At 32.1% G+C, this 60,948-nt stretch overlaps 4 protein-coding genes across 10 annotated transcripts; all 4 read left to right on the forward strand.

Moving 5' to 3' along the window:
• Positions 1-13,847: 13,847 nt before the first annotated feature.
• On the forward strand, positions 13,848-16,273 carry LOC114162655 (nodulation-signaling pathway 2 protein). The gene has a single exon (XM_028046611.1). The coding sequence runs from the start codon at positions 14,557-14,559 to the stop codon at positions 16,063-16,065; it is 1,509 nt and encodes a 502-aa protein (XP_027902412.1). The 5' UTR covers positions 13,848-14,556; the 3' UTR covers positions 16,066-16,273.
• Positions 16,274-34,951: 18,678 nt separating this feature from the next.
• Positions 34,952-44,541, forward strand: LOC114163153 (pentatricopeptide repeat-containing protein At3g62890-like). Of its 7 annotated transcripts, none has more exons than XM_028047283.1 (4): positions 36,723-37,334; positions 37,450-37,639; positions 38,967-39,085; positions 40,108-44,541. In XM_028047283.1, the coding sequence occupies exon 4, from the start codon at positions 40,336-40,338 to the stop codon at positions 42,658-42,660; it is 2,325 nt and encodes a 774-aa protein (XP_027903084.1). In that variant the 5' UTR covers positions 36,723-37,334; positions 37,450-37,639; positions 38,967-39,085; positions 40,108-40,335; the 3' UTR covers positions 42,661-44,541. The 7 variants fall into 7 exon arrangements, 3 of the variants coding, with proteins under 3 accessions (XP_027903084.1, XP_027903082.1, XP_027903083.1); XM_028047281.1 differs by having other exon boundaries at positions 36,960-37,639; positions 40,108-40,185; positions 40,288-44,541; XR_003599375.1 differs by lacking the exons at positions 38,967-39,085; positions 40,108-44,541 and adding an exon at positions 38,222-38,571 and having other exon boundaries at positions 34,952-37,334.
• A 7,021-nt stretch (positions 44,542-51,562) lies between these two features.
• Positions 51,563-54,772, forward strand: LOC114164729 (G-type lectin S-receptor-like serine/threonine-protein kinase At5g35370). Its single transcript, XM_028049479.1, has one exon. The coding sequence runs from the start codon at positions 52,013-52,015 to the stop codon at positions 54,593-54,595; it is 2,583 nt and encodes an 860-aa protein (XP_027905280.1). The 5' UTR covers positions 51,563-52,012; the 3' UTR covers positions 54,596-54,772.
• Positions 54,773-58,848: 4,076 nt separating this feature from the next.
• On the forward strand, positions 58,849-60,595 carry LOC114163675. The gene is made up of 3 exons (XM_028047970.1): positions 58,849-58,972; positions 59,590-60,030; positions 60,127-60,595. Exons 1-3 carry the CDS (start codon positions 58,849-58,851, stop codon positions 60,153-60,155), a joined length of 594 nt encoding a protein of 197 aa, XP_027903771.1. The 3' UTR covers positions 60,156-60,595.
• Positions 60,596-60,948: the final 353 nt, after the last annotated feature.

Consider the following 60,948-nt stretch of genomic DNA (forward strand, 5'->3'; position numbering starts at 1 on the left):
TATATATATATATATATATATATATATATATATATATATATATATATATATATATATATATATATATATATATATATATATATATATATATTTATAGATATATATTTATTTTAAGTATATATTATATTATATTATATAATAATATAAATATAATAATATATATTATATTATTATGTATATATATTATATGTATATGCGTAGATATTTTATGCTTTTATTTATATATATATATATATATATATATATATATATATATATATATATATATATATATATATATTTCTTTTAAATTTTTATAAATTTGTTTATAAAAGATCTCACTAGTTAAATGATTAATTTGTTTTATACGTATATATTATATATATTATATTATATTATTATGTATATATATTATATGTATATTATATTATATTATATTATATTATATTATATGTATATGTGTAAATATATATATATATATATATATATATATATATATAAAAGTATATTTTATTTATATGTATATATATTATATTATATTATATTATATTATATTATATTATATTATATTATATTTTATGTGTAAATATATTATTTATTTATATATATTTTTTAGATTATTTAATAAATTATAAATAGTTTAGTAATTTAAGCGGGGACGGGTATTTGGGCGGGTATATATATATCCCCATCCCCATCCCCATCCCCAGTTGAAAATTTCGGGTATTACCCATACCCATATCCATACCCAGTCAAAACGGGGATTTCCCGTCAAAACGGGGACGGGTTCGGGTGATACCCACGGATACGGGTTTATTTGCCATCTCTAATGACGAGGTAAATTATCAATATTTAGTTATATGGAACATTTTATCTATAATTTAAAATACACTATTTTAATTATTATTTTTCTAAGTTTGGAAAGATAGGTTCAAAGGTTAAAAACTCGTTATTTGAATTGGAAATTATTTTCATATCTGTGGCTCAAAATAATATTCAAATAAAGGTAAAAAAAAGTTGTACAAGGATTGAACCATCTAAACGGGAATCAACATAATTATAGTGAGGTAATTCTAAGAAAACAAATATAAGTATTTTTAAATACATAATGCTAGTTTTAATAGTAAGATATATATTAAATATTTGTTTAAGTCTGTATTTTAATTTTGAGAGTTTGATGAGGACTTAATTGAGATACGGGTTTATAAAATTTTAAGAATCATATTACAATATAAAATATTATGAGTTATATAATATAATTACAGTATGCAATATTATGAGTGTTGTAAAATTTTAAAAATTATGAAAATATGACAGATATAAGATATAAGTTATAAAAGAAGGAATTTGTTATATATATGTGTAACAAAATATAAAGTTAGATGACTTTAGGACATTTTTTTCTAAAAATAAAGTCACAAAATTATTAATCTGAAATTTTTTCATTTTTAAATGCGGATTTAGGCAGAATACAAACTTAAACGAGTGCGGACTTAAACAAATATTTACTGTATGTAGTAAAGTTTATAAATATGGTAGGAATAAAATAAGAAAATTCTAAGATATATAAAAGGTAACAGGATTTTGACACTATATAAACATAATTGAAATAGAAAAAAAATTACTATTAATTTGATGTTACTGACCCAAAATTTGATGTTAATTAGACGATTTTTTTTATGTAAACCTTGTTTGTTGATCTGTCCCTAACTCAATGTTGTGTACCTTAGAATTATTTTACAAGTTGTCCATTTATGAAACTCATATCCTATGATTATTCACTCATGCAATTATGCGTGTAAGAAAAATATCACACTGTAACCATTAAAAAAATGGATTTGCTGTAAAAAAAAAAAAAAAAATCTTCTGTTTAGACATGTTAAATGAACCAACTTGACTCACAAGGATTAGGTCATCATGAGTCGGGTTGAAAATGAGTAAACCAAATCCGACTCACCTTATGGTGAGTTAAAAATTTCGCAATCCGACTCAATCCATCACGGGTTAATGGATTAATTGGATTGACTCACCAATCCACATAAAAAAAAGTATTTATTTATTTATTTTTAAGTATTCAAACATTTAAATAATTTTTAAAATAATTCATGAAATGACAATCACAGTCAAATTAAAAACTAATGTCTTTATCATGCTTACCACCAATATATCATGAATTATTTCCAAAAAAATATCATATAGTCCAAAAAAACATGACTAATATTATCCATTCTCTGTCATACTATTCAACAAAATATAAATAAAAAAATTACACATTTTAACATCTCTACTCTTATTTCAGGTATACAAACAGTTATAATTTATGATACGTAAGTACAGAAAACTTAACAACCGAAACACTCATGAGTTCAAAACCAAAACACTTACTTCTACTCTTAAAAGGGAAAAAAAAAAACTAGCATTTAACCAAAAAAACAAACACTAAAGATTTTGGGAGTGAGACATAAAGAATAAACATTTCCAGACAATAAAAATGTTAATAATCCAAAACAAATATCAAGTCAATATAAATAAATATTTCTTTGAGAAACAAAAAGTACTTACCCATAAGCTTCAAATTAATAAAAAAAATCAACAAAGCGCATCTTCTCTTTGTTTTCGCCTTCCATATCAATTGTGAAGATTTAAGAGTAAAAAAGTCTACTAGAAAACCAACCTTCTCAGACGATCAAATCAACGATTTTTCTATGATGCTCTTATGGGAAAGATTTTGCAATATAAATGAGTTTAAAAATACGGCAACTCAAGGTCTAAAATAAAATTAAAAAATATTTTCTTTCTAAATAATTTTTTTAAATTTTTATGTGAAATCATTCATTAAACTATTATAATTAATTTTATGTAACATGTTTAGACTAATTTGTTTAATTTTATTGAGATATTGTTGATCTTAAATAAATTTTTATTATTTTTTATCTTTAATTTTGAGAAAATTTTTTCATCAAAATAACTTATATCAAAATTATTAACATTATTCTATATAAGTTATATATATATATATATATATATATATATATATATATATATATATATATATATATATATATATATATGAAAAAGAAGTTATTATTTTTATATCTATATCTACATAAAGGGAATTTCACTTTTTGGTGTCCGCTTTCTTTTTTTTTTCACTTCTACCTTTCAATTTATCGTCTATTTAATTTTAATAGATTTTTTTAATTTAATATTTTTTTAATTAAAAAAATCACCTAAAAAATAAATAAATAAAAATTATCTATAATTAAATTGTAAAAATTATTTATATTTATTTTTATAATGATAATTTCATTAGTTTTGGTATTAAAAAAAAGTGAATACACATGTGCATAGCGTGCATGTGTTTTCACTATTGATGGAGAATGTCAATTAATTTTTCATTTTTCAAATCCATAATTCCATTTCAGATATTTAATTTTAAAATAAATCAAATCCATCAATATTAGATAAGTATTTTTCTTTTCATAAACTTGAAATATTTTTAAGGAGAGATATTCTCTATGATTTTTGTTATAAAATAGGTAATTCTTTTTTTTTTCTCTAAACTTTAACTATCTTTAACTTTGAACATACAGTTTAGATCTGGATCTTATTTTTTTGTCACATTTCTGATTTTTTAATTCTTATGGTTCAATTAATTTATTATCCATCAAAAGGCTAAAACCTAATATATGTAATAGTTGTGTAGACAAACTTTGGTTCTTCGTCAAGATATATGTTGAAAAACTCCAAAAATCTATTATCCATCAAAGGGCTAAAACCTAATATATGTTATAGTTTTGTAGAAAAACTTTGGTTCTTCGTCAAGATATATGCCGAAAAACTCCTGAAATCCATAATTAAAAAATTACCAAAAAATAAAACCGAACAAAAGAAACATATTTATAATTCTAATACAAATTCAACGAAAAATAAAAACAACAACAATACAAATAGAAATAAAAAATGTACTAACAAAAAATTAGGGTAAAAAAAATTGGTACACATATACAATATAAGATTTAAAGAATATAATTCGTCAAATTCCTAAAATAGAACTCTAGAATAAAAGAAGCTAAGGAGAGACAAGAGAAGTCACAAAAAAATAAAAATGATATAATTAAATTTGACTATAAAAGAATAAAGATAACTAAACATTATCTTTTTCATAAACAAAATTATAATTTACTAAAAAGACATTTTAACTCAATAATATCATTTTTTAATACCAATAAAAATTAACAGACACAATACTAATTTTATTTTATTTTATTCTCAAACATAAACTTATAATTAATTTAATAGAAGTAAAAAAGTATTGAGACTTTTTTTCTTAAACATAATTTTATAATTTTTAATAAAAACATATTAGTACTAAAAAATTGAGGTGTATTTTCTTAAACATAATTTTATAATTTTTAATAAAAAAAATATTAATATTAATTATTTTTAGACTATTTTTTAAACTCTAAAATAAGTGATTTATCTGCTTTACCTGGCCTGTTTAGAAAAGAAAAATGGTAAAGAAAAAATCAATGAGATCGATAGAAAGATCAACATAATGGACACAGCGAAATAGATATAGGTAAAAATATAAATTAATAATATCAAATGTTAAAGAAACAATTTTTGGAATATCTGTTGACAAAATAAACATATATAACAAAAAGTAAATTTTATAATAAACATGAACCGATAAACAAAGAAATTGAAAGAGAAAACACAAGTTTCCGAAAGAAATGGTACAATTTATTGAAAAATTTATTCAAAGGGGGTGTACACAATGGCAAACACCATTACACCATCTTGAGTCCATTTTAAAAGTCAAACTAAATTTTAGTTTTTTACAAAGCTGAAATGTATAACTGCATTGGGTCACTTGGGCTTCTTCTATGCTGATAAAAAATATTGGGCTTCTTCCATAAAATAACAATGTCCAATCCGATTAAAGGGTCCAGCGAAGGCCGAACAAATTACGAGATAAATAAAAAATGTATCATAAAAATTACAAAATAAATAAAAAGATTAAGCAATAACGATAATCACAATATTTAAATAATTTTCTATTCAACTGTTAATAAGTACAAAAGGTGTCAAAGTGAATTAACTTTACCCATATGGATTAGTTCATTACGGGGTGAACTTAAAAATGTCAACTCAATCAGACTCACTTTTTAGTGAGTCAAAAATTTCGTAATTCGGTCCGTCCACCACAGGTTGGTGAATTGGTAGGTTGGTTCACTTACAATTTTTTTTACAATTTATTTTATATATTTATTACATTACAGTAAGAATGAATTTACTTAATTTATTTTGTTAGGGGGCTTCTCCCTGCACCCCCAAACCTTCTCATGTACCCCCAATAATTACGCTTTTGACCCTCTGTTTTCTTGACCCCCAAACCAACTCCACTGCCTCCTTCTCCTCCCGCTTCTCCTTCTCCATCCTCTCCTCTCCCTCCTGCCCCTCCGGCGAAGGCCTCGCCTTCCTCATCGCCTCCTCCACCCACTTCCCCGCCCTCTCCATGGGCCTCCCCCAACCCTCCCCCAGCTCAACCTCCTTTGTCGTCGAGTTTGACACTACCTTCGACCCCTCCCTCAGTGACATCAACGACAACCACGTTTTTAATTTTAAATTTTTTTTCTAGAAACGAATTTCGGAATTCGTTTCATACTTTTCTGAAACGGATTCTGATATCCATTTCACAAATTTTAATTTTTTTTTGTGAAACGGATTTCGGAATCTGTTTCAGAAAAGTATGAAACGGATTCCGAAATCTGTTTCACAAATTTTAATTTTTTTTCTGGAAACAGATTTCGGAATCTGTTTCATACTTTTCTGAAACGGAATTTGAAATCCGTTTCATACTTTTCTGAAACGGATTCCGAAATCCGTTTCACAAATTTTAATTTTTTTTCTAGAAACGGATTTTGGTATCCGTTTCATACTTTTCTGAAACGGATTCCGAAATCCATTTCATAAATTTTAATTTTTTATATGAAACAGATTTCAAAATCCGTTTCATACTTTTCTGAAACCGTTTCATACAAAAATATGAAAAATTATGAAACGAATTTCGGAATCCGTTTCATACTTTTGATTAGGGTCAAAAGGGTAATTATTGGGGTACAAGAGAAGGTTTGGGGGTGTAGGAAGAAGCCCCCATGTCCAATCCAATTAAAGAGTCCAGCAAAGGCCGAACAATTACAGGATAAATAAAAAATGTATCATAAAAATTACAAAATAAATAAAAAGATTAAGCGATAACGATAATCACAATATTCAAATAATTTTCTATTCAACCGTTAATCAATACAAAAAGTGTCAAAGTGAATTAACCTGACCCATATGGATTAGTTCATTATGGGGTGAATTTAAAAATGGTCAACTCAATCAGACTCACTTTTTAGTGAGTCAAAAATTACAATAAGAATGAATTGACTTAATTTATTTTGTTTGATAGTGAAATCAAAATGTTTACCTAACTCTCAAAATATTATTATAAAGATAATAGTTAAATATTAAAGTATCAAGATATATAACATGATATACAAATTAATTAAACACTCAAATTATTCAAATATTATTGAGTAACATTCTAACATTTAAAAATATGAGATTGTAAACCTATATAATTAGGAACACTAAATAATTATAACAAACAAATTTTAAAAAAATTTGTAAAAAGATGTTGGTGGGTTAAATAGCTCAATCCACCTTCAACACACCTTAAACTCGTTGAACTCGTGAATTAAGTAAGTCGGACTCAATTCAACACAATTTAAAAAAAAAAAACTAAATTTTTTTCTACCCAACCTAATTCAAACATATAATGATCCCTCCTAATTCAAACATATAATGATCCCTCATGAGGTGAAACTTATTTTTACATCTCTAAGCACGAATAAACCTACAAAAGCGAATTCGGATTTATAAAAGCTTATTATGTAATAAGAGGATGAAACAAATCTAAAGGGGAAAAAGATATCTAAAAGGGTCCCTTTCTTTCACTCTGCATCAAGCAGCTTCTCAAACCGCTTTTTCTTTTTTTTTATTAAAGTCTTCTGGGCCGAGCCTTTGTCCAGCGCTAACCAATCCGAAATGGGGTGCTTTCTTCCTGCACCTCTAATGATTTCTTCAACATCCCCAAATATTTTCTGAAAGCCAAAATAGTCAGTTAATCTTTGACTAGGGTAAAATTTCTCACTCCTATATATTAATTTTCTCACAACATTCAGCCCCCATCCACCCACACTCAAAGAACTGGATTTTGGAAATCTGGTTAAGAAGGATACAGGATTTCAAAATTCGATAAATACAATGTTTGATAAATAACTCCACTGAATTTTGAAATTCGATTAAGATTTTTACCAAATTTTGAAATTTGATTAATGACTTTATCAAATTCGGAAAACTAGATAAATATTTACATAAACTATTTTTTTAATCGATCATATAAGTTAAATTTCTCATAAACTTTTACAAACTTTATTTTCAACTATATTTTATCATCATTTTTAATTTTTTTAAAAATAAAAATAACACCAACTTTTCACTTTAAATCTATCTAAATTCATCTGGTCTCTCTCCCAATAATTTCTTCAAAAAGAACACAACATATTTTCAATCGGTCGTATAAACTATTTTTTAATCGGTCATATGATTTAAATTTCTTATAAACTATTTTTTTAATCGGTCATATAAGTTAAATTTCTCATAAATTTTTACAAACTTTATTTTTAAATATTTTATCATCATTTTCAATTTTTTTAAAAATAAAAATAACACAAACTTTACTTTAAATCTATCCAAATTCATCTAATCTCTTTCCCAGTAATTTCTTCGAAAAGAACATAACATAGTCTACAAAGTTACACGTTTGTGTAATTTTCCCATTATTAAAAAAAAACAAATAAGAGTATACTTTATACCTTTTGCCAACCAAATCTTTCGACGTTGGTACTGCAAGACTTGAATTTATAGCTACAAGTTACCTATGCATATAAAATAAATAATTATAGTAGTGGCTTGTGATTAACCCTTTGAAAAAAAATATAAATAAAATAAGTATAAAATATCAATAAATTTCTTTATATTATTTTTTTATTGAAAAAAAATATTTTATAAGTTAAAACTAATTGTTTTATTTAGATATAGATTTTTTTTCTTTAAACTGATAAATTTGATTATTTATCAAAAGATGATGCTTTAGAAACGAAGAAATTTGTATGCTCTATTCAAACATATGATTTTGAAAATTGAAAACAAAAAAACTCTTTACCGAAACGATAAATTTGAAAATAAAAGAATATCAATTGAAATAATTTAAATTCTTAGAATTTAAAATTCTTTACAATTCTAATACCTTCTTTTCAACAAATTGAATGTTCACTTGACATGTTTTGTGTGATCGACTAGGGAATGAAAAAATGTAAAAGTTTAGTTGGGTAAACTTTTTAAAATAATTCTGGGAGAAGAAGATAATATAAAATAGTGAAAAATATCTGAAAATTTAAATGTATTCATATAAAAATTAAAAATAGTTATTGGATTAATTGAAAGTTTTAATTAATTATTTAGTCATTTTTCATTTTTGGATTTAATTTAATTCTTCAATTTTTAAAAAAGGTTAAGTTTCACCCCTTATTATTTTGGATTCAATTTAGATATTTTTTTCCTTCTAATCCTATACCAAATTAGTAATTAAGTTTAATTACAACTTATATATACATGTTAAAATAATTTTTTATAATTTATACATCATATCACTCTACCCACATGTAAAAAATATTTAGGTACGAAATAAAAAATAAAATAATTTGAGTAGTTAGGTGGAATAATTTGATGTATAAATTATAAAAAATATTTAATATGTATATATAAATTGTAATTAAACTTAATTATTAATTTGGTCTCAAATCGGATAAATCGGAATGAATAAAATTGAATTATTAAAAAAATGACTAAATTAAATAAAAATAATAAGAATATCAAATTAAATATTTTTTAAAAATTTAAAGACTAAATTGAATCCAAAAATAATAAAAAAAATAAAATAAATTGAACTAATAAATTAAAGGACTAAATCACTTGTTATTCCAAATTTGAAATTAAAATTAAAAAAATTTATCAAATCAATATAAAAGATTCATTTTATATAGAGTCAGATAAAAAGTCGTATTTATTTGGTGGTTCTTTCATACAACAATCTAAAACGTTCTTATCAATCACCTCTTTACCGAAAAATTTGTCTTTTCAATTAGCTAAATAAATAGTCAGTGATTAGGCGTTTTATCTTCTCAAGGGTAATTTTGGAAATAAGTAAATTTAAGACCTATTTAATACTTTCAACTAAAATAACTAATATTTTTAATCCTGATAAGTTGGTTTCAGTTTTGTAAAAGGACAAAAGAGTGTAATTTTATCCTATTTAAATGTAAAATAAGAAATAATTAACTAATTTAATTAAGGAGTTTTAGTTGTCAATTCAAGCTACTACATACAGTCTTAATCATGGACCAATGCTCCATCCAACAAAAGAAGAAAAGGGTTAAAAGAAAAACAAAATAGTAAAATAAAAAAGATATTAAAAGAAGACAAAGGGTATGAACAAGCCTCCATTTCCTCTTCAATTTTTTTTTATATATTTCCATTTTCTCCATCTTTGTCCAAATAACTTGGTTGCCTAATGGACAAAATGAAACTGTATATGATGCTTACAAAATTTCAAGTGAGAGGAAAAAAAAAACACTTAAATTCCTTTCAATTAGTTCAAATAACACATTTGTTTATTCTTTCACACTAAAGAGGACAATTAAATAGCTCTCACAGCCCCTTTCTTAGTTTTTAAACTCTTTTAATAATCTAGGATGAGGTATGTGAATCACTGACATCATTAGGCTTCAGTTTTAACCTTTTCTGCCTAATTTTTTTAATTAACATCTAATTATGGTGATGGATATAATTGAAATTATTAGCATATGGAACTTGGTCCAGAGATAGTACAATAATTTATGGACGATAATTGCATCTATATTTATTCACTAATCATTCAATTCACCTATACATAATTCCAACTGAATTGTTCATTAATTAAAGTAAAACTAAAACTTATGGTTACTACAATTACTCATCTTAGGTTTTAAACTTATGGGTCAAACTATTAGATCAATACACGTAAAAAGAAAAATTGGATTAATTAGTTGATTATCCATCCTACAATATCATTATGATGTTGATGATTGTTGGGCTGATGAAAATAATACATATTGAAATGTCTTATATCATTTAGGAGAAGTTAGGAAGTGAGTGTTACTGACTATATAATGAATTTTAAGTCTATAATATTCCTTGTCCAAAGTCAAAAATATTTTGAGTTATTGTTTGATTTTTCTTATTCTTTTGTAGTAGGGTATTGTGAGAGATAACTAAATTTTTATTCAAGGAAATGTGTGTTTTTTGTGTGTTATACAAATTCGCATGTAATGATTATTCTTTGCGATCGTGATTTTTTTTGTATTTGAAATTTTTACCTTATATGCTTATGTTTTCTGTCATAGAAGATTGAATTTTTAATAAAACATAAATATTTTGAGAATTTATTTTAATTTATATAGTCGGTTCTAATTAAGATTTGTTATCAAAGAAACGAGATATTTTTTATTCACTAAAACAAGGAATAATCTGTTTTAGTTTGGTAATTAGTACGTACGAAGTCTTTTGCAGGAAAAAGTACGAATAAGACGTGACATTGTTTCAATTTAAATTAAAAATTAAATAACAAATTTGACATGTTAATGAAAAAAATAATGTATGGTTGACGAAAGAATTTATTAAATTTCTTTTGGTTTACAAATTTCATTTCATGCTGTTCAGAAAATTTGCATTGATTCTGTATTAAATTATATTAGTTAAGAATAATCAAACACCATCATTGACGCCAACTTGCATTATTTCCTATAGAAACTGCTTATAATTTTACACATTGGTGGGTTTTCTTTAACATGTAAGGAAACGCGCTGAATGGTTATTGAAAGAAATTAAACCTATCTAATTAAAGATATGTGAAGAGAATAATATATAATATGTAGTGCAATTCAAAACATTATGTTTTTTATTCTGAAAAAAATATTCAAGAGTTTTAATTAAAGTCAAATGAACTACCTCTCAAAAACGTTTAACCACATACTCATATCAAGATTAACAAATTGAATGCAATTAGGGTTTAATTAATAAATATTCTTCAGAATGGCTCAACGAACATCCATACTAATTATTAACAAATTAGAGTACAGTATTGTTGGCACAGTTTGACAAAATAAGTTTAAAATACATAAAAAAAAATGAGATTATCCAATGAGTTTAAAGACACAATGCTTTGGCAACTTTATTATATATATGTGCTTTGTGCTAGCATATACCTAATAAAATATAAAGATTCTTGTCTCTTTGCATAGACCCAAGATTCCCTTATTATTTTTAATTCAAACTATGATTTATACTGCAAAGAAAATCTCTTCTAGTTATTAGAATAATGTGTTCCAATGGCCAGTTACTTGACCCACCCACCATAACCATGCATAAACCATTAATCTACGAACAACCACATGTTTGATTTATCCGTTGTCTATTTCTAAAGTAATTGTGAATTCTTAAATTAATGTGGTGCTACTTTATTAATATCATGCACTGAATAAACTCTGTTACCCATAATTTTGAATTATTTAGAATACAAGAATATGTGCAAATCACTAAGCAACTTGTGTGCACAATAAACTACCTAGCTAGGAGATAGGGGTGGGTGACAAAGTTTGACTTAAAACCCAAAATTGTATTAAAAAATAGAAATTAATTAAATTTCCGGAATTTATAGATTCATCTTGCTGAACACAATATATAACTACATGTTTTTTGCTCAATTCAATCAATTAGAGTGAAGAATTTGGATTACATTATAAATGGTTCATATTTTTTGGTATGTTTTCTTCCGTATCGGGATTCTGTTTTTGATTTTATCTCCTTATATGAAGTGATTTATACAGCACTAGGTGAAATTAAAATAATATTAGATTTTTTAGAATTTTATAGTATAAAATATAATTAGGTTGATTTTCATATAACACATATATATATTAAATTATATGTCAGTTTTAACATTTTTTTTTTTTACAATTGTGAAAAGTTAAAATTCGGTGTTTAGGGATTACAATTGTAAAACATGAAATAGAATACAGAAGTTATATGCTAAAATTAAAATTAATAATAATCAAAACAGATCTATCCACGTGCTTAAACATCAAAACAATCCAAAAATGATAGTTATCTATTGATTAGATTTAAGTTTAAATAATTCATTGATTTAATCATTAAATTTAAATATTATTCAATCTAATTTTTATTCAATTATTAAATCAAGATTCAATTCATTCTTATTTTGAATTCTAATAATATAAAAATGCAAATTCATATCATATTAAAAAATCAAGATTATGAAAAAGAAAAACACACCTAAGTCAACAATAAATAATTGGTTGATAAAGAACTAGATTCATGTTGTTTGATATCAAATTCATGAACCGATTTTTAGGTAGATAATAGTGAAAACACAACAGAAGATTTATAAGAAAACATAAAATTCACTAAGGTAAAATTTATTGATAAATATTGTGGTTGAGTCTTTTTCTTTTAAACTACTAATGAATCTTATCCTCTTTACTATAGCATTTAGTGATTAATTTAAATTTGTATCAAGAGACTCAATATTTATAAAATAAAATAAAAACTAACTTTTTGATTTTTTTTTAGAAGTCTCAAATGCAAAACTAACATTGTGTATAAATCATTTCTTACAACTTTTAAAGATTCATTAGTAATTCAATTTATAAATATAAATTTTAGGTATAATTATTGATTTGGTATTCCAATTTTTTGATTAAGTTCAATGTGGTCCTCATACTTTTGGTTTGTTCAATTTAGTATCCCAATTATCTAACAGGATTCAATTTGGTCATCTCCGTTAAGCTAAAATTAACACCGTGTCCATACAAGACAAGTGTCAAGCCGTAAAATTTTTAATTTTTTTTAAAATTTTGTTAGTATTTTTTGTAAAAATTTATAAACCGTCACGTGTTAGTTTACCGTCGTACTACGTGACAACTTACCATCATAACACGTGGCAGTGGTAATAATTATTTTTAATTTAGTCCTCTATTTAAATTTTTGATTCAATTCAGTACCTCAATTTTTTAAAACCATCCAATTTTATTCTTTTCAATATGAGACCAAATTAATAATTAAGTTTAATTATAATTTATATATTTGATTACGAGGTGAATATATTAAATGAAATAGTTAAGGTTTAAACCTGAATTATACCATATTAAAAAGAATATATTTAAAACGATTATGCTATCAGTATTTTATAAACTTAGAGAATTGATTAGTGTAATACGATTAGATTAAAATAATTGTGGACACTGTTGAAGTAACAACTGGCAGATGAAGATCACACCTGTGTCTGGAATTTTCGAACCATGACATTTAAGGGTTTGTACTTTCAGCTGTTTTCTAATTATTTGTGTTTGACATTCAGTTTTGCAGATTGGGACTCAACTATAGAGCCACCTCAAGGCTATATTACTTAAAATGGTTATAGTTTGTGACCAAATATTATCTTCTCTGCTTCCTAATTATTTTTATTTCCTAGGAGTGGTTATTTTTAATGTTATAGCACATATAACATGTAACCCTAAATTCTATTTTATTACGAGTCATGAAATGAGAAACTGCCTCACAAATATGGGACTGCCTCCTTGCCTGATTTTGAGGAACATGCCGGCCATTTAGTTAAGTAACTCTTTGGGTGCATCTATGGCTGCTGCAACAATCTCATAACTTGTACATTTCAAGTCAACCATTGACTTTATTATTAGTCCATTAGCTACTAAACAATAATTAAGTATCACTCATGTCACTATACTATACCACCACTCTCATTATATGTTTAAAGCTGTGGGCGTGGCTTGTGCCTATTTTAACAAAGGGTTTGTAACAGATATTTATAGCTTACCATGATGTGGAGACTCTGTAAATTCATATAGTTTTGTGGCAGAATCATATAGTTTCAACAATCAGCTGCGAGTTCCACTCCGCCATCGTCGACACCAGCTCCGCCACTCCCGATCGAACCCTAAAATTATCTAGAGACATGTAGAGGCAACCTTGAAATTCAGAATTATTTCTTAACGGAATTACCAATTTGGCCTTCTATGCCTATTCAAAGGTCCACCATGGAAGGGCACTTATAAACCCCCAAGGCACCGAAGTAACACTACCACCCATAAAAAACGGCACCAGTAATGATGATGAATAGGTAATATTTTATTAAAATTGAATGAAACATCAACTGGGCAGCCGGCAAAACTCTCAGTCACCCATCAACACCCTTCTCTTCTTCCACTCTCAACCCCTTTATAAATCTCCCACCCCACACCACACAACTCCACTTCTGCATCTCCTTAATACATCATACATCTACCCACTTTCTTTTTATTCTCTCTTCTTTTCTCCCCAACCTCCAACATGGAAATAGACATGGACCCAGACATGGATGTAATCCACAACCTCCACTTCTCTCGACACACCACCCCCTCTTCCGACGACGACTACGGTTGCAACTGGAACCACTGGTCCCCCCTCGTCAACTGGGACGCCTTCACCGGATCCCACGATGACTTCCACAACCTTATCGACTCTATCGTCTCCGACGGTCCCGCCGAGTATCCCAGCCCTGACGACCACGCCGCCAGTAACTCCCCCTCGGCCTCTATAACGGAGCAAGACGACGAGGATGAAGAAACAGCTGCCGCCGACGATTCTAAGGGCCTAAGACTGGTCCATCTGCTCATGGCCGCCGCGGAGGCCCTCACCGGCACCACCAAGAGTCGCGAACTGGCTCGAGTGATATTGGTTCGGCTCAAGGATTTGGTGTCCCACGCCTCGCACGGCTCCAACATGGAGAGGCTCGCCGCCTACTTCACCGACGCACTCCGGGGCCTGCTAGAAGGCGCCGGGGGTGCGCACAATCACAGCAAACATCACTACAACATCACATATGGGTCCCACCACCCCCGCGACGATCATCATCATCATCATCATCAAAACGACACCCTCGCGGCGTTCCAACTGCTCCAGGACATGTCTCCTTACGTCAAGTTCGGACACTTCACCGCCAACCAGGCCATCCTCGAGACCGTGGCCCACGAGCGCCGAGTCCACATCGTAGACTACGACATCATGGAAGGGGTCCAGTGGGCTTCTCTCATGCAGGCCCTTGCCTCCGACAAAACAGGTCCACCGGGCCCACACCTCCGAATCACAGCATTGTCCCGAACCGGCACCGGACGCCGCTCCATCACCACCGTGCAGGAGACCGGGAGGCGGTTGACGGCGTTCGCCGCATCCCTTGGGCAGCCTTTCACGTTCCACCAGTGCAGGTTGGATCCCGACGAAACGTTTAAACCTTCGTCTCTGAAGTTGGTTCGCGGAGAGGCTTTGGTTTTGAACTGCATGTTAAACTTACCGCACCTGAGTTACCGCACGCCCGATTCGATTGCGTCGTTTTTGAGTGGAGCGAAAGAGTTGAAGCCGAGGCTGGTGACTTTGGTGGAGGAAGAGGTGGGGTCCAGTGTGGGAGGGTTCGTTGGAAGGTTCATGGACTCGCTGCATCACTATTCGGCGGTGTTTGACTCGCTGGAGGCTGGGTTTCCGATGCAGGGGCGGGCCAGGGCCCTTGTAGAGCGGGTTTTCTTAGGCCCAAGGATAGTGGGGTCTCTGGCCCGGGTATATCGGACTGGTGAAGAGGTGGAGGAGAGAGGGTCGTGGGGGGAGTGGTTGGGTGCGGCAGGGTTGAGGGGAGTTCCGATGAGCTTCGCCAATCATTGCCAAGCGAAGCTTCTATTGGGTCTTTTCAACGACGGATATCGGGTAGAGGAGTTGGGGGCTAATAAGTTGGTGTTGGATTGGAAATCTCGGCGCTTGCTTTCTGCCTCCCTCTGGACTTCTTCTTCTTCTTCTTCTGACTCTCATTAATTTATTTCTTCCTAGGAATTAAGCTAATTATTGGTTGTCTTTGATAGTTAGAGAGAAGAAATGAGTAAAAACATCAATTATTTGCATGACGCAAGTTTTCATCTCCTTTGTAATACAGAACTTACTCAGCATACAACAAACTCATCACAACTTCCAAACATATACAATATTTCGATAAAAAAAAAACACATTCTCTACCTCTTCTTTAGTCTACTTTTTAATCTGTTTGATTTTACAATTCAGGACAGGACAATCATATTACAATGTTATTGCCAAAATCATTTTTATATTTTCCACTGTAAAATACGATGTGGTTATGTTCTTGTACGAAAACCTACCGTATAACACCCATCCTAATTTGAATTATTCGAAATTTTTGTCTCCATATCTCTGTAAATATATGTTACTCTTTTGTCAAACCTGCATGCTCCTTTGTTTTTCTCTTCTTACTTTTTAGTTACACTTTAATATTACACAAACATTATTTTATTACTTTCTGGTGTGTGAAATTTTTAACATATAGTGTCAACTTATATATATATATATATATATATATATATATATATATATATATATATATATATATATATATATATATATATATATATATATAAACCTATATATGGTTCAAAAGTGTAACAGTTTGAGATTTAATTTTTTTGTATGTATGTCTAGAGTTAGTTGAATTCGTGTTAAACTAGCCTAAAAAAAGTTAAATGTTAATTAGTGTAATTTTAAAATAAGAGTCAAGCTCAAAAGATGTTAAGTGTTATTTTCTTTTTATTATAGGTATATATAAAATTTCTTTTTAAAGTTACAAACTCTTTAAAATAGTGTCATCGTGATCATCTAGTTTTGAATGATCTTTTATTTTGACGGAACCATGATAAGCTATTGCATCTATTTGTCCAGGTTCTGCTTTTTTGTATAAGGGTTAGAGTACCCCTCAAGTATTCTATTTAATTTATTTTATTCTTTGCTGATAAAAAAAAGTATCATTGTGCTTCTAAATTTTCATTTTTTTGTTCGTTTACATTTTTTTTTCTAGATGACTTTCTTGAAAACAATTAATCGGAATCTATATGACATAAAGGTATAGTTTGTCTGGTTATCTTATACTAACTATTAGTTTTCACCAAATAAAGCGTAATATAGTAAAATGATAAAAGTTAAAAGTAGTATTCGTTTATTAATTCATAACATTTTATTCTTACGACTGGTGGTGAGAGTGGTAACCGGTAAATTAGAAAACAAGAAACAATGTCGCTGATCTTAACAAGGTCAATTTATTGTATAGGAGGATCATATAATAAAATACTTACCATCTTTGTTCTTCACTTATTTTAACATGTAATTAATCTTAGCTATTAATTTTTTTTTATCAGCAAAGAATGAATTAAAATTAAAAGAACACTTAAGGGATGTTCTAACCCTTATAGAAAAAGTTGTCCTATATACATTGATGCACTAGTTTAGCATAACTAAACACATATCTGCCAAACTCAAAAAATGATAATGGAAGACTACTTGAAATCCTCGAAGCAAACCGAAAATATGCATCTTTGATATGAAATTCTAAGTTGTTTCCTCACACCAGCCCAGAAGTGCATATTTATTGTCATCCAAACTCCTGCAACCGTTCCTTTGCTACACTTCCCTCTACATATTCTATTACATCTTTAAGAAACAACTTCTGACATAGTGCAAAATGCGCAATTGTGAACCAATATAACTATTATATTCTCATACAAACATCCTCTTCCTCATCAGTTCAGAGGCACATATGTGTCTTTCATTTGATCTCACAATTGGACTTCAACCAACTAATGTTATTGACCTTGCAATACCATGTTTCCTTCCTCTATAATTCCTGTATTTGTTCACCTAACACACTTGAACACACAACAGTTACCATATCAAAGAGTTTTTAAACAAGTATACGGAGATAAGCATCAATCACTATACGAGAATTTTATACTTGGAATTTTGTGTTTCATCCAAACTCAGGCCATGACTTAGCTATTAAATTGAAAATGAAATATTGAAATGGTGAATAACTCGTTTAAAGTTACTTACTGATAGTTCCTTTTTTTTTACTTTAATGATTAAAGATAAATTCTTTATTAATCAATAAATTAGAAAAAAATTAATGTATGATTTACAATTTTTATCTCCTTATTTCTTTTTGCAATTTTAGTCCACACATTTCATAAATTCAAATCACTTTTATCTCATTTTTAATTTTTACATGCGTTTATTTTTAGTAAAGAAGAGCGAATTGTGTTGCATGTAAGTAAATTGGTATAGCGAAAACATATCAAGAAGAATGTTGATATAAAAAATATTTAATTGAAGAAAAATAGAGAAGAAATATGAAGATAGAAAGAGATATTATGAAGTTCTTCCAATTTTAAAATTATTTCTTATTTGTTTCTCTTCCATTTCATCAAACTATTTATGTTATTTTATTATACTCATTTATCGATTCTTTAATACCAAACAAAGACTAACAAAATTCATATTTATCTTCATCTTTCTAATAAAATATAAAATAAGAAAAAAGTCCATCTCTAAAGAGACTACTTTATGTTATCCTTTTAATTAAATAATTTTAAGAAATATGTTATATATAATTATCAGATTAAATTAAATGAAAATGAACGGAGAGATTTAAATTCCTACTCTTTTTTATTTTTTTGTTGTAATATTTTGTTTATTTATGGTTGCGAAATATGAATGAATGGTTTGAGATGAGTTTGGGAGGTGGAACGTCACCTTCCTCTGCGTGTCATCATGTTTGGGAGATTCTTGGGAATGTTCCGTACAATATATATTATTTTGCATTTGGACTTTTATTTTATTCTACCACAAGATAAACAATTATGCTTCTTAGCTCATAATACTCTTAACAATTACTTCATTAAGAAATTAATTACTCTATAAACTTAATTAGGATGTTCTGATGGGTATATCTTAAAAGATTATATACGTTCCGTAATTCGAGAGATATTCTGCAACATCATTTCTTCATGCAGATGTTTGTTTATTATTGTGAGCATTGCACACTACATGTATGTAATTTAAATGTTGTGGGTGTGTGTATGTACATACACATACGTCTCTGTAATTTATCATTTCATCAGTAGATTAGTCAAAAGTATGGCTAATCATTTTTTTTTGGGTTCTATTATATATATGGGTTCGGGGACAAATCATGGCGGTGATGAGACTTTCCATAATGTTGATTAATTCCTTAATTCTTATTGGTAAGCCTTTCTGCTGGTTAACTGATATTAATTTTTGATAGATTGTTTTGTTCTATTATAATATTAATAAGGTTTAATTAATCGTATAGTACCCAGTTTGGAACTAGTGTGTCAAGAAGGTACCTGGTTTTAAAAAAGTGTTAATTGCATCCTAACTTTTGAAAATTGCTTCAATTAGGTTCCTTTCAGACAGAGTTGACTAACGCGTTAGTCAACGTGCCACGTGTCAATATGTGGTTTTTTTGATTTTTAAAATTTTTTTTTTAAATTTTTAAATTTTTTTTAAAAATTTAAAAAAAAATTAAAAATGCCACGTGTCAAGTCCCTATGTGTGACACGTGGCATTGTCAGTGCCACGTGGCATTGCAATGCCACGTGTCAGTGTCACTATCAGATGTCATTGTGTTGATTTCGATTTAGTCCCCATTTATGTTTTTTCGTTTCAATTTAGTACCTACTTATGTGTATTTGATTCAATTTTGACCTAATATTTTTTAATAATTAAAATATTTTTTTATAAAATTAAAAGCAATTAAGTATAAAAGTTTTAAAAAAATTAAGTATTTGATATTTATATTAAAATTTAGTGGTAAAAGTCATTTTATTAAGTCATTTTTAATAAAAAAAATTAGTATAACATTCATATCAATAGAAATTTTGATTTAAATTTAGTAAAAGACAATATTGTTCTATTTTGAAAAAAAAAATTAACAAAACATGAATACTTAATAAAAAAGTAATTAATAAAGTAATATGTTAAAAAGTCGTTTTTAATAAAAAATATTAGTATAACATTTATACAAATAATAAATTTGGTCTAAAATTGAGAGAAACATTATAAATATTAGTACTTAATTTTGTAAAAATATTTAAACTTAATTATTTTTAATCTTATAAAAAATGGATTACAAAAATATTTTAATTATTAAAGAAAAAAATTGGGACAAAATTGAATCAGATACACATACTTAGGTACTAAATTGAAACAAAAAAACATATATGGAGACTAAATCGAAATCAACACAATGACATCTGATAGTAACACTGACACGTGGCATTACAATGTCACGTGGCACTAACAATGCCACGTGTCACACATAGGGACTTGACACATGGCATTTTTAATTTTTTTTTTAAAAATTAAAAAAAAAATAAAAATTAAAAGAAAAATCAAAATAACTACAGATTGACACATGGCACATTGACTAACGGCGTTAGTCAACTCTGTCTAAAAGGGACCTATTTGACACACTAACTCAAAAGTTGGGATGCAATTGACACTTTTTTAAAATCGGATATCTATTTGACACACTAGCTCCAAATTGGGTACTATACGATTAATTAAACATATTAATAATGATACAAAACATCTTCCAATGGGGATAAAAATTATTTTCTTTAGTTTCTCCATAAATCTTTAACATCTTGATTAACATGAATTTTTATTTGTGAAATATTCACAAATTTATTTTTTTATAATATAAATAAAATTTAAGAACCCTAACGCTAAAACTTGTCTTCACATTTATCAAGTATTATCTAAATATAACTTTTTAATTATTTGCAGACCTAATCCCAATATTAGCAAAATGCTCATTCTATTACCAACTAACTGTTTTGTCGTAGTATAGTTGTAATTTTTTATTTTCTCTTATATATTAATTAAGAAGTAATTTTTGAGATTCTTTATTTCTCCAAATTTATTTTAAATTACCAAAATTTTCCTAACCATTATGTTGCATTTGAATTTAGTTTTTGTTGATGAATTTTTTGATCACGGAAAATATTGCTTTGGTATTGATGTTAAATATATTTCACAAAAAATATTTTAAGGATGTTAATTAAATTATTTTAATTATTAATTTCACTAAATTCGGAAATATCATAAACTAAAAATAAAAGTTCAGTTAGTGTTTTTTAATAATGAAGTTGCGAAACTCCCTCTTAGATTTTTAAATACTGTTCCTGAAAGATATTTTAATATTGAAATTTTATAATTGAAATTGATCTAAGATCTATCTGTACCGATATACAAAAAGTAACAATATACAAAGAGGATACTTTTTAGTATTCAAATTTTATTATTCTAACTTTACTTTTAATTATTATTTTAAAAACTAATTATTTTATAAATAATTTATTTTTAATCATTTTAACAATTATTTTAAAAACATATTTTTTTTGTGTACATATTTATTTATATTTTAATTTAACATTTAACAAATTTCTATCAAAATATAATTTTCATCGACCAAATCTTTACAAACCAAAACAAAATATATTCAAACCAATTACATACATAAAAGAATAAAACATCAAAGTCGATACTAATTAACAACGCCAACAACTCATAAATCCTCACAATCTTAAATTTAAAGATGAAAATTCAAGTATATGTGACAATCAATCATCACCTCATTACACTGCACAAAAACACAACAAAAAATGGATAAAACGTGCAAAAAAAAATGAAAAAAATACTATACAATGTGCGTACGAACAACAAAGAGGGTGGGTGGCGCAGCGGCTGTCGGAGGCACAACGGTGGTGGGGGCGTAGTGGCATGGACGCGGTGGCGAAATGAAAAGCACTAGTGTCGAAGGTCGTTCGTCATCGCTGAGAGAACAAAGAAAAAGAAGAGAATCATAGGAGACGAACAATATAATTGTTTCTAATTTAGGATTTTTTAACCTAATCATTCTGCCTCGATTAAATTGAAAACTTGGACATAAACTTCCATCCTACATCGGTTAAATTGAAAATCGAGACATAAACCTCCATTCTGAATCGATTAATCGAAAAAGTGGGACATAAAACCCCATTTTATTGTGGTTCAGAAACAACCGATGCCAGTAAAAAAATCATTTTTTCTAAATTAAACCAACTTTTTTGTCTCGAGTTTATAAAAATCAAAGCAAAAAATTGTTTATGCTTTTCGTTCAAATTAAAATTTCAAAGTAGTGAGAATTTTGAAAATTATAATAAGTATTAAGCTTCGAGTCCTCTTGAACCGAAACATTAAAGATTTTCTGCCTTGGTTGACAACTGAAACATGAAAGTTTGCTTAAATTTCAAATGTTGCACCGCATTTTAATATACTTTTTTTCCCAATAACCGAGACATAAAACCGATTTAGAGAGAAAAAAATATACTAGTGTGGATAAAAATCTCTGACAACTTTATTATATATGTGATTTGTGTTGGCATATACCTAATAGATATAAAGATTCTTGTCTCATTGCAAAGATCCAAGATCTCTTGTTATTTTTAATTCAAACTATGATTTATAATTCAAAGAAAATCGCTTTGCAGTTAATAGAATATGTGTTCCAATGGCCAGTTACTTGACCCTCCCATGCATAATGCATTAATGTACAAACAACCACATGTTTGATGTATCCGTTGTCTATTTCTAAGGTAATTGTGAATTCTTAAATTAATAAGGTGCTACTTTATTAATATCATGCACTGAATAAACTCTGTTACCCATAATTCTGAATTATTTAGAATATATATATATATATATATGTTCTGGTCAAGAAAAGTGCCAGATAATTCTTAACCAAAAACAAAAAGAAAGAAATATTTTTAACCATAGCTTAAGACTTGCTTAGGTCAAAAAATCTTTGTCCCTTGATCATGGAAGTAATTCTCTTATTTATATCATAATTAGTTACAAAATATTGATCCCCAAGATTCACCAAATAATAACTAAAAGAAAACCCCTTATCTAATTCTAAAATATTTCTTAAAAATAACATCTCTCCGAAACAAAATTATCTTCTACTCCTAAAATATTTAAGGATATAACAACCTCATTAACTCCTAAAAACGACACCAAACCCAGAACTTAATTCGGTTAATATTCTCCCTCGGTCGGTGCCTCCCCGACCCGATACCAAAATCCACTTGTCCTCTCAGTCTACAACCGAATCACTCCTCTGGTCCAGTACATAGCTCTCCAAATTTTGCACGGTCTCGACTTCAAAACGAGGCGAGCAGAATTTGTCTTGTCAATAACTACTCCTCACCACTTTCCGTAAAATCATCATTACTCCCTATCTTCACGCTCCACAATTTCAACCTTTTAAATTAATTTAATCAACCGTTCATAAACCGAGCTCTCACTCCTGCAAATATCAAAACTCCAAAGCAAATAATGACTCGTTTATAAACCGAGCTCTCACTCCTGCAAACACCAAAACTCCAAAGAAAATAATAACTCGTTTATAAACCGAGCTCTCACTCCTGCAAACACCAAAACTCCAAAGAAAATAATAACTCGTTTATAAACCGAGCTCTCAATCCTGCAAACACCAAAGAAAATAATAACTCGTTTATAAATCGAGCTCTCAGTCCTGCACACACCAAAATGAAACTAATACCAACTCGTTTATAAACCAAGCTCCTAATCCTGCAAACACCAAATTAAAGAAAATAGAACTCCTTTTAACCTCGAGTGTACAAACTCGGAATTTTAACATCGAGTGTACAAACTCGGAACTTTAACCTCGAGTGTACAAACTCGGAATTTTAACATCAAGTGTATAAACTCGGAATTTTAACATCGAGTGTACAAACTCGGAATTTTAACATCGAGTGTACAAACTCGGAATTTTAACATCGAGTGTACAAACTCGGAATTTTATCATCGAGTGTATAAACTCGGAATTTTATCATCGAGTGTATAAACTCGGAATTTTATCATCGAGTGTATAAACTCGGAATTTTATCATCGAGTGTATAAACTCGGAATTTTATCATCGAGTGTATAAACTCGGAATTTTATCATCGAGTGTATAAACTCGGAATTTCATCGAGTGTATAAACTCAGAATTTTATCATCGAGTGTATAAACTTCGAATTTTATCATCGAGTGTATAAACTCCGAATTTTATCATCGAGTGTATAAACTCGGAATTTTATCATCGAGTGTATAAACTCGGAATTTTATCATCGAGTGTATAAACTCGGAATAGAACACATAGGTTCTTTAAACCTCAAGCACATAGGCTCTTTCATCTTATTTCCAATGAAGCCAATCTTTATTGATTTAAACATGATGAATGAACTTTTAATATATCTACGAAATTCCCGTTAATAATTCACATAACATCCCATGTATATATATGACAATTGTAATATTTATATATAAAACATTTTATAAATTTCTTAATTTTAATTAAATAATTTTCACTTATAAAAATCATACCAAATAAATAGTAAATTATAAGATATCATCAAAAAATTTAAGCTGATTAAAATAACATACTATTATAAAATAATTATGTTTGTTATTTAAATAAAGTAACACCAGAACACATTTATATCTAGTAACAATAAATTTACTTTAAAGATAACTAGTAATATTTACTATAATACTCACATTTTAACATATGTATCAAAATCTTAGTTTATATATTTAAACAATCTTATTTTATAATTCTAGCACCATATAAAATAATTATATTGATATTTTGAAACAACTTTACGGTAGATTAAATCTTCCTAAATTGTTAAGAATATTTTCTTAAAACTCCTCTAAATATAAAATACTTCACACTAAAAGTTATTTATTTAATAATATTAAATAAAGTATTAATGAGAAACATACATTTTAATATAAATACCACAACACATATTTCAAAGGCAAACTTTAAAGTAAAAATCATTTAGTTTTATGCATTGAAAAGGACGACGAATAATTAATTCATAAAACTTGTATTATTCATTAATTTCACTATTTTGCTCTTTTTCTAATAAAATGGTTAAAAATAAAAGGAACAATCGATAATAATAATTCTTTTATATAAATATATTTTACTATCTTTTAGCAAATCAATTTATTATTCCTGTACACACAATTAAGATTACATTATCCGACCATATATTTAAGTTAAAACAACATAACAATGTATATTTTATAAATTACAAAAATAATATATTTTTTTAAATTAATCATTCTAGCTTTTTATTTTTAGTGCCCTAAAGAAATCATTTAATCAAATTTGTAAAACTATTAAATTTATACTTGTGACCCCTACATAATACAAGAAGAGTAGAATGATTTATGATTGTGATCAGGAAATTGTTTAGACTTTCTGGTTTGTAATTTTTGTCCAATTTTCTTTTTTTTTTTTATATCAAAAAATAGCAACATACTTGGAACTTTGGGTTTTTTCGTACCTGTATCGAGAAAGAGCGTGAGCTTCAATCACAATGAATAATTGTTGATCTGTAAGTAGAAACTGAGCATAGATCGATCATCTTCTCATGATTTGCACATGTCAAAAGTTTCTTGTGAATATTGCAGAGGCGTAATCTGCTACTGCATGTTTTCATTGAGTTTTTTCAGTTGCTCTTGATGACGAAGGACTTCCTCCAGCCGATGATGGGTATCCTCGGTCTCCTTCCGAAGTATCTCCCTTTCTTTGAGTGTTTCTTCCCTTAAGAGTCGTAGATCTTCTTCTGCCTTCTTGCGTGATTCATCTCTATTTTTTGTTGTAGCGTTTCTTATTGAAGTTTGGTGGAGTTGGGATCGAGTTTTACCGGACCCCACGGTGGGCGCCAATGTTCTGGTCAAGAAAAGTGCCAGATAATTCTTAACCAAAAACAAAAAGAAAGAAATATTTTTAACCATAGCTTAAGACTTGCTTAGGTCAAAAAATCTCTGTCCCTTGACCATGGGAGTAATTCTCTTATTTATATCATAATTAGTTACAAAATATTGATCCCCAAGATTCACCAAATAATAACTAAAAGAAAATCCCTTAATCTAATTCTAAAATATTTCTTAAAAATAACAACATCTCTCCGAAACAAAATTATCTTCTACTCCTAAAATATTTAAGGATATAACAACCTCATTAACTCCTAAAAACGACACCAAACCCAGAACTTAATTCGGTTAATATTCTCCCTCGGTCGGTGCCTCCCTGACCTGATACCAAAATCCACTTGTCCTCTCAATCTACAACCGAATCACTCCTCTGGTCCAGTACAATATATATGTGTGTGTGTGCGCAAATCACTAAGCAACTTGTGTAGACAATAAACTACCTAGCTAGGAGGTAGGGGTGGCAAAGTTTGACTTAAAACCCAAAAATTGTATTAAAAAAATATATAAAAATTAATTAAATTTCCGGAATTTATAGATTCATCTTGCTGAATATATAACTACAAGTTTTTTGCTGTCAATAATAAATAGTTGTTAAATCATCAAATGAAGTAGGCACTGCTGTTTGTTCAATTCAATCGAGTAGACTTACGAATGTTTATAATTTGGAATTGCATTATAAATGGTTCATATTTTTTTTGGTATGTTTTTCTTCCGTATCGGGATGATATTTTGATTTTATCTCCTTATATGAAGCGATTTATACAGCATTAAGTGAAATTAAAATAATATTAGAATTTTAAAAAATTTATAGTATAACATATAATTAGGTTGGTTTTCGTATAACCTATATATATTAAATTATATTTCAACTTTTTTTGGGTACAATTTGGAAAATTAAATTTCGGTGTTTGGGAATTAAAAATGTAAAACATGAAATGGAAAGCAAAAACTATATGTTAAAGTTAAAATTAATAATAATAAAAACAAATCAATCCACGTGCTTAAACACCGTAATTAGTTATCTAAATATTAAATTTTAGTTTAAATAATTTATTAATTCAATCAATCCACTAAATCAATTTGTACAAATTAAATTTAAATATTATTCAATCCAATTTTTATTTAATTATTAAATTAAGATTCAATTGATTTTTAATCTGAATTTTAATTCTAGAAAGCAAATTCATATTACAAACAAAAAATTAGGAAAGAGAAAAACAAACTCAAATCAACAACAAACAAACGATCAATGAATAAGTCAATTTGTGTTGTTTAATATCGAATTTATTCTCAAATATTTAATTCCATTATATAACAATGAAAACACAACATAAGATTTATAAGAGAACATGAAATCCAGTCAAGTAAAATTTGTTGATAAATGTTGTGGTGGAGTCTTCTTCTTCTTAATGAAAATTACTAGTGAATCTCATCTCATCACCATAGTATTTAGTGGTTAATTTAAATTTGCATTAAAAGACTCAATATTTATAAAAGAAAAAACAAGCTAACTTATTGATTTTTTCAAGAAGTCTCAAATACAAAACTAACATTGTTTATAAATAATTTCTTAGAATTTTTAAAGATTCATTAGGTAATTCAATTTATATATGTAAATATTAAGTTGGCTATTTTTAAAAATATTACAAATAATTTTAATATAGATAAATAAGTACATTATTTTTAATTAATGAATTTAATTTTAAAGGACTAATAATTAAAATAGACACAATGATGTTACATACTAAACAATTAGGGATGTCAACGGGGTGGGTAGGGTACGGGTAGTAGCTCCCTTGTACCCTACCCGCTGGATAAATATCTGTCCCGTACCCGTACCCATATCCGTTGGGTATCCGTTATGCGGGTATCCGTCTATTTTTTTTTATATCCACAGGTATCCACGGGTACCCACGGGTATTTGAAAAATTATTTAAAAAATAAATATTTAATTATAAATTCAAATAAAATAAAATAAAATGCATCACTGTCATAAATTTTGAATAAAGTTCAAATAAACTCAAGTTGATACAAGTCCAAATAATTGTAAAAGTAAATATAAAATGACGTTCAACATAATAAAAATTCTTTAATTATTGTTTTGATCAACAAACTCACTTTCTCCAATTGATTCCTGCAAAATAAACAAATAATAAACCTCAATTGTCACGTGTCAAGTTTTCTTATTTTGATTCTATCATTTGAGAACAAGCATACCATAAACGTCATTGTCTATATAAGGTTTGATGTATATGCCCAATTTCAAAGAAAGGAATGAGAAGAATGTCAAGGGGTGTAAGTTTAGCGGGTACGGGTATCCACGGATACGGATACTATGATACCCGTACCCGCCCCATTAACATGCGGGTATCAAAAATATCCATACCCGCGGATAACGGGTATCCATTTTTAATATTCATTTTCTACATGTTGCGGGTTTTATCCGCGAAAATCTGCGGATACGAATTTTTTTGACATCCCTATAAACAATTGACAAACTTCTATATTTGTTGTTGGTGAGTAGAGGGTTTAAGAAAATATATTAAAAGAATTTTAATGTGGCTTTTGATACAGATTTTACACATAATTTAATGCTTTGTGATCTCTTGATTTAGCCTTCTACAAGCTATTTTTCTCGTATAGTTTACTTTTTATTTTATTTTAACTCCATCAGCTGTTAAAAAAACATTTTAGTTCTTTTCACCAAAAACATAAATTAAATTTTAAAAGCATTGAGAATAAACCAAAATTAATATATCCTATAGTGACAAAAGTATATGTCGGCGTATCGATAAATACTGTGTTGATTATATGAGGTGAATATATTAAATGAAATAGTTAAGGTTTAAACCTGAATTATACCGTATTAAAATGAATATATTTAAAACGATTATGCTATCAGTATTTTATAAATTTAGAGAATTGATTAGTGTAATACGATTTAGATTAAATAATTGCGACACTGTTGAAGTAACAACTGGCAGATGAAGATCACACCTGTGCCTGGAATTTTCGAAGGGTTTGTACTTTCAGTTGTTTTCTAATTATTTGTGTTTGACATTCACTTTTCAGATTGGGACTCAACTATAGAGCCAACTCAAGTCTATATAATTAAAATGGTTATAATTTGTGACCAAAGATTCTCTTGCCTGCTTCCTAATTATTTTTATTTCCTAGGAGTGGGTATTTTTTTTGTTATAGCACATATAGCATGTAACCCTAAATTCTATTCTATAAATATGATGTTTGACATTTTTATTATAGTTGTCTGTTTAGGGAGCATAATAGCTTTATACTGTTTGATGACATACTAAATATAAACAACCATTATTAGTTTTACAATTCAATTTTGCCAATCCTCAACGCTAAGATTTTTACATCATTGACTAATCATAATTCACTCCGAGTATATATGACTTCTGGTGTAGGGCTAAGTCAACCCTAAGAACAACTCCTAAAAATTTATAATAAATCAATAGTTTTATCTCATGTAAATATGTTATTGATAAGAACAACTCCTAAAACACCATTATAATAAATCAATAGTTTTATCTCATATGTTAATATGTTATTAAATAATAATAACATCCAATTACATATTTGAATTCCTTTACTTAAAATATTTTAGGATCTCCTACTAAAGATAAGTGACGGATATTCAGACGAAACTTAGAGCATCCAAGATAAAAATGTTAAATATGTTTTTAGTCTCTAAATTGACGTAAAATTAGAATTCGTTATTGTCTGAAACTTTAATATATTTTAGTCTTCAAACTTTAAAAATAAATAAATATAATCTTTTTAACCCAATTATGTTAATTTCTTTTTTGTGTCAAACATGTTTTTCAGTAGATATTAAAATAGAAACGTGTTAGACAATATAAACAACTCAAATGCTACCATGAAACACGTTTATAATTTAAAAAAAAAAATTAAAGTAATTGAATTAAAATAACTATATTCAATCATTTTTAACGTTTAGGGACCAAACTATATTAAATTTTCAGATTTAAAATGCGTGAATTTAGTCCTTTTAACCAAATTTTGTTAAGTTTATTTAACGTTTCAAGCGCATTTCATGATAGTATTTAAGTTAACATTGAAACAAAAATGTGTCAAATAGTATAAATAATTTAAATACTATCATGAAATGCGCTTGAAACGTAAAAAAAATTTAACAAAATTTGGTTAAAAGGACTAAATTCAAACATTTTGAAAGATGAAGGACTAAATTGATCAAAAGTTTTGAAGAGGGACTAATTCCAATTTTCGCTGAAACTTGAAGGACCAAAAACATATTTAACCCTTTTAATTTTACTTTATTTAAAAATATTCATCTCTGTTTTTAATTTTGTTTTTGTATTTCCATCTTTCAAATAAAATGTATTGTACATTTTTATATACAAATTTTTAGTTTTATCTACGAGATTCTATTTTTTATACATTCGTTTTAATTTTATCTCTTTACGTAATTCTTTTAAAATTAAAATAATTATCACACCATTTTTGTTCTTTACTGTTTATTTAAATTTATCCACTTTTTAATATTTACCCTTTAACTAATCAAATATTTAAATTTAAATGTTTCTTGAAACTTTAAATTTAATGATTTTTTAAAGTAAAATAATTAGTTTACTATTTTATCCCTTAAATGACTATTTATTTAAATTTTAAAAAAATTTAAAACTAAATTAGCTACTTACATAAAAAAATTACACATATAAGGACAAATTTTAGTTTCATGTCAAAACTCAAAATAAAAAACACATTTTACACGAGAAATATATAAAATTTTTAAAAATATCAAATTCATGACCTGTGGGTATTCGTAGATACCCGCAAATATTAAAAAAAAGTATTTCATACAATTAAAAAAATAAAATTTTAAAATGAAATTTAAATAAAGTTATACAAAAATATAAAATAAATTAAATATACATTAAATTTTAATTTTTGTTAAGGTTAATCTAATAAAATATATATTTTTTTTTGCGGATAATGAATACCGAAAAATATAGATAATATGATACCCGTACTCAATTTATTTATAAACAAATATTAAAATATCTGCTATCCGATGGTAATAAATATCCACATATACTAACTATCCTTTACGAATTTAATCCAGAAGAACATTAATGTTTTTGTCATCACTATATATATAAGGATGGACAAGTGCACCTCCTGATTTTGTTAAAATTATTACTAATTATCTAAAAGAAAATTATTTTTCTCCCTAATTTTATATATTTGATCTTCTAATTTTATCTTTCCTATTCTTTACTCTTATTTTAAAATCTCGCTAGATTAAAACTAAATAATTTCTCTGGATACACAAGGAATTTGATGGTCTTGTACGTATATGTGACTTGCCATGCTCCGCAAATTGCAACGATGGATGAAATACACACGTAAGGAAGCGCATGCCGGTGGAGCACGAGTCTAGAGAAAAGAGACAGACCACATACTTAGTTCGAGGTGATTATATATGTCTCTAGGATTTGTACAATCCATTGTCTTTATCTTGGAAACCTGCTCTAAACAACTCATTAAATCTTTATTGGATTTTGCATCATTTGACGAAATCACAAATCTTAGAATGAAATATCGAGAATAATTACGGTTCTTTCTTTGTATCTAAAATGCATGCGTTGGTTTAATTAAGTATGATGTTTACAATGACATTGTAACCACCATTGTTAGTGACAAGCGATCTTCTCTGCCGCCCAAACGGGATTATGAGTCGTGAAAAGGGAAACTGCCTCACAAATATGTGACTGCCTCCTTGCCTGGTTTTGAGGAACATGCCGGCCATTTCATTAGGAAACTCTTTGGGTGCATTTATGGCTGCTTCAACAATCTCATAACTTCTACATTTCAAGTCAACCATTGACTTTCTTACTCCATTACCTACTAAATAATTATTAACTATCACTCATGTCACTATATACTATACCACCACTCTCATTATATGTTTAACCAAGTCTTAAAAACTTTAATTAGTTGCTTCCCCCGACAACTCAGTGTCATTTTCAGAAATGATTTTGTAGGGGTTACCATAATCTATCAAGTTTCAGAAATTGCATTATTGCTTAAATTGAATCATAAAGATCGGTATTAGAAAAGTTCATATAAATTGCAACAATATTTATGTTAAGAATTCAAAATGTTCACATTCATTGACTTGTTTATTTCTCATTCAATATTTTAAGAATGGTTTACTGGTTGTAAAACAAAATATAGATATGAAATGTTAGAGTCGTTTTCTTTTCATAGTTTTCAGATGGTTAAAAAGACAAGTAATTTCATATTTCTAGGTTTTTCCCTACAACAAACTAAAATCATTGATGACACTAGTCTAGAAGCATAATTTAAGACGGTCCTACGTATGCTTTTCATTGGAGCGATTTATGTGCAATATATATTATATAAACTGTCAATTAATGCAATTGCTTACCGAGGTGTTTTTGATTTTTTTTAGACACGGCAGTTACTATAAAATATATTGATTATTTCATAATATTTTTCTCTGACCGTCAAACGAGGTATTAAGAGCCCTATGTCATATGATCTCCAAACAAATCTATTCTGAAATTTTCTTAATGTTTTGGCTGATTGGATTCATTCTATTATCTAAACATAGGTTGTTTGTCAAGGAAAATTTGTAAGAGGGTAAGTTTGGATGATCGGTTTTTTTCTTTCTGAAAGCTCAATGTTATGTGCAAAATAGATATAATATAGTAAGCATTTATTATGTTTCCTCTTTAAAAACATACTTTATAGGAAATTACATTTACTAGAAAGATTATACAGGTAATTAGATTGTGTAATCTCACTCCACACAGAAAGAGAGAGTATAAAACTACTAACAGAAACATTCTTATTAATTACACTATTTCCATATCCTAATAGATAGAAAAACTGTCTGTTATAACTTTCTCAGACGATCCTTGAAGCCACATGCAGTTCTGTTAACGTTTGATATTAGCACAGTTTGAAATAGAATAGAAGGATTTAACTAGCTCAAAAATTTTAAAGTAAAATGACACAGTGTAAACTAAAGAGACCAACAAGATAGTCTATTTTGTTTTGAAGAAAAGTTTGTCAGAACATGATCTACTCATTTTTTTGAATTTTTATTTTGTTTTAGTAACAGTTGTCTCTAGTTTACACTCTCCTTGTCTGTTATAGCTTATAGTGATTGTAGAAGTGACAGTTTTTACAATTAAACTCTTTCCTTGGCCAAGGTGAGAAGAATATAAAAGGCAATCAGTCAACTTTCGTGAACATGAAAAAATCAACCTATGTAGCAAAAATCAAAGTACGTTTTCCAATGGCATGTTTACAAGTATACGTACGTAAATTGATTCATACACATGTTTACAAGTATAACTATTAGGTATGTAGAAAGGCATTTTATGTGTATATACATTGCACATAGTTAATGTGTTGATTAGCACCAATCGCGGGGTCGTCTTCTAATAGAGCTATTTAATTATGTCCCTTCATAATATCTCAAGGTGCTTAGTTTTGTATCTGACATAAACACGATCTCATAATTATTAAACGAAAAGTAATTTCTACATCAAATTAAGAAACTTGGCTCGTCACGTCTATTGGCGGCAACATCGATTATTGTACCTGTGAATAACGCAATGAAAGAACTCTAGGCATGGGCGAGATCATTTATTTAAAAACCCTAAACGAGGACTTATGTCACTGAATACGTTATCAAAAGTATATGTGCCCTTAAAGGTAGACACTGCATAACCCTTCGTATATTTAGAAGTTTATCTTGGTAATGAAAATTGTGTACACTCCTATGTTCTAATTGAGTTTCGTGGAGACTTTTTGAAGTTCGACCAATGGCAGAAGAGAAGACATTCCCAAGTGATGACGTGGGATGAAGATGGTCTCAGCCAATGAGAGAGTGGCACTTCAAGATGACGTGGCAGGATCAAATGGTGGGTGAGGCACCGGCTTGGCCACTGAGATAGGCTCGAGAGAGAGTTTAAATTTTTTAACATTTTTCCTTTGAGATACCACTACGAGATAGTGAGGCCTATATGTCTTTTTCGTGATGTATCGTATGAAGTTAAAATTAAACTTTTGAACAAAACTGAGCTTTCATGTTGATGATTTCTATATCATGTTTATCAGGATACAAACGTATTTCATCCAAATAACTTCAACCTCCAAATACCACCCAAGTTTTTTTTTTTTTTTTTATTTCACTCCTTCTTCTTTCTCCTTTTTCTTCTTCTCGCCCTCTTATAATGCCATATTTTCTTATTTCATCATTCTTTTACCTCCCGTTAATCGCCACACATGCAGAGTTCAGCAGTACTTTGGTTACTTTTAAATTAGTCTGCTTCTATCCTGATGCTTGAGTTTACATTGTTATGGTTTATTCTTTTAATAAGATAATGACTACATGTATTATTCCAGAAAAATGAAGCATTTGTAGACGAAAAAAATATTAATAAAATATATTTATTTGATACTTTTTGGCTTCTGCGTGTATATTAGATGGAGAAACATAGAGAAGATATAACGTGAAAAAAAAATATAGTAAGATAGAGGATTAATTAACTTAGTATGTCCTGTCACTTTTGCTTCTCTATCTGTAAACAAGAAAGTACAATTTTTTTTTGCATAAATATAAATAAAAAATTACAAATTATATTAAAACATAAGTAATTATATATTCGTATATAACATCTTCGTAACACTCAACGATAAAAAAGTTGAAGATCTAGTTTTATTTTTTATGAAGTAAGTCTTGATTTCTTTGATCGATAAGGAGGGAATTGGGAGGGTTGTTGAAGATAAGTAGAAAGAGAAAGGGTTATGAGTAAATTAAAAGTTAATTATTGTATACATCCAAGATGGGGGTATAAAAAACGGCACTAGTAATGATGTTCAATAGGTAATATTCTATTAAAATTGAATGAAACATCAATTTTTGGACTTCTACTGTCGCATGCTCCAGACCCTTCTTCTCTTCCATGCTCAAGCCCTTTATAAATCTCCCACCCCACACAACACAACACCACTTCTACCTCTGCTTAATACATTTACCCACCTTCTTTCTATTCTCTCTTCTTTTCTCCCCACCCACCAACACACTCAACTCCAACAACCATGGAAATAGACATGGATACAGACATGGATGCAATCCACAACCTCCACTTCTCTCGATACACCACCATCACCGACACCGCCCCCTCTTCCGACGACGACTACGGTTGCAACTGGAACCACTGGTCTCCCCTCGTCAACTGGGACGCCTTCACCGGATCCCACGATGACTTCCACCATCTCATCGACTCTATCGTCTCCGAAGGTCCAGCCGAGTACCCCAGCCCTCAGGATCACGCCGCCAGTAACTCCCCCTCCGCCTCCATAACGGAGGAAGACGACGCCGAGGAAGAAACAGCATCTGCCGACGATTCCAAGGGCCTAAGACTGGTCCATCTGCTCATGGCCGCCGCGGAGGCCCTCACCGGCGCCGCCAAGAGTCGCGAACTGGCTCGAGTGATATTGGTTCGGCTCAAGGATTTGGTGTCCCACGCCTCGCACGGCTCCAACATGGAGAGGCTCGCCGCCTACTTCACCGACGCACTCCGGGGCCTGCTAGAAGGCGCCGGGGGTGCGCACAATCACAGCAAACATCACTACAACATCACATATGGGTCCCACCACCCCCGCGACGATCATCATCATCATCATCAAAACGACACCCTCGCGGCGTTCCAACTGCTCCAGGACATGTCTCCCTACATCAAGTTCGGGCACTTCACCGCCAACCAGGCCATCCTCGAGGCGGTGGTCCACGAGCGCCGAGTCCACATCGTAGACTACGACATCATGGAAGGGGTCCAGTGGGCTTCTCTCATGCAGGCCCTTGCCTCCGACAAAACAGGTCCACCGGGCCCACACCTCCGAATCACAGCATTGTCCCGAACCGGCACCGGACGCCGCTCCATCGCCACCGTGCAGGAGACAGGGAGGCGGTTGACGGCGTTCGCCGCATCCCTTGGGCAGCCTTTCACGTTCCACCAGTGCAGGTTGGATCCCGACGAAACGTTTAAACCTTCGTCTCTGAAGTTGGTTCGCGGAGAGGCTCTGGTTTTAAACTGCATGTTAAACTTACCGCACCTGAGTTACCGCGCGCCCGATTCGATTGCGTCGTTTTTGAGTGGAGCGAAAGAGTTGAAGCCGAGGCTGGTGACTTTGGTGGAAGAAGAGGTGGGGTCCAGTGTTGGAGGGTTCGTGGGAAGGTTCATGGACTCGCTGCATCACTACTCGGCGGTGTTTGACTCGCTGGAGGCTGGGTTTCCGATGCAGGGGCGGGCCAGGGCCCTTGTAGAGCGGGTTTTCTTAGGCCCAAGGATAGTGGGGTCTCTGGCCCGGGTATATCGGACTGGTGAAGAGGTGGAGGAGAGAGGGTCGTGGGGGGAGTGGTTGGGTGCGGCAGGGTTGAGGGGAGTTCCGATGAGCTTCGCCAATCATTGCCAAGCGAAGCTTCTATTGGGTCTTTTCAACGACGGATATCGGGTAGAGGAGTTGGGGCCTAATAAGTTGGTGTTGGATTGGAAATCTCGGCGCTTGCTTTCTGCCTCTCTCTGGACTTCTTCTTCTTCTTCAGACTCTCATTAATTTATTTCTTCCTCGGAATTAAGCTACTTATTGCTTCTCTTTTTTGATAGTTAGAGAGAAATGAGTAAAAACATCAATTATTTGCATGACGCAAGTTTTCATCTCTTTTGTAATACACAACTTACTCAGCATACAACAAACTCATCACAACTTCCAAACATATACTATATATCTCCAGCCATAAATATAACACATTCTCTACCTCTTCTTTAATCTACTTTTTCATATTTAATCTGTTTGGTATACTGGGCTTGATTTTGCAATTCACGACAGGACAATCATATTACAATATTATAGTCAGAAACATTTCTAAATTTCCCATTGTAAAATACGATGTGGTTTTATGTTGTTGTATTAATGACTTTACAAAAACCTACCGTATAAACCACACCCATCGTAATTTGAATTATTCGAAGCTTTTGTCTCCATATCTCTGTAAATATATGTTCCTCTTTTGTCAAACCTGCAGGCTCCTTTGTTTTCCTCCTCTTATTTTTAGCTGCACTTTAATATCGCATAAGCGTTATTTCAATGATGGGGTGCAAGAAGCACAAACCATGTGCGAATTCTGAAGTGGACGCATTGTGTTTGGGCAAGCCCAATCAAACCCAATTTCATTGTTAACAAAAACCTAGTTTCACCGAGACAAGTAGTGGCGGCAAACTCCATTATTATCGTTGTCACTTTCATCCAAATTCCAAAACCCAGACAAGGCTTAAAAGGTATTAGGGTTTTCTTTCTCCATTATTATCGTTGCCACTGCCAGACTTATTCCTTCATTCCTCTCACACTCTCTTCTCCTCCTCCTCCTCCACCACCCGCGTTTTGGGAAACCAGAAGAGAGCACCCTCGTTTCTCCTCCACCCACGTCGCTGGCCAAGAAACACGAAGGCAGAGTGCAGGCCATTCACGGCGTCTCCTTTCTCCTCCACCGTGACATCCACCACGTCGCTGGCAGGGGCAGCAGCGCCACCATCGGACTGCGATTGACGAACGATTTCGACAGCCACGACCACCACGAACACAGGTTTGTTTGTAATTTGCGTTCTGGTTCCCTTTTCTTTCAATTTGTAACCTAAATTTATGATTTTCGTAACCCTAAAATTGGTTTCCTGTAATTGGAAGTTATGGTGTATGTGTGGTTGTTGTTGCTGCGATTTGTCCTTGTTTGGATTGGACCCATTCTGTGAATCATAATTGTTGTGCTGTTGTTGGTTAAATTTTCCCCCAATTTCAATTTCGTAGTTGCTGCCGTTTTGGTGTGGTGGTGATGTTCATTTCTTTTTTTCTTGTTTTTCTAGTGTTACTATTTTTTATCTGACTGTGTGATAGGCTGATAGTTGTGGTTGTTTTCTTTGTTTGTCTGTTTATCTGTAATCATGTTGGAGATATGTGGAGAACATGTATTTCATCGTTGCACTGTGATCAAATAAATACTGCCACTGTTTCATATTGTTCTATCATCCTTGAGACAAAAATATGTTCTTCATTAATGATTGAATTATATGATAGAAAGTACCAAGTTGCAAAGTTGTATGTGCCGTGTTTGCAAAGCTGGGATTGAGTTGTTTGGCATTAACTTAAACTGAAATTTGCTTATACACTGCAGTATATTTGATGTAGAACTATAATGCCACCTCCTTTTTAACTGTTCTGAACTCTAATTTGTTTGAGGCATCTCTACCGGGGTTTGATGATGGGGAGATTTCAGAAGATGCTTCTATTGATTTGGAGGGTTTAGATGCTTCTGCAGCACATGTTGCCAAACAAATTATACAACCTCTCATCCATAATTAATGCTTCTGTTTTTTTTTTATGTAACTGTTTGCACTTTGGTAATGCTCCATGCCTAAAGTACTCTAATTCAGACTTGTTATTGATGTTGCAACAGTGTCTTGATGACTTGCAGAGAGCAAAATGTCATTTATATATATTGTAGGGTTGTTTGTTTTGTGATCAGTTATATTATATACTGCAGGGTTGTTTTTGTTGCAATAATTTTGTTGAAATCTGATTTTGGACTGAAAATGTAACATATGGAAAAAAGCCCGCGAAAGCCCGCCAGCTTGCGGGCCGGGTTCAAAAGTGTAACCCGTTTCACCCTTGCGGGCCAGCCCGGCCCGGCCTGTATAAATCGGGCCAAAATCGGGCCGGGTCAAAACGGGCCGGGCTGGCCCGTTTTGACATCCCTATATGTGGGTTTATTGATTGATGTTTATGCATATGTGAATGGTTGCATTTTAAGGGTTGGTTTTTTTGTTGTTGTATGTTATGTTGAAGAACCGTATGTTGTGTTTGGGATTTAATCTGAAACTAATTTCAGTTGTTAAATTTCTTGATTTCTCTTGGCATAGGTTTCTGCAGTGTAGGAATGGTGGTCCTGCAATGTTGGAGTGGTGTTTTTGGTGTAGACCACAAGGGTGAGGAAGTTGGTCCCTTTTGGCATCATTACAGTGGTCTGTGAAATAACTTGGTAACTTCCCAACCCCTGATATATATTTGCATAGGTTTATTGATTATTGATTGATGTAAATGTATGTGGGAATGGTGGCATGCTTTTAAGGGCTGGGTTTATTGTTGGATTTCTTGATTTCTCTTGGCATCAAGAATTTCAAATTGTATGGTTAAGTGAAGGCAGGTGTTTTGTTAACAAACATTATTAAAAAATCATTAGTTTTGATTAATCAAATCTAATCTTATTTGATCTGATACTCCGAGTGAACAAAAAAAATGTTAACAAGTTGTGAATAAAATTGAAAACAAAACACTGCAGTTAGGACTTAGACTCTTTTAGGACTCCAAGAATAGGCCTCTAGTATATTGGTTTCCCCTAAAAAGGTGAAGGACAAGAAATACCACACACCAAAACTTTATAACCTTCCTAGCCTTCAAAATGTGATTCTAAAATGTCAGAACCACACACGGTTGTATTTTTCCGAAATCTTGAGTTTCATTATTAAGCCATGCATAGATTTTGGTACTTAAAATCTTTCATTCATAGAATATATAGGCATGCATGTCTTATTTGTTAATAATGTACAACCCATAATCCTCTATCTTTTCTGGGAGGAAATTGAATGGGAAAGCATGAATCAAAGTTTTAGAAAATGGTTGCCATTGCAGTTTTGTTGTGAATCTTATATAATGATCCTTTGGGTAGTTTAGATTTATATATATATGAATTTGAATATAAAGTATAAGTGTTTGTATAAGATGAAACAGGAGCATTTAAAAGATAGAATATGTTTTGGATGAATAATGGTATGAAGAATAGACATCGATCACGTGCCAACCATATGTGTTTAGTGTCGGCTAGCCCACACTCCCTTAGAATATCTTTTATATTTTGCGTCGGTCAGCCCACACTTCGTCCGAATATTTTAAAATAATATTTGCTCTTAACGTTCTCTAACCCACGCTATTATTAATGTTTTATTATATTTTTTTATTGTTTTGCGTTGGCTAACCCACGCTAATGCTATTCATTTATGTCAGCTGGACGACGCTATTGCAGACTCAAATTAGTGTCCGTTGGCCGACACATCTTGAATTAGCTTCGGTGGTTTTTTCGTGGTTCTCTATCCGACACTGAACCGACAATACATTTGAATTTGTGTCGGCTTTAGCTCCTTAGCGTCCGTTTTTGGCCGATGCTAATCCCTTATTTTCTTGTAGTGAGCAAATGAAGACGCGTGAGTTGAAGTATGAAGTAGGAGACGAAGCATGAAGGTGTGGACGTTAGACACAGCGTTGCAGCGGTGCGAATGGCCGAGGCACTTCAGAGAGATTCTCTCACAAACGATCCTCACCGGCCTCATCGCAGACCCCTACGCCGCAAGCAGACTCATAAACTTCTCTACTCGCTCCGCTCTCGTTCCCTTCCACTATTCCCTCCGAATCTTCAATCATCTTCACAACCCCAACGCCTTCACATGGAACACCATCATGCGTGCCCATTTCGAACTCCAAAACAACCCCCACCAAGCCCTCACACTCTACAAGCTCTTCCTTGCGAAACACGCGAAACCCGATAACTACACCTACCCAACTCTCCTTCAATGCTGCGCTGCTCGGGTGTCCGAGTTCGAGGGAAGGGAGCTGCACGCACATGTCGTGAGGTTTGGTTTTCATCAAGATGTGTACGTCCGGAACACGCTGATCAACTTCTATGCAGTATGTGGGAGCATGCCCAGTGCGCGCCAGGTGTTTGAGGAAAGTCCTGTGCCGGATGTTGTCTCTTGGAATACTGTTTTGGCGGGGTATGTTCAGGCGGGAAATGTGGAGGAGGCGGAATGTGTGTATAGGGGAATGCCGGAGAGGAACACCATTGCTTCGAATTCCATGATTGTGCTCTTTGGAAGGAAGGGGTGTGTGGAGAAGGCGCGGCGGATTTTTGATGAAGTTCGAGGGAGGGATATGGACATGGTGTCGTGGAGTGCGATGGTTTCTTGTTATGAGCGGAATGAGATGTGTGAAGAGGCGTTGGTTTTGTTTGTGGAGATGAAGGCAAGTGGGGTGGCAGTGGATGAGATCGTTGTGGTTAGTGTTGTATCCGCGTGTTCGCGAATTTTGAATGCTGAGATGGGGAGGTTGGTGCATGGTTTGGCGGCGAAAGTTGGGGTTGAGGATTATGTTAGTCTTAAGAATGCTTTGATACATTTGTACTCTAGTTGCGGGGAGATAGTGGATGCGCAAAGAATTTTTGATGATGGTGGTGTTCTTTTGGATCTAATATCTTGGAACTCGATGATTTCTGGGTACTTGAGGTGTGGTTCGATTGAAGATGCTGAGAAGTTGTTTTGTTCCATGCCGGAGAAGGATGTTGTGTCTTGGAGTGCCATGATATCTGGTTATGCTCAACATGAATGTTTCTCGGAGGCTTTGGCATTGTTCCAAGAAATGCAGCTTCATGGGGTCAGGCCAGACGAAACTGCTTTAGTGAGTGCCATCTCGGCTTGCACTCATTTGGCTGCTTTGGACTTAGGGAAATGGATTCATGCATATATAAATAAAAATAAATTACAGGTTAACACTATTCTGAGCACCACTCTTATAGACATGTATGTGAAATGCGGGTGTGTGGAAAATGCATTGGAGGTTTTCTATGCGATGGAGGAAAAGGGGGTTTCTACCTGGAATGCAATCATTCTTGGGTTGGCAATGAATGGTTTGGTAGAACAGTCACTCAACATGTTTGCAGATATGAAAAAAAGTAATACACTTCCTAATGAGATAACATTTATGGGAGTTCTTGGGGCCTGTCGGCACATGGGCCTAGTCGATGAGGGGCGTCACTACTTTAGTTCCATGATCCACGAACACAAAATAGAGCCTAATATTAAGCACTACGGATGCATGGTTGATCTTTTTGGACGTGCAGGTTTTCTTAAAGAAGCGGAGGAACTGATTGAGAGTATGCCAATGGCACCTGATGTTGCCACTTGGGGTGCCTTGCTTGGGGCTTGTAGAAAACACCATGACCATGAAATGGGAGAGAGGGTGGGCAGAAAACTTATTCAGCTTCAGCCTAACCATGATGGTTTCCATGTATTATTGTCAAATATATATGCTTCAAAAGGAAATTGGGGCAATGTTCTCGAAATTAGGGGAATTATGACACAACATGGGGTGGTAAAGACACCTGGTTGTAGCATGATTGAAGTAAATGGGATAGTTCAGGAATTTTTGGCTGGAGATAAGACTCACCCACAAATAAGTGATATTGAGCACATGTTAGATGAAGTGGCAGCAAAACTAAAGATTGAGGGCTATGTACCTACCACAAGTGAGGTTTCACTAGACATAGACGATGAAGAGAAGGAAATTGCACTTTTCAGGCACAGTGAGAAACTTGCAGTCGCCTTTGGGCTTATCACTATTGCTCCACCAACTCCAATCAGAGTTATGAAGAACTTGCGCATTTGTAATGATTGCCACACTGTTGTAAAGTTAATCTCTAAAGCATTTGATCGTGAAATTGTGGTAAGGGATCGTCATCGCTTTCACCACTTTAGGCATGGAGCTTGTTCCTGTATGGACTTTTGGTAACAAAGCGTCCTGGCTATTAAAGTGAGTGAGTATTTTACGTTTAAGGAACATACACTCAATTTTTCATGGTTGACTCAAATATCAAGCTATGGAATCAAATTTTGTTCATTTTTGTGATCTTGTTGGTAAAGAATGACGGATAAGGAGTACCTTCTAGTCCAGGATAATATCACTACAAGTTTCCTGAAGAGAAATGATTTATGGCAATGTTAATTGAGTTTGCATTCAACGATTGGTCTCTGGGAAAGTTTGCAAAATTCCAAAAATTCTCGTTCAATCACCATCATCTCTGGTTCAATGGCCATTCTTGAGCAGTTGAGTTATTACAGGAACTCATCTATAGTACTTGTTTTTTGAACCAAGCTCTTTCCTTAGGCTTGTAATAGGTTTCTTGGACTAACGGAATAAGTTTTCTGGGTGAGTGATGGATGGAGACCTTCTTGGATCAACGAGGGGGGGGGGGGGTCTGACTCTTTGAATAAGTTCCTTGGTTGATAAGCTTTCACATGGATTAGGCACGACTAAGAAAGGTTGATAATGGTTCTTGAGATCAAGAACTTGCAGTAGTGCTGCGGAAGCAAAGAGGAGAAGAAGGAGCAAGGATGCTTCTTTGATTAGTTCTTGGCTTTCTTTTGGCTCAAGAAGGCCTCGACAAACGGGTGGTATTCTTGGAGTTTGATGAAGGTTTGGATGTACTTGAACAAGGTAACTGAGAGGTTTTTAGGTGGTGGGGTGGTTTTTACGTAGAATTGTTTAAATTGAGATTTTAGGTGCTGATAATTGAAGGTGCAGTACATTTGAGATGATATGTTCAGCTGGTGATTTTAGTGCTGTGAAAGTATGTGCAGTGAGCAGTCGGTCCAGTGACATAAGTTGCTGAAGGAAGTGTGTTGAACCTGACCAGCGGTATTTGAATGCTCACATGAGAAGCTTGCCAGAGAAGTTGACCAAGACTTGAAACCTGCTGATCCTGAAATGATGACCTGCTACCAACTTTGAAGAACTCCAATAGACAGATTCTGCACTTTGAAGAAACCTGCGCCAGCCAGAAGCTTTTGAGGAGAGCTGCCCTTGTTACTTGCTACTTTAGGTGATTTGTATAGTTAGACTAGGCAAGTCTAGGTAGTTTGTACATAATTTTTACTTGCTATTGCCAGTTCCTGTGACCAGTTCTAGGCTCTTTTCAAGTTCTGGTTTTTGAGAACAGATTTGATCATTCTACGTGGTTTGACAGTTCTTAATTCATCTCATGCATATTCTTAGTCATTCAAATATGTCTCATTCATTTGCATTGTAATATCTCAATACCATTACATTTCTTGGGCACAAATCGAAGCCTGTGATATTATTGTAACGATCCACCAAAGAATGATTGGCACTTGCAGCATCTTTGCTAATCATGCAGCAAAGTTGATTGAATAGTCAACAATAAGGAGTGCATGAAAACCTTCCATTCAGCTGTATTCACTCCTACAATACCATAATTTTTGTGAAAACTCATGTTAATGATGAATTTATTACACGATTGAAACGTTTTCACACTTCTTCTGTTCGCTTTTTTACATCAAGAAATGACATCTAAGACGTGATCTATCAGCTGAAATTCCCGTTTGACAGCCAATCATAATACTGACAGAACTCACTATGAAGGTTTGGATGTACTTGAACAAGGTAACTGAGAGGTTTTTAGGTGGTGGGGTGGTTTCTATGGAGGTTGGTGGTGGTTCTTGGCAGCCAAGTGGTGGAAGTTCACCAAAGCCTAGACCAAGATGGAAGGAGGAAACCGAAAGGTGCAAGCTTAGGGGACAGTACTTTTATTTGTGTAGAACTCATTCATTTACTCCAAAAGAAATATACAAGGTTGTGCATGTTCGTCTAAAATCTAAAAGAATATGTAGTACAAGAGTATTATTACGCAAATAAATACTACTTTTTTGGTGATAGCTAATGATCAATTAAAAATGTAAAGTCAATGTTTCAGTGGACGAAAATATACAAAGATTAAACAACAATTTTGTGGACAGGCTGATGAGTCTCGGTTTGATTGAGTTTTCTAAGCTAAATGCATCTCTTTGCTTACCTTTTGTCTTTAATTTCTTAGTTTTAGTTTTGTTTGCTTAATTCTTAGTTTTTCTTAATATGTTTTAAATAAGTGTTTGTAGATAGGATGTTTAGTGTAGTTTCTAAATTAGTAGATTTCTAGTCTTTGTAAGTAATATAGTGTACCTTTATGTTTAGCTTATCTTCAATTTGCATGTCAATCGTAGAATTCAGTTCTGTTGTTACTAGAATTTAGTTTTGATAGTCTTACATAATTTTTTAGCTTGGTGATTTTAGTGTTTTAACTCACTGTTTTTAGATAGTTAATTTATAAATAGTAAAAGTTATATTTGATTCTTAATCTTTACCGGTAGATTTTTGTTTGTGTTTTTTTAAAACGAAGTTTAAAACACATATTCAAAATATAAAAAATTACAAAATATGTAAATTTCAAAGAAAAATTACTTTAAAAATGCAAAATGAATAAAAAAATGCTAAAGAAAAAATTAAAAATAAAATTAAAAAATAATTTAAATTAAAATAATAAAACTTTAAATAAAATATATATATATATACCGGAATTTTACTGTATATATATAAATATAATTTTTTTATTTCAAATTTTATTATTTTAATCAAAATTTAAACATTAAATAAAATTAAATAAAGTAGAATAATTTTTTTATTTTTTTATTTTATTTAAAGTTTAACATTATTTTAATCTTAGTTATTTTTATACTTATATTTATTTTTCAGTATATTAAATAAAAATAAAATTATATATTGATATTTTTTTTTAGAATATATGTTAAGAAATATGAAGACATATAAAATAAATAAAATAATAAATAATAAACTAAAAAATATTTAAAACTTAAAAACCATAAATTTTAAATAAAATTAAAAATATTTAAAATAAAATTAATTTTTGATTTTCGGAAGTCGACTTCGGTAGTAATTTTTAACTTCTGGAAGTCGACTTCCGGTAATATATTTTGACTTTCGAAAGTTGATTTCCGGTAATATATTTTGATTTCCGAAAGTTGTTATCCGAAAATAATTTTAGGAGAATGATATTTGTGATTTTACTTAAATAATCAAAGGGTTTTTTTTTTTTGATTTAAAGAAATTTTGACAGTGTGGAAGAAATTTTGAAAGTTCAGAGAAAAAAAAGAGCCAAGTTCAATGGAGTAATTTGGGCTTCGTGAAATTGCGGTTATATCACTTTCTGGACAATTTCTTTGTGCACCTCCACAGTTTTCTTCCTATATTTCTATAATTTTTTCTCATAACAATGACATTTTGGATTGTATAATTTAAAAATTATTTTTAAATTTTAAGATTGAGAAATTTAAAAGTCAAATAAATTTTGCATTGTGTAATCTAAAAAGCATTTATTAAAAAAACAAAATTGAGCAATTTTAATTTCAAATTGTATAATTCAAAATTACGTTTTAATTCTAAATTATATAATTTGAAAATTATTTTTTAATTTTGGATTATATAATAAAAAAGTTATTTTTATTTTCTGAATTGAATAATCTGGATGCTACTTTTTTTAGAAAAAAAATAACTTATGGATTATATAATCTGAAAAGGGCAAAATGGAAGAAGAGTTAAGGAGGTGCAGGAAAAACGTTATGGAGGTGAAGGAAAAACTGCCCACTTTTTGATTGGTTTCAGGGCATGTGCTTCGGAAATAATACATGCTTAAGGACCACTCTAATTGGGCTTTCTGTGGTAAGACCATATAATATAATGGCTATTGCTTCCTACACTCAATCAAATTTCTCATCCACCCCATCAGGAAACTTTTCGGGAAAAAAAATTACGTGATAGAAAGGGAAGATTTTTTTTTTTTTCCAGAATAAAACAAATCCAGAATTATTTATTGTATTCTGGAAAATAATTTCCTAGAGTGATAGGATGTTTGAAGAAATCTGGAGTAAAAGCACAGTTTTATTTCCTAAAGTGACAGCTCTTTTTTCATTTGTCTAAAACTAAAAGCACATAATGCAATAATAATAATAATAACTATAATAAAATTTTAGACAGCAAGATAAATAACATCTTTCATTCAAGTATTTATTTGAGTTAAAGTTTAAAATTCAAAATTTAAAATTTAAAATTTAAAATTTAAAATTCCCAGTTATGAAATATGTGAAAATTGACTATTGTAGATGAATGATATGTAAGTATAAAATGTAAAAGAAAAATAAGAGATTGTTACCATGTAACATCCCAGTGAGGTGCAATATAAAAATTTAGGATCACACAAATAATATAAGATGAATTGAAGATTCCTAACCACAACCACCATGCCCGACAAGGCTGAGCTGTGCCAAGACTTGAAAACCAATTATTCTATAATTTATGTGACAATCACAACAAATTCCATGCAACACTGATTTCTTTTGCAATGTTATCATACTTTCAATTAATTCACCATTTGTTTTTTATTTCTTTCAATTTTCTTTATCAAAGTTGATAAAAGATATATTATCTACAAAATTATTCAATAAAATTCTCTATTTATCACTCTTAATTACCCTTTTGTTATAGAAATATTTAATAAAAACATTAATTTTAATAAGAATATCATAGTAAGATTTATAAAAAAATATTGAGTATCAATTTAAGGAGGAACAATATTACTTTATTTTTACAAAAATTGAGACTAAATTGAAACTAAAAACAAATATAGAGATCAAATTGAGTCATTTTGACACATGACACAATTATGAAGTGATACGTGTAAAAAATTAAAAAAAAAACAGAAATTGACACATGGCGTTGATTTTAACACCGTCTGGTCAAACTAACCGTAAGAACTAAATTGAATATTTTTAAGAAAATGAAAAACAAATTGAGACAATGAAAAGTTGATGACCAAACTAATATTATTTGACAAATAGGGGAACCAAAAAAATACTTTAACTTTATAATTTTTTATTTATATTAAAGTTTTTTGTAACTTAAAAAGTAATTAAAATATTAAAATTAATATAATAAATATAAATATTGGTACTGACGTATTTTTTATTTTAAAATCTTATGTAATATTACTTTTTAGTTTTAATATGTTTATTATGTTGCGTCAAATTTTTTAGGGTTTATTTTAGAAAATTCTCAAAATTAATATTTTTTTAACAATTGTGTTCGTTAATATTTATGTGAAAAATGTTCTAGAAATTTTATGAAATTCTAAAATATTTTTTGTGAAGCATCAAACCAATAACTTTTTATATTCTTTAAGAATTTTTTTATGGTAATTTTAATATTTATTATACTAATTTATATATTTAAGTTACGAAAAACTTTAATATAAATAAAAAATCATAAAAATATAAGTTGTCACAAAATTTAATTTTTAAAAACAACTTTTGTAAATTCATAATATAAAAATAACACTGTATAGTAAAATTCATTCAAAATAAAATAAGATCTTGAATGAATTTATAATATTTTTAATAATTTAATTATAAATATTTTATATTTTTCTTGGAGAGAAAGTAAAGAAAAAAATATATATATATTTCAATATAAAAGAGAGAGAACAATACGTAAGACACAGAACACATAACTCTAATTCTTATTCTATTACTAAATATTTTGTTTGTTGTACTTTGCTCTTTTAGTTTTTTCTTTCACATTAATAACTTATTTACCGCAGTTCAACAGTTAACTTAGTTAACTTAACAACATGAGTTTAGTTTCTTAAAAATGAATTATTTTATAATACAGTCCAATTATTATTATAAATAATTTATTATTTTTTAGTTTAATATGGTACAATTAATTATAATTTAGTATAGTATAGTAAATTAAGTCTAACCCTAGTTTAGACGCCACATGCGAGCTAAAATCACTCACATACACCAGAAAGAACAATTGATCATGAGAAAATGACAGAAAAACTAACTTACTCAATTGGAGAAATTGTTCGGACATAAATGGAGAACTCATCACAATAATCACTCTAGTAGTCTTCAATCTTCAAAAAGATGAACATAAAATAAGAAAATCTAAAGAGATGTGAGAAAGCTCTAAAAAGAAATTTTTTAAAGAGATGATCTGTTTATAAATAATGAAACTCGTTTATAAAACTTCTATTTATACTTTCATTTTTTAATATTAAAAAAATTAATCGAACATCCTTGTTTTAAACCATCTATCAATCATAATATTAATATATCATTTTCTAAGTTTCTTCATTTATTATTATTATTATTATTATGTTTTGTTACGATAAATCTTAATAAGTTTCATTAATGTCTATTTTTTAAATTGGATACTATTCTGTATAAAAATATGTTGAACTTATTAGAATAATATTAATGCATAATAAATATTATAAAAGTTATCTTCGTAAGCTAAAAATAAATACTAAGATAAACTTTTATTAAGAAATTTCTTTTTAAAAAGTTATTTTGATTTAACATTTTAAGTACGAGAGTTCATGATATAAATTGGAACAATATATTATCACTTTAGTAAAATTTGTTAGCTATTTTTTATATCCATTAACAAAAATATAATTTACTAGAAATATAATTATTTTAAATTTATATTCCGAAGGATGTAAGTTGTGAGAACTTTTAATCCAAATTTTTCTTTTAAAATTAAAAATGTACAAAATTTAACGATAATAATTTTAAGCAAATATTTCTTAAAATCAATTTTATGTTTTAGTAAAAAATTACGTATCAAAATATTGGATGAGCTAATTGGAATATCTTTAATTATAAAAGTTAAGCATGCAGGTTGTGAAAACTTGATACCTTATAATATACTGTTTTAAATACTTGTGAGATTCAAACTAGTAAAATAATAATTGTGAGCTGTATCTGTAATTTCTTTTTAATAAAATAAATAACAAAAATTTATTATTATTAACACAATTATTTTCTAATACAAATTATGTAACTCTAACTTTTTATTGCATCTAGATATATATAGGAGCATTAGTCCACTAGCTAAATATAAAACTATATATTCTCTTGTATTGAATTTTACGTAATAACAACAATAATAATGATAATTAATTTAAAATTTAAAATAATAAAATATAGGTTAATATTTATTTTAAGTAATATTTTAATTATTAGAGTGAGATAAAACATTTTAAAAATAAAAAAAATGTTTAATTAATTAGATAACCATGGAGGGTTAACACATCCCCACACCACACATATTAAACTCTCAAGTTCAAAATCTTACTTTTCTAAATAATATTTTAATATTTTGCTAATAAATATAGATAACAACTATTTATTTATTTATTTTTCCTACCTGCCCCTAGGCTGAAAACCTTAATATAACCAAACACTTACACTTTTATTTTTGAATACTCTATCTAGCTTACAAAATTGCAAAATTTTTAATAGAAATTATATAAAAGTAAATAAATATATAAAATATGCATTTGAAAATGCGTTATTATCAATTCACTTCTTGTAATAGTGAAATAGTTTACAGTATGATGTTGAACAAACGTCTTATAGTATTGTTGTTCACGTAGTTATTTGACATTAACTGTAGCCGCGTTAGTTGATTTAATTAGTTTGCATACCTCATTTTCTTATATAATCACGTCTTTATTTTCAAATTCCAAGTTTTTCTATGGCCGGAGTATTGAAGAAACACCTAATTATTTGTATGAAGTAAAATAGGAGGAAGAAAAATAATTTTCATACAAATAATTACAAAAAATATGGTACGAACTAAAGGTTTCAATAATATGTGCAATCACTATTCTACTAAGGTTTTTTTTATGGTAATTAAAATATTTTTTTATATAATGATAAAATTGACATAAATTGATGACATAATATATTTGAATTTTTATCTCATGAAAATATCTAAAAAATTGCAATATAATACCTTTTTTCTTTTTATAATAGTTATGACTATGACTTAGTTTCTATATCTTGCTTAAGTCAATAATCCTAACCATTACAGAAAATATTTTATTTGTTTAAATAATTCCCCTCCCACAATAACAATATACAATTTTCTCCTCCATGTATAATAAAAAAATCTTAAAATAAAATATCACTCTAAAAAATTCATTAAATATCAGTTCATCTTAACGATAAAAAATAATTAATTATTATAGTAACTAATTTAAATATAAAATATTAAAATAAATTTTTTAATATTTCAAATAGTATTTATTATGAATAAAATAAATAAAAAAATTAATTGATTTATGAATTAGACTTTAAATTAATGTCTAATATTTTAACTAATTATCAAATTTTTGATTATCAAGAAAATTAGTATTTAAATTGATTAGTAATTAAGTAAAGGTTAATTTAGACACAAATATTTTTGTTAGATTTAAAATTTTAGTAATTCATGTTAGAATCAAATTAAGAATGTAATTTAAGTCCAAATCAAAATCAATTTTTAAAAAAAATAAATATTATCAGTTTCTCTTATCCAACATATGAGAAAAATAATCATACAAGAGATTCTGTTCGAAAATCGTTTTCTTCTAGAGGTACTTGCTCTGGTTTTATAGTTGTCATCCCCAGATTCCACCCGCTACCATCTCCAACTCCATCGTTTGCGTAAACACGCAATTTGGCTTTGACCCATTTGCCATTTTCGTTTCACTGCCCCTTTTATCTGCGCTTGGAGGCCGTGCCACACCCTTGACTTCATGATGCAGACAACTCGTGTACCATGTTTTCTCCTTTTCCAAGCTCCCATACTATATATGTCTTTAAAAACAAAGAGTTTTGTTAAATCAATAAAGTATACATGAACATATGAGTTGTGGAAGAATGTATGATGCATCTACTGCAATTATTTCAGATTAAACTATATTAAATACTCACGTCATGCTGCCCCATAAGTCGCTGCTTTTTAAAATTAGTCTGCTTTAATTAGACAACAATAATTTGAGGAGAAGAAGGTTTGTGGAAGGAGTGCTGATCCTGATACCAATATACCAATATCATACAATATTATTAGTGCTTTAAAATGTGAGAAAGAAATGGCAATGACTCGTACGTTAAAAAAAGTTTCTGTTCCTTAATTTTTATCCTCGTGTCTTCTCTGCCTATTCATCTTAGAATAAATAATTGCCACCACACCTTCGCTTTCACTGTGAATTGGAATTTGAAAGAGTTTATTAGTGAGGGCTGTAACAATTTTTCAATAGTCAACGCAGAAATGGGTAGCAGCAGCATACCAGAAAATAAAATTGAAACCACAAAAACTGACCAATTCCACCCTCTTCCCCTTCCTCAATTCCAAAGCCATTTCTTACTTGTCTCGGTTCTGCATTTCTTCAAATTACACCATGAAACCTATCTTAACTCTCTCTTGCATTTTCTTTTTGTGCAACACCATTTCGGCTCGCACTTTTTCATACATCACTCCAAATTTCACTGCCTCGTATCTTCATTTCATCGATGACTTTGGTACGTTCCTGTTGTCTCCCAATAACACATTCAAAGCTGCTATATTCAACCCCGGTGGTCAGCAAAAAAGTTTCTACCTGTGTGTCATTCACGATGCGTCCAACACTATCATTTGGTCTGCTAACCGTGATGCCCCCATCTCAGACTCTGGACAAATGCTTTTGACTGTCAAAGGGATCACAATCCTCGACCAAGATGGGAACCCCAAATGGTCAACGCCATCATTGAAATCAGAAGCAGATAGGCTTGTGCTGACCGAGATGGGAAATCTCGTCTTACAGGATAAGTCCAATGGTTCTCTCTGGGAGAGTTTCCAAAGCCCGACCGACACAATTGTTGTCGGACAGCGTTTACCTGTCGGAGCATCTTTGTCAAGTGCAGCATCCAATTCAAACTTGTCAACAGGAGATTTCAAGTTCACAATTTCTTCCTCTGATGCAGTGCTGCAATGGTTTGGACAGACCTACTGGAAACTTTCAACCGATACAAAAGTCTTTAAGAATTCAAATGATATGGTGGAATACATGGCCGTGAACAATTCAGGGTTTTATCTATTTGGAGATGGTGGAACAGCTTTTCAACTGGGATTGCCACTGGCTAATTTTCGAATTGCCACGTTGGGTACCTCTGGGCAGTTCACAATCAATAGCTTTTCTGACTCTGGCTTGACGCAGGAGTTTGTGGGGCCAAGTGATGGTTGTCAAACTCCCTTGGCTTGTGGGAGAGCAGGGTTATGCACTAAGAGCACCGATTCCTCTTCACCTGTTTGTTCTTGTCCCCCAAACTTCCGCGTAGGTTCAGGTACTTCTGGTGGTTGTGTGCTCAGCAATGGATCCTATTCCTTGCCACTTGCTTGCGAAAATTCTGCAGTTGTTTCGTTTTTGAATATAGGGTATGTTCAATACTTTGGCACTTTTTTCACCGATCCGGTTATGTATAAAGGGGATTTATCTTCCTGTCAAAAATTTTGTTCCAATAACTGTTCCTGCCTGGGAATTTTGTATAAAAATACGTCTGGTTCTTGCTACACGATTGAGAATGAGTTGGGGTCCATTCAGTCAAGTAATGGAGATGACAGAGACATGTTGGGGTTTGTTAAAACTAACGTTGTCGAATCTAAACCTGGTACCAACGATGATAGTGGTAACAAGCAAAGTTCTCAAAATGGGGGGTTTCCAGTGGCAGTTGCGGTGCTGTTACCTGTTATTGGATTCATTATTTTGATGGCCATAATTTTCCTTGCGTGGAGACGATTGATTCTGGTGTCAAAGATTAAAGAAGTGAAGCTAGGAAAAAACTCACCTTCTTCAGGGGACTTGGATGCGTTCTACATTCCTGGATTACCTGCAAGGTTTGACTATGAAGAGCTTGAGGAGGCCACAGAAAACTTCAAGACTCTTATTGGGTCAGGTGGGTTTGGAACAGTGTACAAGGGTGTGCTTCCTGACAAATCTGCTGTGGCAGTGAAGAAAATAGTGAACATAGGCATTCAAGGGAAGAAAGATTTCTGCACTGAGATCGCCGTGATCGGAAACATCCACCACGTGAACCTGGTGAAACTGAAAGGCTTTTGTGCTCAGGGGAGACACCGGTTGTTGGTTTATGAGTACATGAACCGTGGATCCCTTGACCGGAACCTCTTCGGTGGTGGTGGACCCGTGTTAGAATGGCAAGAGAGGTTCGAGGTGGCGCTTGGAACGGCGCGTGGACTTGCTTACCTTCACAGTGGGTGTGAGCAGAAGGTTATCCATTGCGACATCAAACCCGAGAACATTCTCCTGCAAGATCAGTTTCAGGCTAAGATATCTGATTTTGGACTCTCGAAACTCCTGAGCCCTGAACAGTCTGGTCTGTTCACAACAATGAGAGGCACGCGTGGTTATCTTGCTCCAGAGTGGCTCACCAACTCTGCCATTACAGAAAAAACCGACGTGTATAGCTTTGGAATGGTGCTTCTTGAACTCGTCAGTGGAAGAAAGAACTGTTCTTTCAGGTCAAGAAGCCATAGCATGGATGAAAGCAGCAGTGGAGGCCATTCCTCCACATCATCAACAACTGGGTTGGTTTATTTTCCGCTATTTGCATTGGAGATGCATGAACAGAAGAGTTACCTGGAGTTGGCTGATCCAAGGCTAGAAGGACGTGTGACATATGAAGAAGTGGAGAAAGTGATTCGCATTGCCTTGTGTTGCGTTCATGAAGAACCTGTTCTGAGGCCAAACATGGTGACTGTTGTTGGCATGTTGGAAGGTGGTACTCCATTGCCACATCCCAGGATAGAATCTCTGAACTTCCTGCGCTTTTATGGCCGAAGGTTTACTGAAGCTTCCACTATAGCGGAAGAAACTGAGTATGGCTCTTTGATGCATCACGAAGCACGTAGATCTACAAGCATACCGAGTGATTCACCTTCCCATGGTTTTTCTTATATGTCTTCACAAAATATCTCAGGGCCAAGATAGCGAATCCTGTTTATGTTTGTTGGTTTTGGAACTTACACAAATTGTAGTATAATATGTCATTAGCGTGCTATTATGTAGGTGATCTATTTAATTCTCTGATTTGTAGTCCCATTTGGTTATTATAATTAATAACTGTTGTGTAAAGGATTAAAAATTAAGAAGGATATCAAGTGCTTACGGTCAAAGTAGAAATAATTTCATGGAAAGTGAATCAGGTAGACAGTCTTTAAATTAAATTTACAAAACATTAATTAATTAAAATAACTTAAGACGGTAAGACCTGTGATTTCGAAGACTTGTACCCTCTGTCCAGGGATTTAACAGAAATTCTCCATCTTTGGTCACAGTAGCGATACCACCATGGCCAGTGAGGTTCTTTTACGTGTGTAAATCTAGGAACAAAAGGTAACAAAATTGATGAAAGTTTTTTTAGTATTGAGTGTAATTGATAAAATAAATTGAACGGAAAAGATACTTGTACATTAAACATTTTGCATCCCTGAAATCTATCTTTATTCAAAGAATGATATTCGTCAGTTATTTTTATCAAGTGTATGCACCCAACATATATGTTTCACTATAATCTTTCATATTTTATAAGTTTTTTTTTTCAAATTTATTAAAAAAATGTAAGAAAATATTACTTTTTGTGATTTTTTCTAAAAGTTTTAATTACTAAGTGATTTTTTTTACATAATTATTTTCTACAAAATAATAAATTTATATATATTTCTTACAAAATTTGTTGTGAAAAATACTCTATACAAAATATTTTAAAAAAAAATTAATAATAATTTTTGCAAATTATTTTTTATAATAAAATTTATAAGTATTTTTTTTAAATTAAAATAAAATTGGTAAAAAATATATATTTTTTTAATAATGCTTTGGTAAATTAACTTAGAAAAAAAATATTAAATTCAATTATACAGAAAATGTGGTTGGACATGCTAAAAACAGAGATAATATCTTGAGAAACATTTTTTTTCTAAACAATCAAATGATAATTTCTTTTTAACGATCAAATATTACATTGAGATTGATATATTGTTATCTCAAACAACAAACAAATATTCTATGTGTGTTGTGTAGGGGTGGGCATGGACGGGATTTTTAATGATCCCATCCACATCCATTTTAGATCCAAATAATTGGATTAAATTTTCGACCCAAATCCATTTTTTTAGCAAAAGTAGTTTAGATGTTTTTAAAATCTATATCCAAATATTTGGATCAAGATTTAAATCCAATCCAAATATTTAGATCAAGTTCAAAATCCAGAATCCATTTTTAATAAAAGAAATTTAAATTGAATTTTTTAAAACTTGTGTCATTAAGGCCAACATGACTCAATTCGTACAGGTCGTTAGGCACGACCAGTCTAAGTCGTCAAGTCAACCCATAGAGGTGTCAATTTGGCTCAGCCCACAGGGCTTGGCCCTGACCCATGTGGGCTAGGGCCAAAAAAGCCCATATTGAAAAAAAACTCCATCAAAGAAGCCCACAGGGCCAAAAACCCTGTGGGTCAGAGTTAACCCATGAGCTTTCATCTTCAACATGAAAAATATATTATTTTTTAAAATAGATTCGGATAAGCATGACGACTCGAATAGGTCGAACGACCAGGACGGGCCTTACGACTCGGACGGGCCCGACGACCCGGACGGGCCCGACAGCTCGACGATCCGAACGAGCCTGACAACCCGAACGGACCCGACGACCCGAACGAGCGCAATGACTCGAACAGGCCCGACAACCTGGACGGGATCGACAACCCGGACGACCCAGATGGGCCCGATGACCCAGACGGGCCTGACGACCCGGACAACCCAGACAGGCCCGACGACCCAGACGGGCTCGACGACCCGAATAGGCTCGACTAACCAGACGGGCCCGACGACCTACACAGGCCTTATGACCCGGACAAACCCGATGACACGAACGGGACGTTGGGCCCTTCCGGGTCGTAAGGCCCGTCCGAGTCATTGGGCACGTCCGTGTCGTCGTGCCATCCGGGTCGTAGGCCTGTGTAGGTCGTAAGGCTCGTTCGGGTCATCAGACACGTCTTGGTTGTCCGGCTTGTCCAGATCGTCGGGCCTGTCCGGGTCTTCGGCCCGTCTAGGTCCGTCCGGCCCATTCAGATCGTCCGGGTCATCGGGCCTGTTTGGGGAGTCGGGCTCGTCGGCTCGTCCGGGTCGTCGGGCTCGTCTGGGTCGTTCGAGTCATTAGGTTCGTCTGGATCGTCAGGCCCATCCAGGTCGTCGGGCTTGTCTGGGTCATCGGGCCCGCCGACCTTGTTCATGTCATGGGGCCCATCCGGGGCGTCGGGCTCGTCCGGGTCGTCGAGTCTGTCTGGGTCATCCAAGTAATCAGGTTTGTCCGGATCGTCAGGCCCATCCAGGTCGTCAGGCTTGTCTGGGTAATCGGGCCCGTCGGGCTTGTTCAGGTCATCGGCCCCGCCGGGCCTGTTCAGGTCATCGGACCCGGCTAGCCTGTTCTGTTCTTCGAGCTTGCCTGGCCCGTTCTGGTCATCTGGCACGTTTTGCCAGTTCGGGTCTTTGGGCCTGCTTGAACCGTTCCGGTCTTTGGGCCTATTTGACCCGTTCGAGTCTTTGGACCTGCCTAACCTGTTTTGGTCATTGGGCCTGCCTGGCCCGTTCAGGTCTTCGGGTTCGCCTGACTCGTTCAGGTGTTCGGGTTCGCCTGACTTGTTCAGGTGTTCGGGTCCGCCTGACCCGTTTAGGTTTTTGGGTCCGCCTTACCCGTTCGGGTCATTGGGCTCGCTTGATCCGTTCGATTCTTCGAGCTCGCTTCACCCATTCGGGACATCGGGCCCGCCTGGCTTGCTCGGGTCTTCGAGCCTGTTTGACTCGTTCGGGTCTTCGGGCCCACCTGGCTCGTCGGGTCATTAGGCTCACTCGAATTTTTCGAATCGTTGGGCCTGATTGACTCGTTCGATTTTTCGGGCCCGCCTAGCCCGTTTATATCTTTAGGCCCGACGACCATAACCTCTTATGGTCGTCGGGCCTGCTTGATCCGTATATGTTATTAAGCAAGTCCCGTCCGAGTCTAAATTTAGTCTAATCCATATCAACCTTTAGTCTAATCCATCAAATCCTTACTAGATTATCCGGTACATGCGAAAAGGGAAGCACAGACTTTACTTGGTTGCTTCTATGGATGTTCACATATTTATGAGGAAAGAAAGAGAGAATGTTAGTAATACATCGGTAATACATCGTGGATAGTTTGTAATTTTTTTTTGCTTAATATACTAAATTTAAAATTATGAAAAAAAATTATTTAATTATTTTTTGTGAAAACTACAACCTCATGAAGTTATGCAGCCACTACCAGAATATATTGAGTTAGAGTCCAAATATTACCGTCGGCTTATTTTTGGAAGCTATTAGAGTCCATAAAAATGACCCAGAACGGACATAAAATAGACACAAAATAAGATATCAGGCTTAGCGTTGGTTAGTTCACGCAAAATTTTTACATTAGCATCCGCTTAGGGACGCTAATTGATCAACATGAACAAAAAATTAAATAAAAAATGATATCATTTTCTTAGCAAGGGTGATGGGACACTATTTTATCTTGCATAAGTGTCGGCTAAATGACGCTTCTATTTAATTTTTAAAATAATAATAAAAGAATTAAATTAGTTTAATATTAGCGTGGTACTGGGGAAGCTACAGATATTAAAAAAATATAACAAAATTTTGTTTGTCGGCTAACCGACGCAATATGAAGAGAAATAAATAAAAAATTAAAGTAATGTGAGATAGAACAAAAAATAGTATTAATTTTATAAATATAGAGGTCGGTTAGCCGACACAATATAATAATAAAAAGAAAAAAATATTTATTTCATTGTGAGATGGATTGCCCTAATTCTAAAAGCTATTATTTTATATCGTATGTGTCGGATGGCCGACGCCAAGAGAAAGAAGTAGCTGACAATTTCACTTTCCCAATTTCATTTTCAACTTCCCTCTTCATTTTCATTTTCAAGTTCATCTCTCGCGCTTAACTCTTCCTCTCTCTCAATTTTCATTTGTTGCCATCTAATCCCTCTCCACAAAGTATCATTGACCAATTCGCAAACCGATAGAGTTGCCTTTCTTCTTCAATTTGCTCTCAGCCCAAATACTCACTTTTGCCCTAAAGACGTGGAGCTTGAGATATCAAAGTCAAAGTGAAGGCGTTGTTTTTGAAGATGTGGTGGGTTCGGCGCTGAAGACGCGATGGAGCTATCGAGTTTTCGCCCTGAAGACGTGGTGGGTTCGTGTTCGTGGCTTCGATGTTGGAGGTGGTGGCTGGTGGACACCGAAAGAGTGTTGGTGGCTTCGAAGTTTTCTCACGTTCATAGTGAAATGAGCTAGTGAGTTTCAATAACTCATATTTGATTAGGTTTATCAATTGAAGAAATTGGTTTTCCCAACTGATTAAGCCCCCATTGAATGCCCTATTTTGCAGATGTTTTGATCTTCCCAAGTGAAGGCGTGGTGGTGGGAGACCAACTGAAAAAACAAGGTCGTTATAGTGTTGGAGCGGTGGCACTGCAATGTTGGAGCGGTGGTTGTGGTGTAAACAACAAGAGTGAAGAAGTTGGTCCCTTTTTCTGGCATTCTAGTGGTCTATGAAACAACTTGGTAACTCCACAAACTCCTAATATATTTGCATAGGTTTATTGATGATATGTGGGTTTATTGATTGATGTTTATGCATATGTGAATGGTTGCATTTTAAGGGTTGGTTTTTTTGTTGTTGTATGTTTAGGGATGGCAAAATGGGCTGGGCCCGACGGACCGGCCCGCCAGCCCGACAAAAAAAACATGGTTCGGGTCAAGAAATTCAACCCGCCAACCCCATACAGCCCGGCCCGTCAAGCCTGCTGGCCCGTCGGGCCAACCCGTGGGCCAAAACGGGCCAGCCGCGGCCCGTACCAGTTAATTAAAAATATCCCACCCACGTGCATATTTCAGCATCCCTCACCCTCACTCACTGTCTCTCTGTTTACGCTCCCCACCCACCCACCCAATCTCTCCCTCCGCGCACTCTCTCTCTCCGATTTCCTGCGCTCGCTACGTCGCCGCTGGCCACCGCCAAACACACAGGCCACCCCTCACTCACTGTCTCTCTGTTTGCGCTCCCCACCCACCCACCCAATCTCTCCCTCCGCGCACTCTCTCTCTCCGATTTCCATTGTCTGCCCTGGCTACGTCGCCGCTGGCCACCGCGAAACACACAGGCCACCACGTCGTCGTCGCTAACCATACCCGCTTCTCTTCTCCTCCACCTTGACATCCACCACGGCGTTCGCTATTTGGAGAAAACAGCGTCCACGACCACCGCGAAAACAGCGGAGCCACCGTCGGACTGCGATTGGCAGACGATTCCGACCGCCACGACCACCGCGAAGACAAGTATGTTCCTAATTTGAGTTGTGGTTCCATTTCACCCGATTTGTAACCTAAATTCCCAATTTTGTTAATCCTAAATTTCTGATTTTGTGATTTCCGACCACCACGACCCATTCTGTGAATCATGAATCGTAATTGCTGTTGCTGCTGCCGTTAATGGATGTTCATCGTTAAATCTTCCCCAATTTCAATTTGCGTAGCTGCTGCCGCTTATTTGGATTGGAGCAATATTCAGGTAACCATGTGTTGGACTGGACTGTTGTATAATGGTGTAATTGTGTTGCTGTTTTGATGAATTATTCACCACCCTTGCTGTTTTGATTTTCTGTTATTCACCACCCTTGCTGTTTTGATGAATTATTTACTATCTTTTTAAGGAATTCCATATTCATATGTCTATTGATGGTGTTATGTTGTTGTACAAGCCCTGATTTGAGTGACTCGGTTATTTGAGTGACTAATAATGTGTATGGAGGTTGATCTTGCTGAATTTTGTCGAATTTGATTTTTTAGTGACATGTATTTGATTTTTTGAATCACTTTTAAAGCTGAACATTATTTGTGGTTCTATTTGTTTTGTTTGTATTAGGATTTAGTGAATCAGATTTAATATCATGGATGAGCATGAGTCTAATTCTAATCCTCCTCCAAGTAAAGATCATGAAACTGAAAATGTGTGTACTGAGTCTGAGAATGTTGATGTAGTTGAAGAGGATATGGATGATAGTGTAAAACTTAAAGAATCCTCTTGTAGTAAGAAAAGTGAGAATCTGACTGATTTTGTGTTGTGATAATAGATCATTGTTGTTGTACAGATGTGAAAAAATTCAAAATTAAAATCTGACTGATTGGGCCAAAAATTATACAGATCAGAAAAAACTGGCGGGCCAGCCCGCCAGCCCGCGGGTTGGGCCCAAAAAT

Source organism: Vigna unguiculata, chromosome 9, assembly GCF_004118075.2.
Source record: "Vigna unguiculata cultivar IT97K-499-35 chromosome 9, ASM411807v1, whole genome shotgun sequence".
NCBI lineage: Eukaryota > Viridiplantae > Streptophyta > Magnoliopsida > Fabales > Fabaceae > Vigna > Vigna unguiculata.

Bases quoted from the DNA above. Each gene is read 5' to 3' on its own strand.
- LOC114162655 (XM_028046611.1), top strand. From the start codon at position 14,557: ATGGAAATAGACATGGACCCAGACATGGATGTAATCCACAACCTCCAC.
- LOC114164729 (XM_028049479.1), top strand. From the start codon at position 52,013: ATGAAACCTATCTTAACTCTCTCTTGCATTTTCTTTTTGTGCAACACC.
- LOC114163153 (XM_028047283.1), top strand. From the start codon at position 40,336: ATGAAGGTGTGGACGTTAGACACAGCGTTGCAGCGGTGCGAATGGCCG.
- LOC114163675 (XM_028047970.1), top strand. From the start codon at position 58,849: ATGGAGCTATCGAGTTTTCGCCCTGAAGACGTGGTGGGTTCGTGTTCG. The intron at 58,973-59,589 runs GTGAAATGAGCT...TGCATATTTCAG, and splicing joins GAAGTTTTCTCACGTTCATA to CATCCCTCACCCTCACTCAC. The intron at 60,031-60,126 runs GTATGTTCCTAA...TTGTGATTTCCG, and splicing joins CACGACCACCGCGAAGACAA to ACCACCACGACCCATTCTGT.